The 71670-nt window shown below is 44.8% G+C and overlaps 4 protein-coding genes across 10 annotated transcripts in view; 2 read left to right on the top strand and 2 right to left on the bottom strand.

Annotated features, from left to right (window-relative positions):
* Positions 1 to 4320, top strand: part of parp2 (poly (ADP-ribose) polymerase 2) — a 12334-nt gene extending 8014 nt beyond the window's left edge. Inside the window, exons 9-17 of the mRNA XM_084139908.1 lie at positions 1384 to 1537; positions 1625 to 1763; positions 1855 to 1918; positions 2062 to 2196; positions 2342 to 2469; positions 2677 to 2776; positions 2870 to 2968; positions 3270 to 3394; positions 3592 to 4320. Coding sequence (XP_083996034.1) covers positions 1384 to 1537; positions 1625 to 1763; positions 1855 to 1918; positions 2062 to 2196; positions 2342 to 2469; positions 2677 to 2776; positions 2870 to 2968; positions 3270 to 3394; positions 3592 to 3751 — 1104 coding nt within the window. The 3' untranslated portion in view covers positions 3752 to 4320. The remainder of the gene's footprint in view (positions 1 to 1383; positions 1538 to 1624; positions 1764 to 1854; positions 1919 to 2061; positions 2197 to 2341; positions 2470 to 2676; positions 2777 to 2869; positions 2969 to 3269; positions 3395 to 3591) is intronic.
* A 7451-nt stretch (positions 4321 to 11771) lies between these two features.
* Positions 11772 to 16086, bottom strand: LOC311150785 (protein lifeguard 1). The gene is made up of 8 exons (XM_084188314.1): positions 16003 to 16086; positions 14612 to 14727; positions 14037 to 14301; positions 13680 to 13762; positions 13188 to 13388; positions 12487 to 12615; positions 12210 to 12353; positions 11772 to 12069 (listed from the first exon to the last, which is right to left on the bottom strand). Exons 3-8 carry the CDS (start codon positions 14281 to 14283, stop codon positions 11920 to 11922), a joined length of 954 nt encoding a protein of 317 aa, XP_084044440.1. The 5' UTR covers positions 14284 to 14301; positions 14612 to 14727; positions 16003 to 16086; the 3' UTR covers positions 11772 to 11919.
* Positions 16087 to 25872: 9786 nt separating this feature from the next.
* LOC311098708 (uncharacterized protein) lies at positions 25873 to 48247 on the bottom strand. The gene is made up of 5 exons (XM_084139246.1): positions 47520 to 48247; positions 44681 to 44776; positions 39083 to 39188; positions 28244 to 28343; positions 25873 to 28056 (listed from the first exon to the last, which is right to left on the bottom strand). The coding sequence occupies exons 1-4, from the start codon at positions 48034 to 48036 to the stop codon at positions 28286 to 28288; spliced, it is 777 nt and encodes a 258-aa protein (XP_083995372.1). The 5' UTR covers positions 48037 to 48247; the 3' UTR covers positions 25873 to 28056; positions 28244 to 28285.
* Positions 48248 to 68489: 20242 nt separating this feature from the next.
* The window catches only part of LOC311098981 (uncharacterized protein), a 17272-nt gene continuing 14091 nt past the window's right edge, over positions 68490 to 71670 (top strand). For 2 of the 7 annotated variants that reach the window (XM_084139553.1, XM_084139556.1), the window contains exon 1: positions 68490 to 68759. The gene's annotated coding sequence lies outside the window, so the exon portion shown is untranslated. Of the gene's footprint in view, positions 68842 to 71670 lie in introns of all 7 variants that reach the window. The other 5 variants (XM_084139555.1, XM_084139557.1, XM_084139554.1 and 2 more) reach the window with 5 other exon arrangements.

Here is a 71670-nt window from a genome sequence, read left to right as displayed (position 1 = left end):
AATGATGTCGCTCTTGCTGCTGGTGACTCTCAGATCCACCTCTACGCAGACGACACCATTTTGTATACATCTGGCCCTTCAATGGACACTGTGTTAACAAACCTCCAAATGAGCTTCAATGCCATACAACACTCCTTCAGTAGCCTCCAACTGCTCTTAAACACTAGTAAAACTAAATGCATGCTCTTCAATCGAACGCTGCTGGCACCCGCCCGACTAGAATCACTACTCTCGACGGGTCTGACCTAGAGTATGTGGACAACTACAAATACCTAGGTGTCTGGTTAGACTGTAAACTCTCCTTCCAGACTCACATTAAGCATCTCCAATCCAAAGTTAAATCTAGAATCGGCTTCCTATTTAGCAACAAAGCCTCCTTCACTCATGCTGCCAAACATGCCCTCGTAAAACTGACTATCCTACCGATCCTTGACTTCGGCGATGTCATTTACAAAATAGCCTCCAACAGTCTACTCAGCAAATTGGATGTAGTCTATCACAGTGCCATCCGTTTTGTCACCAAAGCCCCATATACTAGCCACCACTGTGACCTGTACGCTCTTGTTGGCTGGTCCTCACTACATATTCGTCGTCAAACCCACTGGCTCCAGGCCATCTATAAATCACTGCTAGGCAAATCCCTGCCTTATCTTAGCTCGTTGGTCACCATAGCAACACCCACCCGTAGTATGCGCTCCAGCAGGTATATCTCACTGGTCATCCCCAAAGCCAACACCTCCTTTGGCCGCCATTCCTTCCAGTTCTCTGCTGCCAATGACTGGAACGAACTGCAAAACCTCTGAAGCTGGAGACTCTTTATCTCCCTCACTATCTTTAAGCATCAGTTGTCAGAGCACCTTACCGATCACTGCACCTGTACACAGCCCATCTGAAATTAGCCCACCCAACTACCTCATCCCCATATTGTTATTTATTTTGCTCATTTGCACCCCAGTATCTCTATTTGCACATCATCTCTTGCACATCTATCTATCATTCCAGTGTTAATACTAATTGTAATTATTTTACACTATGGCCTATTTATTGCCTTACCTCCATAACTTGCTACATTTGCACACACTGTATATATATTTTCTGTTGTATTTTTGACTTTATGTTTTGTTTTACCCCATCTGTGTTGTTGTTTTTATCGCACTGCTTTGCTTTATCTTGGCCAGGTTGCAGTTGTAAATGAAAACTTGTTCTCAACTGCCTTACCTGGTTAAATAAAGGTTAAATACATTTTAAAAAATATCCCCCTGTTCTGCATTCATTAATTCTCCATTCCATATCTTCTGTCCCACCCCTCTGACCTTATTGATCCACTGCTCTACAGCTTCAGGCAGGTGAGTCTGTGTCTAACCAGTGTCCCTCCTTTTCCAGGAAGAGCCCCAGCTCCAGCTTGAGTCTCTGTCCCAGAAAAAGCCCTCCAAGCTGGATGTGAAGGTCCAGTCCCTTCTCGAACTGATCTGTGACATCAAGGCCATGGAGGAATGTGTGCTGGAGATGAAGTTTGACACCCGAAAAGCTCCTCTCGGTGAGTATGTGTAACAGTCAAAATAACAGACAAAATAAATGTGACATTGTTTTTGTACCTTTTCATTGCGGTTGTTCTTCTCTGTAGGCAAGCTTACAACAGAGCAGATCCGTGCAGGTTACTCAGCCCTGAAGAAGATTGAGGAGTGTGTGAAGAGAAAGGGAAGCAACCGAGAGCTGCTGGAGGCATGCAACCAGTTCTACACACGCATCCCCCATGACTTTGGGTCAGTAATAAATGTTCTGTATTTCAAGCTGCTCTATCCACTGGCATGTGTCCAGACATGGTAAATAACACTTTTATTATATTTTTCCCAGGTTGCGAACTCCCCCAATTATCAGCTCAGAAGAGGAGCTGAAGGAAAAAATTGCCTTATTAGAAGTGAGCATGACTTATTTGAGTACTGTTACCTGCCAATCCTACCATTCAATCAAATGTTCTTACAAATTGAAATTGCTGGGTGTTGGTTGGGTATAGAATCACGCCGTCTGCAGTCTGTTTGACAGTGTGTTGTCTATCTCCAGGCACTGAGTGACATCCAGATAGCAGTGAAGATGGTCCAGTCCAGTGCCTATGGTGATGAGCATCCTCTGGACAGACAGTACAACTCCCTCCAGTGCCAACTACAGCCACTGTCCTCTTGTAGCCAAGAGTATCAGGTGAGCACCTGTGCTTTGGTTGAGTTTACTCAAAGTATGTTCATGTGTGGTTTAGAGGTCTGTTACAGCTGGGCTGGAACAAAAACCTGTACAAATTGATCAGGTCTCTTCCCTCCACTGCCTAATTGTTGTTTTCTCTCTGAAGGTGGTTGAGAGATATCTCCAGACAACCCATGCTCCCACTCACTCGGACTTCACCATGACTGTTCTGGACATCTTCTCTGTGGACAGGGAGGGGGAGAAGAACGGCTTCCTCTCACAACTACACAACAGGTACCTAATGTTTTATTGTCTGCTTACACAGGCTGTCCGATGCCACTTTAAAAGGGCTTTTAAAATAACTGAGAAATACACAGTTTAAAATGTTTGTAACATTGAAAGCACATTACTGCTACAGAGTAGCTCAATGAAATGGTACCCGTGGTGAATGGTTCTCTTTCAGGGTGTGTTCTGCATTGTTATTGTGTGTGTGTCCCTCAGGACACTGCTGTGGCATGGCTCTCGTCTGTCTAACTGGGTTGGAATCCTCAGCCAGGGCCTCAGAGTGGCCCCTCCAGAGGCTCCCGTCACTGGATACATGGTGAGATGGTGTGAGAGAGAATATGACTGAAATTAAATGGCACATGTTTACCTGCTGCATAACAGGGCGATGACAACTGTTTCTTTCTCCTAGTTTGGCAAAGGTATTTACTTTGCTGACATGTCATCGAAAAGTGCCAACTACTGCTTTGCCAATCAACGCAACAAAACTGGACTCCTACTGCTGAGCGAGGTGTGAGATTTGTAGTGTTATTTTTTCCTCTACACAAATGCATTGTTTCGAACTTGAGAAGAACCATTCTGGAAATGATCTAATCCATATGAAGTGTTTGTTTCCATACAACTGGCATTTTTTATTTGATTTATTAGGATCCCCATTAGCTGACCCTGATGGCGACAGTTAGTCTTACTGGGGTCCCACACATAATGAAAAATACATTACAGACAAATGACTTGTATCCCTGTGTGATGCAATGTGATGTGTGTACTCCCTTGGTAACAGATCATCTGTTTATTAATTGTCTTGGTAACAGGTGGCCCTGGGTGACAGTAACGAGCTGTTAGCAGCTGACTGCGAGGCTGCCAAACTACCTGCAGGGAAACACAGCACCAAGGGCCTTGGACAGACAAGCCCAGACCCCAGGAACGCTGTCACACTGTGAGTTTCACTCACTGTAAATGTTTGGTTGGTTTTCTCTAACACAGATTAGTTATAACTAAGTAACTGAGACATTACTAGTAGTTTTACTTGAACATGAATCAAGCTTTCCGTCTTATATGTTGTAATGTCTCGCTTGAGTCTTCCATTGTTCATTATTGTCTCATCTCTCTCTCTCTGTTCTGTGGTTCTCTCAGTGATGGAGTGACAGTTCCCATGGGGCCAGGAATGAAGACCGGGGTGGGAGTAGGTGGCGGCTACTCCCTCCTCTACAATGAGTTCATTGTCTATAACCCTGCCCAGACCCGCATGAGGTATTTACTAAGAGTTCAGTTTAACTACTCCTCACTGTGGTGAGACAGGGATATATTGTAAAGACGTGTGTAGCAAAAAGAGACATTAACACGTTAACTAAACTGTCGCATAAAACAAATAAGGGGGGGTGCTTATATTTGTCCTGTTACACACAAGTGTGTAATGGAAATGCCTTGCTTAAGGGCACAGCAACATATTTGTTTTGTTCTTCTTTCGGTTACTGACCCAACGCTTCAACCTCGAGGCTATCTGCCACCCTTAAGCTTAAGCGGTGGTTATGAAAAAGGAATAGTAGACCCAGAGAAATTCAGATAAAAAAAATGTCCTTCTCATGAAACGGTCCCTAAGTTGTTAATGTCTGTGGTGTTGAGGCTGTATTACTCCCAATAGTTTTATTTCAAAGCCTCGCATTGTATGATGTCCATAAGAGGGCAACAACAATGAATGTGGGTTAGTTATACATCTGTTGCATTCCAAGCGTGTTTTGAAATACAGTGCATGATGTTGTTTAGACATCAGGACAGCTTTCTTTATGTTGTCAAATGTCACCCTGAATGTGTCTTTCTAATGTAAAACTAAAGAATAAAAATGTATGAAGGTTGTTTTATATATAAGCTATTGCTATCCATGTATCACTGACCACATGTTAAACACAAAACAGATTTGATTGATAACAAAAACATGAAAAGTAAGTCTGTAAGGGCGAGATAAATATCACTCATCAAATACAGTGGGGAGAACAAGTATTTGATACACTGCCGATTTTGCAGGTTTTCCTACTTACAAAGCATGTAGAGGTCTGTAATTTTTTATCATAGGTACACTTCAACTGTGAGAGACGGAATCTAAAACAAAAATCCAGAAAATCACATTGTATGATTTTTAAGTAATTAATTTGCATTTTATTGCATGACATAAGTATTTGATCACCTACCAACCAGTAAGAATTCCGGCTCTCACAGACCTGTTAGTTTTTCTTTAAGAAGCCCTCCTGTTCTAAACTCATTACCTGTATTAACTGCACCTGTTTGAACTCGTTACCTGTATAAAAGACACCTGTCCACACACTCAATCAAACAGACTCCAACCTCTCCACAATGGCCAAGACCAGAGAGCTGTGTAAGGACATCAGGGATAAAATTGTAGACCTGCACAAGGCTGGGATGGGCTACAGGACAATAGGCAAGCAGCTTGGTGAGAAGGCAACAACTGTTGGCGCCATTATTAGAAAATGGAAGAAGTTCAAGATGACGGTAAATCACCCTCGGTCTGGGGCTCCATGCAAGATCTCACCTAGTGGGGCATCAATGATCATGAGGAAGGTGAGGGATCAGCCCAGAACTACACGGCAGGACCTGGTCAATGACCTGAAGAGAGCTGGGACCACAGTCTCAAAGAAAACCATTAGTAACACACTACGCCGTCATGGATTAAAATCCTGCAGCGCACGCAAGGTCCCCCTGCTCAAGCCAGCGCATGTCCAGGCCCATCTGAAGTTTGCCAATGACCATCTGGATGATCCAGAGGAGGAATGGGAGAAGGTCATGTGGTCTGATGAGACAAAAATAGAGCTTTTTGGTCTAAACTCCACTCGCCGTGTTTGGAGGAAGAAGAAGGATGAGTATAACCCCAAGAACACCATCCCAACCGTGAAGCATGGAGGTGGAAACATCATTCTTTGGGGATGCTTTTCTGCAAAGGGGACAGGACGAATGCACCGTATTGAGGGGAGGATGGATGGGGCCATGTATCGCGAGATCTTGGCCAACAACCTCCTTCCCTCAGTAAGAGCATTGAAGATGGGTCGTGGCTGGGTCTTCCAGCATGACAACGACCCGAAACACACAGCCAGGGCAACTAAGGAGTGGCTCCGTACGAAGCACCTCAAGGTCCTGGAGTGGCCTAGCCAGTCTCCAGACCTGAACCCAATAGAACATCTTTGGAGGGAGCTGAAAGTCCGTATTGCCCAGCGACAGCTGCGAAACCTGAAGGATCTGGAGAAGGTCTGTATGGAGGAGTGGGCCAAAATCCCTACTGCAGTGTGTGCAAACCTGGCCAAGACCTACAGGAAACGTATGATCTCTGTAATTGCAAACAAAGGTTTCTGTACCAAATATAAAGTTCTGCTTTTCTGATGTATCAAATACTTATGTCATGCAATAAAATGCAAATTAATTACTTAAAAATCATACAATGTGATTTTCTGGATTTTTGTTTTAGATTCCGTCTCTCACAGTTGAAGTGTACCTATGATAAAAATTATAATAATAAATAAATAATAATATGCCATTTAGCAGACGCTTTTATCCAAAGCGACTTAAATTACAGACCTCTACATGCTTTGTAAGTAGGAAAACCTGCAAAATCGGCAGTGTATCAAATACTTGTTCTCCCCACTGTATGTATATCCAGGGATTTCCATGTAAAAAATTTATTAAGACTTGTTTTCATTGTATGAGTGTTTGGAGTAGAGCTCCAAACCGATCACTTATCCAGGGCCAGATTAACAAATAATAGGCCCGAGGCTTTGTTTTTCTTATGGGGGGGGGGGACTCAGTCGGGGTCTCAACTTACTGTTGAGAGTTAAAATAGTACAATACACAGGGTGCAATTTCAAAATGTTATTGTGCGTCAAATCAAATTTTATTTGTCACATGCGCAAAATAACCAACAATGCAGTTCAAGAAATAGAGTTAAGAAAATATTAAATAAATAAACTAAAGTAAAATATAAAATAAAAAGTAACACAATAAAATAACAATAACGAGGCTATATACAGGGGTGCAGTGGGTTGAATGGCGGGAACCTGGTTATCGAGATTTACCGGGATTTACCGCCCAAAACCACTCCCTTTTCTCTGGATAAATAACTGCGAGGAACTGGTAAATTATAATAAATTATGTATATGAACAGCATGGCGTGAAATGGAACTATTAAATTATATGCGATGTCTAAATCTGGCTTCTCTACAGCCTCTGCGTGATGAATCAACGCTCAGGGTGGGGACAGACCATCTCACATTTGTTTTTTAATTGTAAAGATTTTATTTTATTGCAGCTGCAGAGTTTTAAAACAGTCTATCACTCGAATATCGGTGCTTTAAATCAGTGCACGCACGAACACTCTCTCGCAGTCTTTCTCTCTCTCCATCAACTCCATTAAAATTGTATCCAAATATGATAATCCTGTTCTAGATTGATATATAGCCATATATATATATTTCCTAGCCTACCTCTTTCAGGCAATAAATTCAATGCAGTATTAGCCTTATATTTAGCTAATTAATGATGGCTTATGCATAATAAGCTTCTAACTTTTAGCCTCTTTCTCTTGCTCAATACGCAAGCACCTGTGCTCCACTGGCCTCTCCTTAAAAAAACGCTCCTTAGCTCTTGGAGTCCCAGGCAGGAAAAGCTAGACTAGAATAGCTTGCTGGACACCTTTTTTTTGTGCATTTCTTACACCAATAGACTATTCGAAGAGAGATGCAAGCTCTTTTTTGTTGAATGTTAAATACAGTAGCCAATAGAACTCACGGGTAGTTTGAAAGAAGAGCGAACACAGGATGGCGGTAGGCTATAGCAGTTATTTATTCAGATCTGTAACCATTCGATCTTCGTGAAGAGAAGTGAAAGCCTTCTGCATCTAATTCTAGTCCTATGTTATTCAGCGATGTCATTAGAATGATTTAAGATAAGGACAACGAAGCGTATTTCATTCAACTGTTGAAAGCGAGGAAGGAATGAAGCAACAATAGAGAGAGAAAGAGGAGGTAGGCTAATAACATTAGGGGAAATATTATGAAAGGTATATACAGTGCCTTTGGAAAGTGTTAGGTTTTACTCTGTTTATTTAGAACCTAACGGACAACTAGTTAAAGCTCAAACCAAGTTTATTCACCCACTGGGTCAAACAGCTGAAAATACATGTTTCCACCAGCACAAGTATTTATACCCCCCCTTCAAGTGGAGTCTCCTCCTTTTCTCTAAACATTACATCTTTGTTGCTAGGCAGGAAATTAAGTGATGTTGGTAATAAACTGTTCCTTCTCCCTTCATGTGACCTGACCTCGGCCCCCATTCCTCACGAATCCACATCTATCCACCCTCATCAGTGACCGCAACCATGTGATTGCCTTTTTGCCTTACTTAGTAACATTCCAAGCCCCTGGCTCTTATCCAACCTCCATTGACCCCACCATATACATTCCTCCTACATATAACCATTAACTTCTGGTGTAGCAAGTATTTCAAATTACAACCCAACAAAAGTATTCAGACCCCTTGACTTTTTCCACATTTTGTTATGTTACATCCTTAGTCTAAAATTGATTTAAATTGAGTTTTTTTCTTAATCAATTTTCTTATTGGGTTCATTATATAATGACAAAGCAAAAAACGTTTTTTAGAAATTTTGCAAATGTATACTTGAGTATGTGTAGTTCTTTTTACCTGATTTACCTGAGTCTAACCTGCTGATAATGAACCCAATAAAAGTTGTAGGGGAAGCTGTTTCACAACAGGAGGAAGTATACTGTAGGTATATCACTTCCTCTCAGCTGGAACGAATCCAAGTGGACTTGATTCAAGACAAAATGTCCATTCTTTCTCTTTCTCTCTCTCTCTCAGTTCAGTTTCAATTTAAGGGCTTTATTGGCATGGGAAACATACAGTGGGGGAAAAAAGTATTTAGTCAGCCACCAATTGTGCAAGTTCTCCCACTTAAAAAGATGAGAGAGGCCTGTAATTTTCATCATAGGTACACGTCAACTATGACAGACAAAATTAGAAAAAAAAATCCAGAAAATCACATTGTAGGATTTTTAATGAATTTATTTGCAAATAAGGTGGAAAATAAGTATTTGGTTAATAACAAAAGTTTCTCAATACTTTGTTATATACCCTTTGTTGGCAATAACACAGGTCAAACGTTTTCTGTAAGTCTTCACAAGGTTTTCACACACTGTTGCTGGTATTTTGGCCCATTCCTCCATGCAGATCTCCTCTAGAGCAGTGATGTTTTGGGGCTGTCGCTGGGCAACACGGACTTTCAACTCCCTCCAAAGATTTTCTATGGGGTTGAGATCTGGAGACTGGCTAGGCCACTACAGGACCTTGAAATGCTTCTTACGAAGCCACTCCTTCGTTGCCCGGGCGGTGTGTTTGGGATCATTGTCATGCTGAAAGACCCAGCCACGTTTCATCTTCAATGCCCTTGCTGATGGAAGGAGGTTTTCACTCAAAATCTCACGATACATGGCCCCATTCATTCTTTCCTTTACACGGATCAGTCGTCCTGGTCCCTTTGCAGAAAAACAGCCCCTAAGCATGATGTTTCCACCCCCATGCGTCACAGTAGGTATGGTGTTCTTTGGATGCAACTCAGCATTCTTTGTCCTCCAAACACGACGAGTTGAGTTTTGACCAAAAAGTTCTATTTTGGTTTCATCTGACCATATGACATTCTCCCAATCCTCTTCTGGATCATCCAAATGCACTCTAGCAAACTTCAGACGGGCCTGGACATGTACTGGCTTAAGCAGGGGGACACGTCTGGCACTGCAGGATTTGAGTCCCTGGCGGCGTAGTGTGTTACTGATGGTAGGCTTTGTTACTTTGGTCCCAGCTCTCTGCAGGTCATTCACTAGGTCCCCCCGTGTGGTTCTGGGATTTTTGCTCACCGTTCTTGTGATCATTTTGACCCCACGGGGTGAGATCTTGCGTGGAGCCCCAGATCAAGGGAGATTATCAGTGGTCTTGTATGTCTTCCATTTCCTAATAATTGCTCCCACAGTTGATTTCTTCAAACCAAGCTGCTTACCTATTGCAGATTCAGTCTTCCCAGCCTGGTGCAGGTCTACAATTTTGTTTCTGGTGTCCTTTGACAGCTCTTTGGTCTTGGCCATAGTAGAGTTTGGAGTGTGACTGTTTGAGGTTGTGGACAGGGGTCTTTTATACTGATAACAAGTTCAAACAGGTGCCATTAATACAGGTAACGAGTGGAGGACAGAGGAGCCTCTTAAAGAAGAAGTTACAGGTCTGTGAGAGTCAGAAATCTTGCTTGTTTGTAGGTGACCAAATACTTATTTTCCACCATAATTTGCAAATAAATTCATTAAAAATCCTACAATGTGATTTTCTGGATTTTTTTCCCTCAATTTGTCTGTCATAGTTGACGTGTATCTATGATGAAAATTACAGGCCTCTCTCATCTTTTTAAGTGGGAGAACTTGCACAATTGGTGGCTGACTAAATACTTTTTTTCCCCACTGTACATAGGTATTCAGACCCTTTGCTCAGTACTTTGTTGAAGGACCTTTGGCAGCGATTACAGCCTCGAGTCTTCTTGGGTATGACGCTACAAGCTTAGCACACCTGTATTTGGGGAGTTTCTCCCATTATTTTCTGCAGATCCTCTCAAGCTCTGTCAGGTTGGATGGGGAGCGTCGCTCCACAGCTATTTTCAGTTCTCTCCAGAGATGTTCGATCAGTTTCAAGTCCGGGCTCTAGCTGGGCCACTCAAGGACATTCAGAGACTTGTCCCGAAGCCACTCCTGTGTTGTCTTGGCTGTGTGCTTAGGGTCGTTGTCCTGTTGGAAGGTGAACCGTCAGCTCTACCGACAAAACCTTCCACCTCATGGCAGGTGTGTTCCTTTCCAAATCATATCCAATCAATTGAATTTACCACAGGTGGACTCCAATCAAGTTGTAGAAACATCTCAAGGATGTTCAATGAAAACAGGATGCACCTGAGCTCAATTTCGAGTCTCATAGCAAAGGGTCTGAATACTTATGTAAATAAGGTTTTTGTTTTTTATAAATTACCACTACAAAAACTGTTTTCGCTTTGTCATTATGGGGTATTGTGTGTAGATTGATGAGGGAAAACATGAATTTAATCCATTTTAGAATAAGGCTGTAACGTAACAAAATGTGGAAAAGGCGAAGGGGTCTGAATACTTTCCGAATGAACTGTATATACAACGCGTGTGTAGCCTACATGATGTTATTAATATGGACAAAAGAGCAAGATTATTTGTATTTGTCAAACGGCAGCCAAGCATCGATGATCATGTCACCAGAATAAGAACCTCTGTATTTTTTGGAAAGGAGCATCAAGCTCATCACCTTGCACTTTCACCACCCTGTAAAGTTCATAATAACTTATTTCACCTTTAGCCTAATAAACTGCATGCTTTCTCAAGTCGTAGTGGGAGGACCACACAACATGTCATCGCATGACTTCAAGTTTACTTCGATATGATGGTTGCTATATCAATATTTGTGCTTAAGAGTTTCCACTGCCATTTCGCGCATCATTAATTTTACAGACATAAAAAGTTCCCACCTTGTCTAGCGTATTTAATTTTGTCAACATTTGGAAAGTTGACAGACAAATTTGCTGTTTCAATCAGGCCTGTCATAAAATGTTTTATCCAACATGTATTTTACTCGCATGAAAAGGTTGGATGGAAACTTGGTTACTGACAGTCACTCAATTAGCCATGTCAGCTAACACTTTTTAGATAAGTTCGTCTAGCCAGTTATCTAAACTTGTAGTAATCATGGCTGAATACCGACCGTGCATGCAGTGCACATGCCCAGAGGTCCTGACCTCCAGGGGGCCTCCTTTTGATTTTGTTAGTCACTCTCACTGAGATATCATTAACATGGCATAAGTCATGGCAAAATGTGTAGAATTGCAGGGAATTAACTTTCTCTCGGCCTCCAAGAGCAGGACGACTAAAGTGTTTTACCCATGTGGGCCCCCTACCTCCTCCCATCTGATGATTAGCAGAGTGGCAGAAGGCTGTCTACATTCATTGAGAGCTGCCTCCTGAGTCCTCCTGTGATTGGTGGTTGCAGTAAAAAAAATTATATATATTACTAATATATATACTGTATATATGTCCTCTTTTGCCTCTTGGGCCCCCTACAAGCCTGGGCCCAGAGGCTCAAGAAATGTGATGTTTGAAATTAAATAGGTTTGCTAATATGGATGGCTACAACTATCAAACTAGTAGTAGTAGTTTGAAAGGATACAAAAAAAAGTGGTGCACATTATAAACTATCGTTCTATTTATCGTTATCACATAAATTCATGCAATTTATCACAATATGGATTTCTGTTTATATCGCCCAGCTCGAGTTTGGAGTGCTACGGACTATAGCTAGATATGTGTGTCATAGTAGGTTTCTGCCAGGTGTTGACTATTTGCTGGAGCCTCCCATTATGATGAGCAGATAGAGGAAGATATTAATGATGTCCAGGTACAGGATCAGGGCAGCAAACACATACTCCTCTGGATCCAGAGCATACTTCTGCCTGCCCATCACCAGCTGGCAGTCAATCGCCAAGAACTGAGGGAGAGACACAGAAAGGGAAAAGGTGATGGAAGGAAGAAAGGGTTTAGGGTGCAATGGAGGTATTGATTCTGGCTATAAGGCTGGATAAACAGAAAGGGCCTAAAAGGAGAAGTAACATTGAGTGAGTTCCCTACCAGTGAGAAGAGCAGGGCTCCCAGAGATCCGTAGACTATCTGAAGCACATTGGAGTAGAAGAAACAGCAGAAGAAACTGAACATGAGAAGGTCCACTGCCAGCACCAGCATGATGCCATTACAAAGTGTGAAGTCCACTCGAGTCTACAGACCAAAGAGAGGAGAGTGAGTAAGGCTAGATAGGCTTGGTCACTGGTCAGCCTGACCACATTAAACACGTGGTAGGTACTAGTGGTCCAATTAAGCATAATGTTTTTTGTTATTTGAAAAGTCTGACCTGGGCTGAGAAGATGATGATGGTGAAGGAGATGGCCACTGTTGCTCCCATGGCGATGACTACAGCAGTGGTGTCATGAAATGAGGCCACAGTGCCGACCAAGTAGGATAGGGTGAGAGTGACCACTGACTAGAGGTAGGACACACCATTACACAGTTAGAATACCACTCACCCAACCCCAAATCTCACTGTACCTTGTCTATGTGTTTAAGTGGTGATGGAATCAAAGCAAGATCAAAGACAGTTCTCATTAGTCATGTAACTAGGTTCTAGGTGAATGGCTTTGGCATTAACCAACAGGGAACTGTGAATACAGGAAGATGCATGTATAACCATCACAGGTAAGTTCACTTTTTAAATGTTTGTGAACATCTAAAGAACAATTGCATAGTTTATATACAGTATATCAGCCAACAGATTGGTCCTCTGTAGCTCAGTTGGTAGAGCATGGCACTTGCAACGCCAGGATAGTGGGTTTGATTCCCGGGACCGCCCATACGTAAAAATGTATGCACGCATGACTGTAAGTCGCTTTGGATAAAAAGCATCTGCTAAATGGCATATAAAACAGATGAACCTGGAGCTCAATTCAATCTAACCCACACTTCAGTATTTACTCATTGACTGCGTTAGCCAGTTTGTCAGTCGCTGCTCTAGCTAGCTGTGAAGGGGTTGTGTTTGTGTGTCTGTGTGTGACCTACCAGTCCCACCAGGTTCCAGGGATGGCTTCTGCTAAAGGAATTGCAGTAGCTAAGGCAGATGGCAACCACAGCAAACAGGATGTATGAGCTGAGGTAGATCCAGATGTTGCTCTGCACCGCCACCCTCACCACACTGGAGAACGTGAACACACACACAATGCTGAAGGTCACCAGCAACTGCAGGGTCACGACACTGAACACCTGCACAGGTAGAAAGACAGGGTTACCATTAGCCACTTTGTTTGGAAGGTATACCTTGGAGGTCACCATGAAACTAGGGGGTCAAAGACTAAGGGCTCTATTCAATGCATAGCGCTGAAGTTCCACATTGTAGCCCGATTTACATTTAAAGGCAATGTTCCCATGTTAGCAGACACTGCATATGTCGACTAAATTGGAAATTACCTTTCCATTTCAAGCGCGCTATAGCGCTGAACTTCGGCGATACAGATTGAATAAAGCCCCAAATCTCTGAGACATATCAGTACAGACCTTTCGGATAAACCCCTTCCTTATTGTCTTGTCATCAAAAGATGACACCAATAGGGCGGCGTCTGCCTCTGGTGGAGAGGATCCTTTGTGAGTGACAGAACAACAGTCCCATGTTATTATTGGACCCATGTTATTGGACACAACATTGGAATACTGTAGTGACCAGACTTTGCAGACTTTTCAGTGGTCATGTAACACAACAAGTGAATTTAGCGGACATTAATTATTAAAGCAGGCATTTAAAAAATGTCATTAAAATGTTATAGTAATTGGCAGTAATACGAGGAAAGATATTAATCCATCCGCATGATCGATTCCCCTCTTTCCTTGCTATAGCAGGACAGCACAGATAGATACCTGGCTCTCCCACAGGGTTACACTCTCCAGGTGGGAGGGTTCCCATATCCACCCCTGCCTGTGGTTGGTACAGGACTGGGGGGTAGGGGGATGGAGGATACATGGCTGGAGCTGCAGAGTATGGAGGTGGCATGTATGGTGGCGTGGGGTCCACTTGGGCCTCCCCATGGAGGTAAGGGGGTGGCAGGTTGGAGTTCAGGGCATCCTGAGACTCTGTGGGCATGGGGTAGTTCTGAGCATCTGTCATTCTGGCAGAGAGCGTAGTCTGAAAAGGAGGAGTGGTTAGAAGAGACTGATGTTAAAAGGAGAATATAGAGGATGTTGATATCAAAAGGTCAGTAAGAAAATAGTGTGAAACTTGAATTTTGAAAGTGAAAATGTGTTGCAGGCATATTGCCTCATTGGGGAGGTTTCCACATAAGGAGAAACCTGGGTTGAGTAAACCATATACAGTAGAAGAAATATAACAGCCATGTATCTGAACAATCATGCAACAATAACATCCTTGCATTTATGACCAATCCAGCTTACTGTGTTTGTTATTACCAAATAATGTTTTATATTAGTGTACTTACTGATACGTGGTTTTGTCTATGTGTGGGAATGCAGTTCTCAGTTGCAGGAATCAGAAGTAGGTCAACCCACTGCGACAGAGTTCAGCGGTGAACACAACTAAATGACAACTGGAAAACTAAGCCCAAAAAGCAAGTGAAATCACTTTTTGCTGTATCATTTATACAAAATTAGATCAAATGATTGTGTTGTCCAATTCATCATCAGATATACAGTACCAGTCAAAAGTTTGGACACACCTACTCATTCAAGGGTTTTTCTGTATTTAAAAAAAACAATTTTCCATATTGTAGAATAATAGTGAAGACATCAAAACTATGAAATGACATATGGAATCATGTAGTAACCAAAAAAGTGTTAAACAAATCAAAATATATTTTATATTTGAGATTCTTCAAATAGCCACCCTTTGCCTTGATGCCAGCTTTGCAGGCCTGATTCACACAGTCTCCTCTGAACAGTTGATGTTGAGATGTGTCTGTTACTTGGACTCTGTGAAGCATTTATTTGGGCTGCAATTTCTGAGGCTGGTAACTCTAATGAACTTATCCTCTGCAGCAGAGGTAACTCTGGGTCTTCCATTCCTGTGGCGGTCCTCATGAGAGACAGTTTCATCATAGCGCTTGATGTTTTTTGCGACTGCACTTGAAGAAACTTTAAAAGTTATTCAAATGTTCCGTATTGACTGACCTTCATGTCTTAAACTAATGATGGACTGTCGTTTCTCTTTGTTTATTTGAGCTGTTCTTGCCATAATATGGACTTGGTCTTTCACCAAATCGGGCTATCTTCTGTATACCCCCCTTACCTTGTCACAACACAACTGTTTGGCTCAAATGCATTAAGGAAAGAAATTCCACAAATTAACTTTTAAGAAGGCACATCTGTTAATTGAAATGCATTCCAGGTGACTACCTCATGAAGCTGGTTGAGAGAGTGCCAAGAGTGTGCAAAGCGGTCATCAAGGCAAAGGGTGGCTATTTGAAGAATCTCAAATATAAAATATATTTTGATTTATTTAACACTTTTTGGGGTACTACATGATTCCATATGTGTTATTTCATAGTTTTGATGTCTTCACTATTATTCTACAATGTAAAACATTTTTTAAAAATAAAGAAAAACCCTTGAATGAGTAGGTGTCCAAACGTTTGACTGGTAGTCTATCTTATTTCATTTTTTTGTCCAAACTGGCACATACTGTGTGTCATCCACAACAGCCTGAGATCTTTGACAACCCCAAAATTCTGTCATCTGGTTCAGTCAATGAATTGGCTGTGTTTACAAAGGCAGTCCAATTCTGACTCCCCCCCCCGTAATTGCTCTTATGACTAATCACATCAGATATGGTTCCAAGTCAATGAAGTAGTAGACAAAACAGGAGATTACTTACCTTCTTTATACCTGGGTTTCACTTGTATTGAACTTCAATGACCGTACTGTCCTTCCTGTATAGTGGAGTGTTGATGTAGCATACACACAGACTGCCAGTTGCTGCTTGACTCAGACAGACTGTGGAATGTCTACCTTTAGCAGCCTGTGCCCATTTGTGTTATTTCCTGAACCTAACGGTCACTGACAGTGATTAGAGGAACTTAGGCTGCGTTTACACAGGCAGGCACTGAATTGGGCTGCCTGTGTAAACCCAGCCTGTGACAGAACAAACCAATATACATGTTCAGTTCTGCAGCTTGGGGAAATGGAAAACCACAACGTTTCTCCACTGTTCTTTTCCACAAATGTAGTCAGAAGGGGATGTACTTTAGTCGGTAATTTTGTTTCTACATCACGTGTAGTTTACAGAGTAAAGTTGTGTACTAGAAGCCTAAACAACAGGAAATGCAGTAACGTAATCCGGTGCTCGTAAAGGATTGAGTAACCATCTTTGGTAAATCTAAAGAATGCAACAAGTAAGGAATATACAACATTGTGAAACTGACCCCCAAATTTCACATGGTTAAAAATAAGAAAAAACATGCTGCTTCTCCCATGTAGGCTAGTCGTTTACGGTGGATAACTTACAGTGGGGAAAAAAAGTATTTAGTCAGCCACCAATTGTGCATGTTCTCCCACTTAAAAAGATGAGTGGCCTGTAATTTTCATCATAGGTACACGTCAACTATGACAGACAAATTGAGAAAAAAATTTCTCCAGAAAATCACTAGGATTTTTTATGAATTTATTTGCAAATTATGGTGGAAAATAAGTATTTGGTCACCTACAAACAAGCAAGATTTCTGGCTCTCACAGACCTGTAACTTCTTCTTTAAGAGGCTCCTCTGTCCTCCACTCGTTACCTGTATTAATGGCACCTGTTTGAACTTGTTATCAGTATAAAAGACACCTGTCCACAACCTCAAACAGTCACACTCCAAACTCCACTATGGCCAAGACCAAAGAGCTGTCAAAGGACACCAGAAACAACATTGTAGACCTGCACCAGGCTGGGAAGACTGAATCTGCAATAGGTAAGCAGCTTGGTTTAAAGAAATCAAGTGTGGGAGCAATTATTAGGAAATGGAAGACATACAAGACCACTGATAATCTCCCTCGATCTGGGGCTCCACGCAAGATCTCACCCCGTGGGGTCAAAATGATCACAAGAACGGTGAGCAAAAATCCCAGAACCACACGGGGGACCTAGTGAATGACCTGCAGAGAGCTGGGACCAAAGTAACAAAGCCTACCATCAGTAACACACTACGCCGCCAGGGACTCAATTCCTGCACTGCCAGACGTGTCCCCCTGCTTAAGCCAGTACATGTCCAGGCCCGTCTGAAGTTTGCTAGAGTGCATTTGGATGATCCAGAAGAGGATTGGGAGAATGTCATATGGTCAGATGAAACCAAAATATAACTTTTTGGTAAAAACTCAACTCGTCGTGTTTGGAGGACAAAGAATGCTGAGTTGCATCCAAAGAACACCATACCTACTGTGAAGCATGGGGGTGGAAACATCATGCTTTGGGGCTGTTTTTCTGCAAAGGGACCAGGACGACTGGTCCGTGTAAAGGAAAGAATGAATGGGGCCATGTATCGTGAGATTTTGAGTGAAAACCTCCTTCCATCAGCAAGGGCATTGAAGATGAAACGTGGCTGGGTCTTTCAGCATGACAATGATCCCAAACACACCGCCCGGGCAACGAAGGAGTGGCTTCGTAAGAAGCATTTCAAGGTCCTGGAGTGGCCTAGCCAGTCTCCAGATCTCAACCCCATAGAAAATCTTTGGAGGGAGTTGAAAGTCTGTGTTGCCCAGCGACAGCCCCAAAACATCACTGCTCTAGAGGAGATCTGCATGGAGGAATGGGCCAAAATACCAGCAACAGTGTGTGAAAACCTTGTGAAGACTTACAGAAAACGTTTGACCTGTGTCATTGCCAACAAAGGGTATATAACAAAGTATTGAGAAACTTTTGTTATTGACCAAATACTTATTTTCCACCATAATTTGCAAATAAATTCATTAAAAATCCTACAATGTGATTTTCTGGATTTTTTATTTTTATTTTGTCTGTCATAGTTGATGTGTACCTATGATGAAAATTACAGGCCTCTCTCATCTTTTTAAGTGGGAGAACTTGCACACTTGGTGGCTGACTAAATACTTTTTTCCCCCACTGTAACTGTAGAAATCAGTATATAAAAATGAGTGTGACACCATTACCTCTTTAGCGAAGACCATTTGCAGACATTCCACAAAACAGTTATGAACATATAGTATCTGAAGATTATGCCTTTGTTAAATGTTTTTCATGAAGAAATGGAATGTTGTTTGTGTTAGTAGCAAGAGGGAATGTTTTGGGTGTGACGCCAAATACAACAGACCGGAAGTGTCTTGTAGACAGGGGAGACTGGGGATTGGCCAGAAGAGGGAGTTTCATTGTTTATAAATAGGGGGGTTAGGCGAGGAAGACGTCAGAACGGCCATGGCAATCGGAGGAGCCGTTCTCCGGGTGTCATGTCACCTGTCATTTATGCTGTAACCTCGTGATTTTAATAAAAGCCTCTAACACGATGCAGCATAAAACGGACTCTTTGTTGACAGCAATAATGGCCACCATTCATCCGATACGACATAATGGCGCCCAACGTGGGGCTGGGTTTGCGTCTTTTCCTTGTTTCAGTCAACCGCCAGGCTAACTCGCTTTGAAGCATGGGCAAAAAAATGGTGAGTGTTTCTTACCGCTTCGGAGTTTGTTAGATTGGATACGACTTGTGTACACTGGAGAGATGTACCATTCCGACCTTGCCTCGGGTGGCGTTATTGCGGTCGACTAGAGTCTGCTAAAATGATAAGTTTATATTCCATTGGTAACAATAGGCAATGAGAAGTTTATATTCCATTGGTAACAATAGGCAATGAGAAGTTATTTCATTGGTAACGGGTGACAATGAGGATTTAGAGCATTAAGATAGATTCCATTGGTAACGGTTGACAATGGGGAAATTTAGAGAAGGCCGATATGCGCATTCTTTAGGGCACCGTGAATCTGGTAAAGACCTCGAAGCGAGGCGATTCTTTAGGAATGGGCCATAAAATCCTTGCAACGCGTTCGGTGTTGTAAGGTTGATTCTGGGAATTATAAGCTGGACGGATTATATGCATGTTATGCTCATCGTATGGTTGACGAACTATAATGCATGGGGTAACCTCTCTATGATTATCCAGAACTTACGGCAGCATAAAGTTAGGCGGAGATATTGATAATAATGGACAATGATTTGGCCACGGTGCAGGTTACTTAGGGCTGGGTAGGCCGCAGTTGGCTAGAGGCTAATGCTAATTGTGTTGTGTGCTACATGCTAACGTATCCTTAGAGATTCCATTGCGATGGATTAAAGTCTCTTAAATGTGTCTCTGTGTGTAAGTCAGCTTATATGTTTTGTGAGCGCTGTTAAATGTTGTTTGACTATAAGGGGGAACGGGAGTTACAGCTGGAGTGTTATTCTGTCTGTTTGGGGAGAGAGAGTAAAGAATCTTCCTTCCACGGTGAAAAGGTATTTTTGAATGGATGTGCGCATGTGCTTGATTTTACGGGGCTAAAACTACGACATGAGGTTGTGCTAAGCCTACAAAACAAAATGGTGGGTACAGGTCATAGGTCCCATTTGGCGTTACCCTGCAAGGGGGAAATGGACACAGACAAAAGAGGAGAGATTTTAACACGATTATTCTAGTTTAAACTGCGATTGGTTAAAGATGAAACTTGTTTTGTAACCTATTGAATTTATAAATTAGATAATTAAATAACGGATTAAAATAAAATAATGTTTTTGAGCGATCTATTTAGTTCTGAGTTTAGTCTTAGAGTGAATAATGTAGAACGAATGAATATTGAATGGTTGGAAATACTCAGTGATGGCATTAACTACTAAAAGCTGTTTCTGTGTCTTTGTCCCTTGTCATGAGAGACAGGAGAGAGGGGGAGCGAGGAGATACAGGAAGTGATCACGTGACGCGGCAGAGGATCAAGTCAAAAAAAAAAAAAAAAGGTTACTGTTACAAGATATGTGATGTTATGACGATTTTACATAGGCTTGGCAAATACTATTTTATTAAAGATTGCATTTTGGAGGCTCTGTGCCTCACAGGGGTTTGATGGGGGTTGTGTTGGGAATCAAAGACTGACATTCTTCTGTAAATGATAATTAGGGGTATATGATAATTAGGGGTTATAGAGCAAGGAGTTACAGGCTTTGTTTTTGGGGGATTGCTTTGAAGTTGACTAACTACATTTACTTGCATTTGATGGGTTGTGGTAAGATAGTCAACACTAATTGATAAATTGGTGACATAGGAATAAAAATTGGTTTTAATTATTCATGATTTTTAATTGATTTATTTAGAGTTTATTTTGATTTATTTGGAGTTGTTAGGTTTATATTAATAATTTAAGGGGGGAAGCCTTAGGCTATACAGTCTAAAATAAAATAATTCACGATAAAGGAATATAAAAGGGTTTTTACAATGGGGAGAAAGGACAGCAAGGCTAGATGAAGGTGATTACACCGATTGATATAGGGGAAAAATAGTAATCCTTTAACTAAAGGAGTGTTAGAAAGTAGTGTTAGAAAAACTAATGGCAGATGTTAGTACACCTTTCTCACATACGGATTCAGCAAAAAGACATTCACCTTATGAGAAGGAAGCTTTCAGTGATCATCCAGGAGGGTGATTGTTACATCAGAGATGAAGACGAATAATAGATAGAGGACAAGCAGAAACGACGATGAAGATGAATTCAAAACTCCAGAAGGAAGAAAATGTGAGGTTAAAGAAGACGAGGAGGATGAAGATGAGAGTGATGATGAAGAGGTCATGCATGGGTGGATATGACTCTGTGATCAGATGGAAGTTGAAGGAAGAAGGATACACGAGATTTGATCTCTGATGGAAGTTGAAGATGAAGAAAAGAGGGAGATTAAGGGTGCTTTATGTTCAAGAGGATTTTATCCTCCAATGACTGGCGAAGAAGAAATAGGAGATATAGACCGATGCTTATCATGCCTGGATAAAGCAAATAGTTTAGAAGTAACACAGCTGAAGATACAGAAGAGGAGAAACTGCTGAGAGGAGTCCAAGAATTGGAGAAGAAGAAAGAACAGGACGAAGAAACTCTGAAAACTCAATCATACAACGGGTGGAGAAGATACGTTTTGGTTATGAAGAATCAGAGTGAACCAAATCAACAATCACTGTTACAGCTTTAACTGAACAATATCAAATGCAATTGTACCAGCCAAGGGGGTACCAGGTGATTCATATCCAAAGCCAGTTTCTGGACAGACACAGAATTGACGAGAAAAATAGAAGGAGGAGGAAGATTTCAGCTACACTTTCAGCAACTTTCAGAAGACTGTTATAATTGTGGACAGATTGGGTACTTTACCTGTGATGAAAATGAGTCGGGAGGAAACAACAGAGGAAGATAAAGGAGCAAGTGAAGATCACCTGTTAGTGCCTAGAAGAGACGAAGGGGGGTATCAGTTGAGAGCATCGATTAGAGAAGAAGAGAAAATAGCTAACAGTTGAAACAACTGACCATTAGAAGTGATAGTGAATAGGGGAAAACTTATCTGGGTTCAGCCTAAAGAGGTTAAACATCTCACTAATTGATAACTAATTAGGATAGGGATTTGAGGTAGTAAAATAGTTACTTACTCTTAAGGTACTAATATTAGAAGATACTGTTATTGCAGTGTTGGGAAGAGATGCATTGTTTAAATTGAATTGTACAATAAGATGTACACTAGACGACTGGGTTTTTGGGAATCATTTGCTTAAAAAAGATAATATCATAGGAAGGATGATAATCTATGGTTCTGTCTATTAGACAATCTGTCTGAAAAGTTAAAAGGGGTGACTGTTTATTCTGGGTTACATTCTTACACTAAGAGATGTCAGGCTAGGCTAAAAGGTGTTTAGTCGTTTTGCCAAGTCTGTGTGTAACGAGTCAGAAGCAGGTGGGGAACTTTCCCAATCACATATTCTAAAAATTTGGTGGTAAGGGATTTTGTGAAAAATCAGGGGGAAAAGTTGTAAATGTTATGAGAGAAAAGATTAGATTAAAATACGTTAGGAGTAGATTAGGGTTGAAGGAACTCTGAGACAGTAAGCTAAGTTTCAAAGTTAGTAGTAAGACAGAGAGAGAAGTGGTGAATGACATTTTTAGAAGTTTAGTGGGAAGATATGGTAGGAGGTTAGATCTGTTAGGGGCAGATGCATTGAGAAAGTATGTGTTGCTGAATGATAAGAAAAGATTGAGGGTGATTGAGTATCTATAGTTACAGTTCCCAGCAGGGAGATCAAGGTAATTATAGGTGTATTTTGTGTAATCACAAGTTTGAAAGTCAGGGATTAGGGAAAGGACTGAGATTTGGGGAAAAAGTGACACTAGTGGTGATAGATGGAAGTACAAGCAAAGACAAATTTTTTCTTTGGGGAAAACTAGGAGTAACTAAGGACATTAACACTTCAGTCTATTATAACAACAGTGAGAAGCAATTTAACTCTTTCAACATTGATAGTTATTAAAGCCATAAATATATCGCATTTGATTATAAGGGAACCAATACAGCACCAATGTTAGGGAAAGAATACTTATTAGGGTTAGGATGGGGACGTTCCTCCCATATGGAGAGATAATTATGGAGAATAAGTATTGTTATCAGGACCAGGAGTAGAAGCTGTTGCACCTAGTCAAAGGAGGGATAGTTTGTACAACGATATGAAGTGGAAGAGGTTAGGAGTGACTGTTCACTTATTTGGCGTAATGTTACAGAGAAAGGTCAGGGAGAATATATGTATGCTTATTTAGGGCAAGCATTAGAAGTTGTTCCGGTTAAGAATTATGGGTTAAAGGGCTATGTAATTCGTAAAGTGATGCCTATAATGGAAGATTTGAAATCTGTTGAAGCTTCCGCAGTCACCGAAGGAGTTCAGGAGGAGTAGATTACAGTAGTCACTCCAACAGTAGATAATACACAGAGGATAATGGGAACTTTTGCACTAGAAGTAATTAGGGTTGATACAGCAATTAAGTCAACTACTTTAATGGTAACTTTGGAAGGGATTAGTGATATGATGGCAATAGCAAATGTAGGGAATATAACATCGACAACAACTTTTCTGAAATTAAAGGAGGCAGCAAGAGAGACTCAGGGGTTTATGTTCAGATAATGGTAGAGAGAATATAGATTCATCATGGAGATACAGGATGAGGTCTTTGATTTTAATGACAGACAGGGAGAGGTATCTGATCAGTACCGCTCGTTCTTCTGTTGTGGAAATTAGAGATATATTAACTCATTCTGTAAGATCAGTGAGGAATCTTGAGGGTCCATGTCTGTTGAGGATTCCAGCACCAAACATGTTAGACGGTCGCGCGGCCTCTATCAGGTATGGTTCAGTCTTATGCTTTGTCATGACTGTGGTATCAGCAACAGTCATTGACAGATAAAATAATGTCGTTGTCAGAACAGTGGTTTAAGCCTAGGGGTAGGTGGAATTGGGTTAAGTGAATTAATTTGGGTGCATTTGTTAGATGGAAAGGAAATCAGGTAACAACGGAACCCTGAAGTATTCAGGGGAAACATTGAGGGCTAAAAGTTATTTTTGTTCTAATAAAACATATGAGGTAAAGGGTATGTTTATGGGAATATCAGATTGTGATGATTATATGATGACTTTGGATAAGCATGACATTAAGGGTAGTAATGAGAAATATAAGGTTACTTTTTAATATACCAGGTAGTAAGAAGAGCAGGACTTTGAGGGTTAAAAGATTAGCTTTTGCCTGACAATGTGACTATTGGGAATTTTAGAGATATTTGGTGGGTTTGTGATGATAAAGCATATATATTCTTACATTATGGATGGAAAGGATTTTGTTACATGTCAACGTTGAAGCTTCCATATGAGGTTTTTACCATTATAAGAGGGATAGCACCGGACACAGCTAAATCTAGGGTTAAAAGGATGAAAAGGGACATGTCATAGGCTTCAAGCCTATCATTGAAGGATAAGTCTAAGGGAGAAGGGGGGACTTTATTCATGGTATGGTGTAACATTTGGGAAGATCATATTGATAAATATTAGTTATACTTTGAGTCCAGATAGTTCAGATAATATCACTGGGGTTATAGATGCATTATAAGGGATGTGTTTGGGAGATCTGAGAGGATTTGGTTGCAAGATCAATTAGGCCAGTAGGGGCAGTGATGGGTCAGGTTTTAGTTTCAGCTTTGATAACACTGTGTGATGTTTGTAATTTGTTACTGACCTTTGAGAAAGTTATGATATTGAGATAGGTTGGCGAGTGATGCCTGTTCCTGATCTGGAGGAAGATGGATGGACTACTGATGGATAAATATCTTTTTTTTTTTTTTTCAATATTGGGGTGATGTTGGTATGATTTATGAATCAAAGGGGGGAATAGGTTTATGTGATTCATGCATCATTTATATATCAGTTTATATTCTTAGTTGATATTCATGTTTAATTTGAAAGTGTTTGTTTTGCAAAAGATACTGTTTGGTCGTTTCTATTTTTTTTTCAGAAGCATTTGGGGGAGCATATGGAGATTGAAATACTCAAACAGGAACATGGGAAGGGACAATATGACTGGAGGAGATGAAACAAGGAGGGTGTGGCTGATTCCATCATCAACAGTCCATTGGAAGTCGAGACTACAGGGAGATGAAGTGTAGTGGACTACATTCCAGTGTCTGCAATGAAATATAGACATGTGTAATACATAATTGTGTAATAGTCTCAGGGATTAATTTTGTAGAATGATGTTTGATGTTATTGAATACATGTGAGGATCTTAGATGTTTTTGTTTATTTCGTGAATGTTTAGGGACAGAGAGGCTAGGAAGGGAGAGTTCCACTTTTGGGTCCAATGGGTTGACCAGCCTTTAGAGTGGATATTTATTGGATAGGATTTTGTTTGCAGGGGCTTACATGTGTATTTAATTGCATCATAGTTTCAAAATGCATTTACATGGTTAATGAGGTTATCGGGAGTACCGAATGGTGGTTGCCTGGGGCAGAGGGACCGTGAGAGAATTTTACTGTCTTGATTGATGGATGGATATCTGAAAAGATGGCTGCCGGACAGTTTTTCGCTCTTACACTCCATAGAGATTTCTTCATATGTCATAGTAATGTATTCACACTTCATATGTCATAGTAATGTATTCCCACTTCATAAACAGTTATTGCATAGAAAGGTATTTACACTCTAGAGAAGAATGTTTTTGGTTTAATGTTAAAGATACTCAATAAGATAAATTGTTACTAGTCATAATCCTATTCTGTTTGTTTTCGAGACGTTTAGTTCGTCTCGAAGGGGGGAATATAGTATCTGAAGATTATGCCTTTGTTAAATGTTTTTCATGAAGAAATGGAATGTTGTTTGTGTTAGTAGCAAGAGGGAATGTTTTGGGTGTGACGCCAAATACAACAGACCGGAAGTGTCTTGTAGACAGGGGAGACTGGGGATTGGCCAGAAGAGGGAGTTTCATTGTTTATAAATAGGGGGGTTAGGCGAGGAAGACGTCAGAACGGCCATGGCAATCGGAGGAGCCGTTCTCCGGGTGTCATGTCACCTGTCATTTATGCTGTAACCTCGTGATTTTAATAAAAGCCTCTAACACGATGCAGCATAAAACGGACTCTTTGTTGACAGCAATAATGGCCACCATTCATCCGATACGACAAACACGACAGTACTCATACACAAACAAGGACATTGACAAAACAGGGCTCACAAGTATTTTTATTGTAAAAAATACATATAAAAACAACTGAGACATACAAAAGATTGGAGCTTAGATTGGAGTTTAGAAACAGTATAATGAACAAACAAAGACCAAGCCATTTAGAATTGCAATACATATTTACACTTTAATAAATAAACGGAATTGTTCTATTATACCAGAGAGAAGGCAGATTGTCCATATCTTGGGATGTAGATATCACTGTGTTGACCTTAAAAACATCATTGAATGTATCAACAATAACCTTCACAAAGCTCAAGGTCAAGGAGGAACAGAACCCTGTGATTTAACACCAAGAATGCAATACATAGAAAATATCATCCTTGGAGAAGACCTATGCTGCCGAGTAATAGCATATGTAAAAATGGAGGTATTGCACCACACAGCTAAAAGGGAAGAGTAGTAAAGTTATTAATCATCATCACCACAAACATTAACATTTATGCCTAATGATCGATTTCTCTCTTTTTTTTACACACATCCCCTACCACTGTTTCATGTCCACAGACGTACATACTTTTGGCGTAATAGTTATTTCTTTTTTTGGGGGGACGAAAGAGTAACATGCACAGGGCTGCCATCTAGGGGCAGGAAAGGTCGTAGCACCTCAGTTCAGAATGCAGGATGTGGGGCAAGAACTCTGGGATATCATCCAATAGGAATGCTGAACAGGGCTGATCCTCATGCTGGTCAACAGCAGTCCGGCCGTGCTCTGATCAGCTCACTGTAGCATCACTACTGATCCCCAGACTACACTACACCAGAGGAGCCTGGACAGACAAACCTCTCACCAGGCAAAGGCAGCCAAAACATAGGCAAAGGGAACTGTAACACATTTAATAATAATAATAATAATAATAATAATAATACAATGTCTATAAATCCTCTTATGGGGAAAGGGGGGTGGGGTAATACAATAATCACCCCATCAGCTGTTCGTTGCCTCCAGCGACGGGAATCATGGGATAGGCAAGGCAGCTGCCTCATGGCGTAATCATGCCCTTAAATACATCCTCCCTCCCATTCAGACATGAATGTAGGCAGCCAGATGGCCAGACTCGAGCACAGGACTACACCCCAGAGAGAGAGGCAGGGAGACATGATGACCCACAAACACCACCACATGCTTTCAGTACAACAGGCGGGGTGGGTCTCACAGAGGAGGGCCATGTCAAAGTAGCAGAATGTTCCTAAAAGTATCTGTGATAAAAACGATGTAGCACTATGATTAAAACTAGCGCTCTCACCCAGGGGGTATCAGGGCACTAAGTGCACACACACACACACACACACACACACACACCTCTCATGTATACAGCCAGTGAGAGGCCTGCAGTTCACCTCTGCTGTCCAGTCAGGCGCTGTCATCCGGACATTAGCTGGCCCCATTCGTCCACACCGCTATCACATACACACACTACCGTATGGTCATGACACCAGTGCTATGGCCTGGGAAATACCAACAACCTGCTACCGCTGCAGTAAAGGACCTAATACAGTGGTTTCAGCACCAACCAAACAAACTGACCTGCTCAGCCTTTAACTCAACAATCAACTCACACCCACCATCCTCCTGAAATGGGTCATGATAACAATAGAAAAACACCTACAATCACTATAGCAAACCCATCCACAAAATAAAGCCCTACGTTCCAACATCGGGCTATTAACAACAATGTATTTCAATATCTATGCATAAACAATTCATTTTTTCCAGAGCTGGGCTGTTTTTTTATGAACAGAAACATTTATCCACTGTAACGTGAATCTCTGCACAATATTGTTTTGCAGCATCATGAAAGATAAAATTACCTTTCCATATGGACAGTCCACATTAGGGTAAGAAGAATGCAGGATGCACAGAAACACATTTTCCTCATCTTGAGTTCCAAATGTCTTTCAGGGTACTGCCAACCTGGTATGATAATACCAGTCCAGCAGTTTAGGCTATAGTTTGGGCTACGTTGACAGAGGAGAGGTGGCCATCTATTCCAGGGGTGGTTATAGTGGTCTGAGTTGAGCTCAAATGGATTAAACCAGGTCCAAGATGGTAAAGTGGTCGTTGGTTGCAAACTTGTGGGGCTGTGTTGTTATTAGGAGCCTTGTCTCTGGTATTTATCATTGTCCTAGTATATTTGCTGCAATTGTAGATACATTGCAGTCTCCTGTGGGGAAAAAATCTAAAGTATGTCAGAAACGGATATATCCCTCTCATTTGGAATGTGCAATCCTTCATATAAAACTGAAATCTCTTCATATTCAAGTACATAATCTTGTGTCAACACTAACTTCTACCCAGTTGGGTAATGTGACATGGGGTTGGAACAAATGGGGTAATGAACACGTACGTACCTGAGTCAGGTGTGTCACTGAGCAGGACATGTGACCCATGAGTCAATCAAAAGGGTGTTCAGGACAGCAGGTCTTCACCTTGGCCCAGGAGTCAATACAGCTGGACAGAGAGACAGAACGACATGTAATGTAATGGCTATTTTCCCTTTTGATGATCACATATTCACTCATTTGTCAGGGACCATGCATAACATGCCTATTACAGCAACTCCTTTCCATCTGTGGTCCCAGGGTGGGACTTAACTACGACCATGGTACAGCTGACTCACTGTGAGACAGCATGATTAGAAACACTTGTTGTGGTTAGGGGTGTGAACGTTTAAATGAAATTGGGATCATTAGCGTTTAGAAAAAATCCCTAACCGAAAACAATGTTTTCCCCCACAAAATGTTAAGTTGTATAATTTTTATAAAACCAGGGATGAAGAGGCTAACTTTAGGCTACTTTGTTGAATATGTGAGATACAGATTACCAAGACATATGCGCAACGGCTCTTTCTGCCTGCCCCCTCCTCTCTCCCCCTCGCGCTGGCTCGCCTGCTCTTTCTCTTCGTTAATGATACAAATGTGTGTTCAGTTTTTGGTTTGTTGCGTGTAGAATATCCTAGCCTGCAGCAGTGGTCTAAGGCACTGCATCACAGTGCTTGAGGCATCACTACAGACCCGGGTTCGATCCCAGGCTGTGTCACAGCCGGCTGTGACTGGAAGACCCATGAGGCGGCGCACAATTGGCCCAGCGTCGTCTGGGTTAGGGGAGGGTTTGGCCGGCCGGGATTTCCTTGTCCCATGGCGCTCTAGCGACTCCTCGTGGCGGGCCGGGCGCCTGCAAGCTGACTTCGGTCGCCAGCTGGACGGTGTTTCCTCCGAAACATTGGTGCGGCTGGCTACCGGGTTAAGTAAGCAGTGTGTCAAGAAGCAGTGCGGCTTGGCAGGGTCATGTTTCAGAGGATGCATGACTCTCGACCTTCACCTCCCCCGAGTCCGTAGGGGAGTTGCAGCGATGGGACAAGACTAATTTGATATCACGAAAAGGGGGTAAATAGTACATTGATAATAGGGCCTTACTTTACTGAAATTGCGAGACACGTGCAAGCCAAGAAATTGCGACACAGCATTCATTGCGAGATACAGCTTTTGATTACCGGTAGATAGGCCTAGTGAATGGTTCTGACGGTCTGTCTGGTGGCCGACCTGCCTATACTGTGCCCCTCCCCTATCTATCCGTTCCTTCGCTAACTCGCTATGAAATATGCGAGTGTTTGTGTTGTCGAAAGTACAGGACCTAAATCAGTCTCCTCCGTTCCAAAAATACAAAATCTTAGGAGTCGATTGTTGGTGGAATTGAATCTTGACACTCAGAAATGGGAGTTGACACCGGGAGTCGACATGCAAGGAGTGGAGGAATCGATTATCCACCACTACGTCATCAACAGTTGGTAAAATAGCAGCGAAAGGCACGCGACAGCAACAAAGTCCTGTATGGCAATACATTCAGAAGTTAAATGAGAAGGTGGTGAAATACAAACTTATAAGAATCGTAGTACAGGTGCAATGCTTAACCATCTGAATGAGACGCACCATGAGACCCAAACAGTAGCTGGCAGGCGCTCAGGCCCCCAACAAGACATAAGACAGCTTCACATGAAAGAAGAGCGATAAGGGACGAAGTAGCCATGACTGCGGTAGATGGAACTGCATTGCCCCCTAGCGGCCATTTGCAGGACAATATTTTGCCTTTTGAATTCACATACAATTTCATACTTTTTTTCGTATCTTTTTAAATGAAGAAAACAATGGCATTTTAAAACGTTAACCTCTTAAGGAGCGGACCCTTTTTTCCCCAATTTTCACCTAAAATGACATACCCAAATCTAACTGCCTGTAGCTCAGGACCTGAAGCAAGGATATGCATATTCTTGATACCATTTGAAAGGAAACACTTTGAAGTTTGTGGAAATGTGAAATTAATGTAGGAGAATATAACACATTAGATCTGGTATTTTTTTTACTCATCTTTGAAATGCAAGAGAAAGGCCACAATATAATAGTGCAGTTTAGGGGCAATTTCGATTTTGCCCACTAGATGGCAGCAGGGTGTGTGCAAAGTTTCAGATTGATCCAGTGAAGCATTGCAATACTGGACTATTTTGTATCAAGTCTGCGAAAACGTCCCGAATTGGTCAATTGATACATTTTCAAGTACATAACTATAGAGAATATACAAAAATGATATGGTAATACAAAATGTAAGTTTACACACTCCCAGGAATGTCATACATGATGGATCATTAGCTGATACATGTCACGGATTCTGCCGAAACTGCCCTTCCTTCTGGCTCGGGCAGGCTTCGGCGTTCGTCATCACCGGAGTACTAGCTGCTGCCGCTCTGTGTTATATGTTTCTATGTTCATTTGATTGTTGTCTCTTGTTGCACACCTGTTCCCTATTATGTTAGTTTGTCTTCCCTATTTAACCTGTTCACGTCCACTGTGTGGTGTGCGTGTTTATTTGCTTGTACGAGTGTCATTTTGTGAGCGGGTTTGCTCCTCCCTTGTTGTTGGAGGTTTTTTTGCTTGTATTTCTTTACTACTCAGTAAAGTGGTTCTTCATCTCATTCTGTGTCCTGCGCTTGACTCTGGCCTACCGCATTCCACCGACATTCGTGACAGAAACACGCACCACTATGGAGTCAGCAGGAGCAGCCGGAGTAACCGAGACGATGGAGGAACGAGTCCAACGTCAGGAATTAATGATTCAGACTCTCGGGGTCACCATGGAACGAGTGTTCCAGACAATGGAATGATGAGAGAGAGGTGGTATCCCGTCACCATCTCCAACCACTCAACCACCTACCACACTGGTCACCGCTTCGCCATCTGGGTCCAGTGGGATTCGGCTCTCGCTCCCGAGGGCATATGACGGAACACCTGCCGGGTGCCAGGGATTTCTCCTCCAGGTCGAGCTTTACCTGGCCACCATTCACCCGGCGCCCTCGGGATACGAGAGCGTGTCCGCCCTCGTCTCCTGTCTATCGGGGAAGGCGCTGGAATGGGCCAACGCCGAGTGGGGAGGAATAGACGCAAGTACTGTCCGCTACGAGGATTTCACCCGCCGCTTCCGGGCGGTATTCGATCATCCACCAGAGGGGAGAGCGGCGGGTGAACGTCTGTTCCACCTACGACAGGAGATGAAGAGCGCGCAGGAGTTTGCGCTGGAATTCAGAACTTTAGCAGCCAGCGCGGGATGGAATGAGAGGGCCCTGATCGACCATTATCACTGCAGCTTAAGGGAGGACGTCCGTCGGGAGCTGGCCTGCAGGGACACCGATCTCACCCTGGACCAACTGGTGGACATGTCCATCAGGTTGGATAACCTGTTGGCAGCCCGCGGACGTTCTGATCAGGGGCCGTCCATTCCATCCCCCAGCACCTCCGAGCCTACCCCCATGGAGCTCAGAGGTGCTGCGGTTAGGGAGACAGGGAGAAGAACCGTCCCCTGCACCAACTGTGGCCGCAGAGGACACACTGCTGGTCGGTGCTGGGGAGGGTCCTCAGGAGGTCGAGGCAGCAGGCAGGGCACTGGTCGACCGTCTCAGGTGAGTAGGCACCCGACTCACCCAGAGCCTCCTGTTGCTAATTTGAGTATTGATATTGTTTTTCCAGAATTTCCCCCCCATTCCCAGCATAAGGCGCTAGTAGATTCAGGCGCGGCTGGGAATTTTATTGATCACCAGTATGCTCGTAGTTTAGAGATTCCTAATGTGTCTGTTGATAAACCTTTCCCTGTGCACGCATTAGATAGTCGCCCGTTAGGGTCAGGCATAATCAGGGAGGTCACCACCCCACTTCTGATGAGGACGCAGGGGGGTCATGAGGAGAGGATTAGCCTCTATCTGATTGATTCTCCTGCGTATCCTGTGGTGTTGGGACTTCCCTGGTTAACCATTCATGACCCCACGATTTCATGGCAACAGAGGGCTCTTAAGGGATGGTCCGGTCAGTGTTCAGGGAGGTGTGTAGGAGTTTCCTTGGGGGCAACTACGGTGGAAAGTCCAAACCAGGTTTCCACTATGCACATTCCTGCCGAGTATGCCGATTGGGCTATCGCCTTCAGTAAAAAGAGGGCGACTAAATTACCACCCCATCGTCCGGGGGATTGCGCGATAAATCTCCAGGTAGGAGCTGCACTTCCCTGGAGTCACGTGTATCCTTTGTCTCAGGAGGAGAGGGCGGCTATGGAGACATATGTCGCCGAGTCTCTGAGACAGGGATACATTCGGCCATCCACTTCACCTGTCTCCTCAAGTTAATTTTTTGTGAAGAAGGAGGATGGTGGTTTACGCCCGTGCATTGATTACCGTAGCTTAAATCAGATTACCATCAAGTACAGCTATCCATTACCCCTGATAGCTAGTATGACGGAATCATTGCACAGGGCACACTTCTTCACAAAATTGGATCTCAGGAGCGCGTACAACCTAGTGCGTATCCGGGAGGGAGATGAGTGGAAGACGGCATTTAGTACCACCTCTGGACATTATGAGTATCTTGTCATGCCATACGGGTTATGAATGCTCCATCAGTCTTCCAATCATTTGTGGATGAGATTTTCAGGGACCTGCACGGACAAGGGGTAGTGGTGTATATTGATGACATACTTATATACTCCACTACAAGGGCCGAGCATGTGTCCCTGGTCCGTAAAGTGCTTGGAAGACTGTTGGAGCATGACCTGTATGCTAAGGCAGAGAAATGCCTGTTCTTTCAGGAATCCATCTCCTTCCTAGGGTACCACATGTCCGCGTCTGGGGTGAGGATGGAGAGTGACCGCATTTTGGCCATGCGTAATTGGGCGACTCCAACCACGGTAAAGGACGTGCAGCGTTTCTTGGGGTTTGTCAACTACTACCGGAGGTTTATCCGGGGCTTTGATCAGGTAGCGGCTCCCATTACCTCGTTGCTAAAGGGGGGACCGGTGCGTCTGCGGTGGTCAACTGAGGCGGACAGGGCTTTTAGTCGCCTGAAGGACCTGTTTACCTCGGCTCCAGTGCTGGCTCATCCGGATCCCTCCTTGGCCTTCACGGTTGAGGTGGACGCATCCGAGGCTGGGATAGGCGCTGTACTTTCTCAGCGCTCGGGCACGCCACCCAAGCTCCGCCCCTGTGCTTTCTTTTCGAAGAAGCTCAGCCCGGCGGACCGCAACTATGATGTGGGGGACCGGGAGTTGTTGGCGGTGGTCAAAGCCCTGAAAGCGTGGAGACATTGGCTTGAGGGGGCTAAACACCCTTTTCTCATTTTGACTGACCACCGCAATCTGGAGTACATCCGAGCGGCGAAGAGGTTAAACCCTCGCCAGGCAAGGTGGTCCATGTTTCTAACCAGTTTTGTTTTCACCCTTTCTTACAGGCCAGGCTCCCAGAATGCTAAGGCAGATGCTCTGTCCCGACTGTATGACACGGAGGAGAGTTCCGTGGAGCCCACTCCCATACTTCCGGCGTCGTGTCTGGTGGCACCGGTGGTGTGGGAGGTTGACGCGGACATCGAGCGGGCGTTACGTAACGAACCCTCTCCTCCCCAGTGTCCAGAGGGTCGTAAGTACGTAACCGCTGGAGGTCCGCGATCGTTTGATCTATTGGGCTCACACGTCACCCTCCTCTGGTCACCCTGGCATCGGTCGGACAGTGACCTGTCTTAGTGGGAAGTACTGGTGGCCCACCTTAGCCAAGGACGTGAGGGTTTATGTTTACTCCTGCTCGGTGTACGCCCAGCGTAAGGCTCTTAGACACCTGCCCAGAGGAAAATTACAACCCCTACCCATTCCACAACGACCGTGGTCTCACCTATCGGTGGATTTTATGACTGATCTTCCTCCCTCAAGAGGGAACACAACCATCCTGGTCGTTGTGGATCAGTTTTCTAAGTCCTGTCGCCTCCTTCCTCTGCCCGGACTCCCTACGGCCCTACAAACTGCCAAGGCCCTTTTTACACACTTCTTCCGGCACTACGGGGTGCCTGAGGATATAGTGTCTGATCGGGGTTCCCAATTCACCTCAAGGGTTTGGAGGGCGTTCATGGAACGGTTGGGGATCTTGGTTAGCCTTACCTCAGGTTTTCACCCCGAGAGTAACGGTCAGGTGGAGAGAATTAACCAGGAGGTGGGTAGGTTTCTGAGGTCATATTGCCAGGACCGACGAGGGGAGTGGTCGGTTTTCCTACCCTGGGCAGAGATGGCTATAAACTCCAACCGGCACTCCTCAACTGACCTCACTCCTTTCCAGTGTGTGTTAGGTTATCAGCCGGCCCTGGCACCGTGGCATCAGAGCCAGATCGAGGTACCTGCGGTGGACGAGTGGGTTCGGCGCTCGCAGGAGACCTGGGACGCTGCACATGAACGCCTGCAGCGGGCCATCAGGCGTCAGAAGGCGAGCGCCGACCGCTACTGCAGTGAAGGTCTGGCTCTCGACCCGAAACCTGTCCCTTCGCCTGCCCTGCCGGAAGTTGGGTAGGCGGTTTGTGGGCCCATTTAAAGTCCTGAGGAGATTGAACGAGGTATGTTATAGGTTACAGCTTCCTATTAATTATCGTATTAACCCCTCGTTCCATGTGGGGGGGGGGGGGGGGGGGGGGGGTACTGTCACGGATTCTGCCGAGACTGCCCTTCCTTCTGGCTCGGGCAGGCTTCGGCGTCACCGGAGTACTAGCTGCTGCCGCTCTGTGTTATATGTTTCTATGTTCATTTGATTGTTGTCTGTTGTTGCACACCTGTTCCCTATTATGTTAGTTTGTCTTCCCTATTTAACCTGTTCACGTCCACTGTGTGGTGTGCGTGTTTATTTGCTTGTACGAGTGTCATTTTGTGAGCGGGTTTGCTCCTCCCTTGTTTTGGAGGTTTTTTGCTTGTATTTCTTTACTACTCAGTAAAGTGGTTCTTCATCTCATTCTGTGTCCTGCGCTTGACTCTGGCCTACCGCATTCCACCGACATTCGTGACAATACACTAACTTTCTAGATGGCCGGGCAGGGTGGGTCTGGAGCCAGAGACAGCAGGGGTTCAAACTGTAGAACACAGTTTCTACATTTGAATATAAAAATTGATTTTATCAAAAAAATTATGCCACATTTTATCTCTGGGACCCTTAGGATGACAAATCAGAGCAAGATTACTGAATGTAAGTATCTTATTTACCTTCAGAGGTGAATGTATCAAACCAGTTGCCGTGATTAGTTTTATGTTGTTGTGCACGCTCCTCAAACAATAGCATGGTATTTTTTCACTGTAATAGCTACTGTAAATTGGACAGTGCAGTTAGATTAGCAAGAATGTAAGCTTTCTGCCCATTTAAGACATGTCTATGTCCTGGAATGTTTGCTAATCACATTAGCGCACTTTAGCTCAACCGTCCCGTAGAGCAGGGTTCTTCAATTCCGGTCCTGGAGGGCCGAAACACCTCTGTTTTTCATCCTCTCCTTCTAATCAGGGGCTAATTCAGACCTGGGACACCAGGTGAGTGCAATTAACTACCAGGTAGAAATAAAAAACAGAAGTGTTTCGGCCCTCCAGGACCGGAATTGAAGAACCCTGCCGTAGAGGTTAAGAAATGTTTCCCATTTGTCATATGCCTTGTTGTGGTTACTGTATTTCTTGCAAAAGAGGTTCACACCTCAAGAGACTTCCTGGTCAAAGAGAGGTGAATGACTTACGATAAGGAAAAAAAATTAAGAGGTTATTGACGAAGAGTTCTTCAATGGAGCTTTTAGTGATACACAAAAATGACCAAAAGTATGTGGACACCTGCTTGTCAAAAATCTAGGGCAGGTAGTGTTCTCCTGGCATCAGCCAAACCCAGATTCGTAATTCAGACTGCCAGATGGTGAAGCGTGATTCATCACTCCAGAAAATGCGTTTCCACTGCTCCTGAGTCCAATGCCGGCGAGCTTTACACCACTCCAGGCGATGCTTGGCATTGCGCATGGTGATCTTAGGCTTGTGTGCGGCTGCTCAGCCATGGAAACTGATTTTATGTTGCTCCCAACAAACAGTTATTGTGCTGATGTTGCTTCCAGAGGCAGTTTGGAACTCGGTAGGGAGTGTTGCAATCGAGGACAGACGATTTTTACGCGCTACGCGCTTCAGCACTCGGCGGTCCCGTTCTGTGAGCTTGTGTGGTCTACCACTTCGCAGCTGAGCCGTTGTTGCTCCTAGATGTTTCCACTTCACAATAACAGCACTTACAGTTAACTGGAGCAGCTCTAACAAGGCAGAAATTTGACGAACTGACTTGTTGGAAAGGTGGCATCCTATGACGGTGCCACGTTGAAAGTCACAGCGCTCCAGAAAGGCCATTCTACTGCCAGTGTTTGTCTATGGTGATTGCATGGCTGTGTATTCGATTGTATACACCTGTCAGCAACGGTGAGGCTGAAATAGCCAAATCCACTCATTTGAAGGGGTGTCCACATACATTTGTATATATAGTGTATATTAAAGATAAATTGCGGGATGAGAAACCATTACTGGATTTCTTTGGGCGTGTTTATGTTAATTAAAATTAGTGCATTATGGACTAAGGTGCCATTTGAGACGCATCTATTGTGTGTATTAATAATAAAAAAAAGTGGTCAGATGACGCAGATGCTAAGCTACAGGACTGTTTTGCTAGCATAGACTGGAACATGTTCCGGGATTCTTCAGATAGCATTGAGGAGTACACCACATCAGTCACTGGCTTCATCAATAAGTGCATCAATGATGTCGTCCCCACAGTGACCGTACGTACATACCCCAACCAGAAGCCATGGATTACAGGAAACATCCGCACTGAGCTAAAGGGTAGAGCTGCCGCTTTCAAGGAGCGGGACTCTAACCCGGACGCTTATAAGAAATTCCGCTATGCCCTCCGACGAACCATCAAACAGGCAAAGAGTCAATACAGGACTAAGATTGAATCGTACTACACCGGCTCTGATGCTCGTCGGATGTGGCAGGGCTTGAAAACTATTACAGACTACAAAGGGAAGCACAGCCGCGAGCTGCCCAGTGACACAAGACACCCAGACGAGCTAAACCACTTCTATGCTCGCATCGAGGCAAGCAACACTGAAGCATGCATGAGAGCACCAGCTGTTCTGGATGACTATGTGATCACGCTCTCCGTAGCCGATGTGAGTAAGACTTTTAAGCAGGTCAACATTCACAAGGCCGCAGGGCCAGACGGATTACCAGGACGTGTACTCCGAGCATGTGCTGACCAACTGGCAAGTGTCTTCACTGACATTTTCAACATGTCCCTGACTGAGTCTGTAATACCAACATGTTTCAAGCAGACCACCATAGTCCCCGTGCCCAAGGACACTAAGATAACCTGCCTAAATGACTACCGACCCGTAGCACTGACGTCTGTAGCCATGAAGTGCTTTGAAAGGCTGGTCATGGCTCACATCAACACCATTATCCCAAAACCCTAGACCCACTCCAATTTGCATACCGCCCCAACAGATCCACAGAGGATGCAATCTCTATTGCACTCCACACTGCCCTTTCCCACCTGGACAAGAGGAACACCTACGTGAGAATGCTATTCATTGACTACAGCTCAGCATTCAACACCATAGTGCCCTCAAAGCTCATCACTAAGCTAAGGATCCTGGGACTAAACACCTCCCTCTGCAACTGGATCCTGGACTTCCTGATGGGCCGCCCCCAGGTGGTAAGGGTAGGTAACAACACATCTGCCACACTGATCCTCAACACGGGGCCCCTCAGGGGTGCGTGCTCAGTCCCCTCCTGTACTTCCTGTTCACCCTTGACTGCATGGCCAGGCACGACTCCAACACCATCATTAAGTTTGCCGACGACACAACAGTGGTAGGCCTGATCACAGACAACGATGAGACAGCCTATAGGGAGGAGGTCAGAGACCTGGCCATGTGGTGCCAGGATAACAACCTCTCCCTCAACGTGACCAAGACAAAGGAGATGATTGTGGACTACAGGAAAAAAAAGAGGACTGAGCACGCCCCCATTCTCATCGACGGGGCTGTAGTGGAACAGGTTGAGAGCTTCAAGTTCCTTGGTGTCCACGTCACCAACAAACTATCATGGTCCAAACACACCAAGACAGTCGTGAAGAGGGCACGACAAAGCCTATTCCCCCTCAGGAGACTGAAAATATTTGGCATGGGTCCTCAGATCCTCAAAAAAATTATACAGCTGCACCATCGAGAGCATCCTGACTGGTTGCATCACCGCCTGGTATGGCAACTGCTTGGCCTCCGACCGCAAGGCACTACAGAGGGTAGTGCGTACGGCCCAGTACATCACTGGGGCCAAGCTTCCTGCCATCCAGGACCTCTATACCAGGCGGTGTCAGAGGAAGGCCCTCAAAATTGTAAAAGACTCCAGCCACCCTAGTCATAGACTGTTCTCTCTGCTACCGCACGGCAAGCGGTACTGGAGTGCCAAGTCTAGGTCCAAAATACTTCTCAACAGCTTCTACCCTCAAGCCATAAGACTCCTGAACAGCTAATCATGGCTACCCCCCCCCCCCCCCCCAAATGCACTGTTGGTTAAGGGCCGTAAGTAAGCATTTCACTGTAATGTCTGCACCTGTTGTATTCGGCGCATGTGGCCAATAAAATTTGATTTGATTTGATATTATTCTAGGGCCCCGTGTAGCTCAGTTGGTAGAGCATGGCGTTTTCAACGCCAGGGTTGTGGGTTCGATTCCCACGGGGGGCCAGTATGAAAAATGTATGCACTCACTAACTGTAAGTCGCTCTGGATAAGAGCGTCTGCTAAATGATTAAAATGTAAATGTATTAAATCCTCAGTGTAATTACCTCTTGTGGTAGACACAGAGGCAGGCCAGCCGGGCGATGGTCTCTCCCTGCTGCAGCTCGTCCAGACAGATGGAACACTCACCGCTGTCCTTACTCAGCACGTCCGCTGAGAATACCACACACACATCACAGAAATGACAGTTAAACAAAATAGTGAGCACGTCCGCTGAGACGACAGTTTGTGTAATAGACTGTAATAACACCACTGTCATGACAAGACGTGAGTATTACATTTAGCATGCAATGTCAACCCTTTCTCTGGGTGAATGTAAAGACAGTAGGGCTGGGAATTGCCAGGGACCTCACGATACGATATTATCACGATACTTAGGTGCAAATACTAGGGTTGAATGGCAGGAACCCGGTTACCGGGATTTACCGCCCAAAACCACTCCCTTTTCCCGGGATAAATAACTGTGAGAAATAGGTAAATTAGAATAAATTATGTACATGAACAGCATGGCGTGAAATGGAACTGTTAAATTATATGCAATGTCTAAAAATGGCTTCTCTACAGCCTCTGCATGATGAATCAACGCTCAGGGTGGGGACAGACAGCCATAGTCTATGCTACAGTAATATAAAGACCGAAAGCGTGTCGAATTTACCCATCTGGTTTTCGGGGGTGACCTTGTTTTTTAACTGTAAAGATTGCACTTTTTTAATTGCAGCTGCAAAGTTTTAAAACAGCCTATCACTCGAATATCGTTGCTTTAAATCAGTGCACGCGGGAGCACTCTCTCGCATTGTTTCTTTCTCTCAACTCCATTTAAATTGCTTCCAAAATAGATAATCCTGTTCTAGATTGATACATAGCCCTTTATACAGTCGTGGTCAAAAGTTTTGAGAATGACACAAGTATTGTCTCCACAAAGTTTGCTGCCTCAGTGTTGGTGATGGCGATTTGCATATACTCCAGAATGTCATGAAGAGTGATCAGATGAATTGCAAAGTCCCTCTTTGCCATGAAAATGAACTTAATCCCCAAAAAACATTTCCACTGCATTTCAGCCCTGCCACAAAAGGACCAGCTGCCATCATGTCAGTGATTGTCTCGTTAACACAGGTGAGAGTGTTGACGAGGACAAGGCTGGAGATCACTCCGTCATGCTGATTGAGTCAGAATAACAGACTGGAAGCTTTAAAAAGGAGGGTGGTGCTTGAAATCATTGTTCTTCCTCTGTGAACCATGGTTACCTGCAAGGAAACACGTGCCGTCATCATTGCTTTGCATAAAAAGGGCTTCACAGGCAAGGATATTGCTGCTAGTAAGATTGCACCTAAATCAACCATTTATCGGATCATCAAGAACTTCAAGGAGAGAGGTTCAATTGTTGTGAAGAAGGCGTCAGGGCGCCCAAGAATGTCCAGCAAGTGCCAGGACCATCTCCTAAAGTTGATTCAGCTGCAGGATCGGGGCACCACCAGTGCAGAGCTTGCTCAGGAATGGCAGCAGGCAGGTGTGAGTGCATCTGCACGCACAGTGAGGCGAAGACTTTTGGAGGTGGCCTGGTGTCAAGAAGGGCAGCAAAGAAGCCACTTCTCTCATGGAAAAACATCAGGGACAGACTGATATTCTGCAAAAGGTACAGGGATTGGACTGCTGAGGACTGGGGTAGAGTCATTTTCTCTGATTAATCCCCTTTCCGATTGTTTGGGCCATCCGGAAAACACCTTGTTCGGAGAAGACAAGGTGAGCGCTACCATCAGTCCTGTGTCATGCCAACAGTAAAGCATCCTGAGACCATTCATGTGTGGAGCTGCTTCTCAGCCAAGGGAGTGGGCTCACTCACAATTTTGCCTAAGAACACAGCCATAAATAAAGAATGATACCAACACATCCTCAGAGAGCAACTTCTCCCAACCATCCAAGAACAGTTTGGTGACGACCAATGCCTTTTCCAGCATGATGGAGCACCTTGCCATAAGGCAAAGGTGATAACTAAGTGGCTCGGGGAACAAAACATCAACATTTTGGGTCCATGGCCAGGAAACTCCCCAGACCTTAATCCCATTGAGAACTTGTGGTCGATTCTCAAGAGGCGGGTGGACAAACAAAAACCCACAACTTCTGACAAACTCCAAGCATTGATTAGGCAAGAATGGGCTGCCATCAGTCAGGATGTGGCCCAGAAGTTAATTGACAGCATGCCAGGGCGGATTGCAGAGGTCTTGAAAAAGAAGGGTCAACACTGCAAATATTGACTCTTTGCATAAACTGAATGTCATTGTCAATGAAAGCCTTTGGCGCTTATGGATTACTTGTAATTATACTTCAGTGTACCATAGTAACTACTGACAAAGATCTAAGAACACTGAAGCAGCAAACTTTGTGGAGACCTATCCTTGTGTCATTCTCAAAACTTTTGACCACGACTGTACAGTTGAAGTCGGAAGTTTACATACACTTAGGTTGGAGTCATTAAAACTCGTTTTTCAACCACTCCACAAATTTCTTGTTAACAAACTATAGTTTTGGCAAGTCAGTTAGGACTTGTGAATGATAATTGTTTACAGACAGATTATTTCACTTATAATTCACTGTATCACAATTCCAGTGGGTCATAAGTTTACATACACCAAGTTGACTGTGCCTTTCAACAGCTTGGAAAATTCCAGAAAATTATGTCATGGCTTTAGAAGCTTCTGATAGGCTAATTGACATCATTTGAGTCAATTGGAGGTGGATCTGTGGAAACATTTCAAGGCCTACCTTCAAACTCAGTGCCTCTTTGCTTGACATCATGAGAAAATCAAAAGAAAATCAGCCAAGACGTCAGAAAAGAAATTGTAGACCTCCACAAGTCTGGTTCATCCCTGGGAGCAATTTCCAAACGCCTGAAGGTACCACGTTCATCTGTACAAACAATAGTACGCAAGTATAAACACCATGGGACCACGCAGCAGTCATACCGCTCAGGAAGAAGAAGCGTTCTGTCTCCTAGAGATGAACGTACTTTGGTGTGAAAAGTGCAAATCAATCCCAGAACAACAGCAAAGGACCTTGTGAAGATGCTGGAGGAAACAGGTCCAAAAGTATCTACATCCACAGTAAAACGAGTCCTATATCGACATAACCTGAAAGACCGCTCAGCAAGGAAGAAGCCACTGCTCCAAAACCGCCATAAAAAAGCCAGACTACGGTTTGCAAGTGCACATGGGGACAGATATCGTACTTTTTGGAGAAATGTCCTCTGGTCTGATGAAACAAAAATAGAACTGTTTGGCCATAATGACCATTGCTATGTTTGGAGGAAAAAGGGGGTCCTTGCAAACCGAAGAACACCCTCCCAACTGTAAAGCACGGGGGTGGCAGCATCATGCTGTGGGGGTGCTTTGCTGCAGGAGGGACTGGTGCGCTTCACAAAATAGATGGCATCATGAGGAAGGAAAATTATGTGGATATATTGAAGCAACATCTCAAGACATCAGTCAGGAAGTTAAAGCTTGGTCGCAAATGGGTCTTCCAAATGGACAATGACCCCAAGCATACTTCCAAAGTTGTGGCAAAATGGCTTAAGGACAACAAAGTGAAGGTATTGGAGTGGCCATCACAAAGCCCTGACCTCAATCCTATAGAAAATATGTGGGCAGAACTGAAAAAGCGTGTGCGAGCAAGGAGGCCTACAAACCTGACTCCGTACACCAGCTCTGTCAGCAGGAAAGGGCCAAAATTCATCCAACTTATTGTGGGAAGCTTGTGGAAGGCTACCCGAAACGTTTGACCCAAGTTAAACAATTTAAAGGAAATGCTACCAAATACTAATTGAGTGTATGTAAACTTCTGACCCAATGGGAATGTGATGAAATAACTAAAAGCTTAAATAAATCACTCTCTACACTATTATTCTGACATTTCACATTCTTAAAATAAAGTGGTGATCCTAACTGACCTTAGACAGGGAATATTTACTAGGATTAAATGTCAGGAATTGTGAAAAACTGAGTTTAAATATATTTGGCTATGGTGTATGTAAACTTCCGACTTCAACTGTATATATAGATTTCCTTGCCTACCTCTTTCAGGTAATAAATTAAATGCAGTATTAGCCTTATATTTAGCTAATTAATGATGGCTTATGCATAATAAGCTTCTAATTTATAGCCTCTGTCTCTTGCGCAAAACGCAAGCACCTGTGCTCCACTGCCCTCTCTCCTTATAAAACGCTCCTTAGCTCTTGGAGTCCCATGCAGGAAAAGCTAGACTAGAATAGCTTGCTGGACATTATTTTTTTAGCATTTCTTATACCCCTAGACTATTTGAAGAGGGACGCAAGCTCTTTTTTGCTGAATGTTAAATACAGCAGCCAATAGAATTCAAGGTTAGTTTGAAAGAAGAGCGAACGTGCGATGGCGATAGGCTATAGCAGTTCATTTATTCAGACCCATAACCATTCAATCTTCGTGAAGAGAAATGAAAGCCTTCTGCATCTAATTCTAGTCCTATATTATTAAAGGATGTTATTAGAATGATTAAGATAAGGACAACGAAACGTATTTCATTCAACTGTTGAAAGCGAGGAAGGAATTAAGCAACAATAGAGAGAGAACGAGGAGGTAGGCTAATAACAATAGGGGAAATATTATGAAAAGGTATATGTGTCAGCCAACTAATTATACAAATAGGCCCTATTATATTTCAAAATTAAAATCTAATTCGCTAGCCTATACTTGTAACTTTGTAGGCCGCATGTGCTGCACCAGAATCACATGTTCTATTCTGCTTTATCATGGTTTGAACGATGTACGTCATTCCAGTCCATATAATACAGTATAATACAATACAGTAATACATTTCACACTCAAAAAGATGAACCTACTGGAGCTAGTTTAATTTATTTTCCCAAGAGAGCATATAGCTAGCTACATCTATGGGCTTTTATGTTTTTATGTCGTGCCTAATGTGCAGTAGCCTATAGATGTATTGGATAACGGCACAATCCTTTGGGATTTTTTGGGCTTGGGCTCATTAAATGTCATTAATGTAAGGCTCATAAAATGTATTTAATATATGGCTCATCAGGCTCCGGTAGCATCAGGTTTGAATTTCCATGCTGATCAAAGCTCTAATCAAATCCAGACATATGTATATGCTTTATAATGCTTCTGAATGACACTTCCGGTTTTGGAAATACCGGGTTATACGGGAGAAAAGTGATTTAATCTCGGGATGGAACATTTGTAAAATACCGGGAAAATATTAAACCCTAGCTGATACGAAATGTATTGCAATTCTCACGTTTCTATATGTATTGCGAGTCAATACTGCAATTTTATTGTGATTTGATGTTCCAAACATATTGGGGTAGCTTAATGGTTAAGAGCGTTGGGCCAGTAACTGAAAGGTTGCTGGTTCGAATCCCCGAGCCGGCAAGGTGGAAATATCTGCCATTCTGCCGTTGAGCATGGCAGTTAACCCCAACAACAACTGCTCCCTGGGTGCAGATGACGTGGACGTCGATTAAGGCAACTCTCCGATTCAGAGGGGTTGGGTTAAATGCGTAAGACACATTTTAGTTGAATGCATTCAGTTGTGCAACTGACTAGGTATCCCCCTTCTTTTATTACTCACTATATCTGCTGAAGAGAGATACTTACTGTTGTAAGGGAGAGGGGGAGATGTGAGGCAGCTCAACAGGTGATCCTCAATTCTGCCACCCGGGAAAGGCTTGGAGCAGAACGGACAGCGGATATCTGGGGAGGAGACGACAACATGTTTAACAACAACACATTAGAAAAACAAAAGAGGGGAGATGATCAAATCCACTAGTCCATCATGCATGCCATGGGTCTTCAGTAGATGTTGACATTTGCATTTGTGTGATCAGCGTGTCATCATGACGATGAACTCAGGTCAACTGACCCATGATTAGTTTTCCAGTCATCATCATTCAACCAGACCAGGCCGTCACGCATAAGAAGAGGAGTCCAGCCTCGGGGATGGGATGATGTGGGGGAGAGCGTTCCCAGTTGGCCTACATTTCCTCTCCCTCTCTGGCCCTGCTGTCAGCCATGCCCAAGTGAGGACTTTGACCCATTTCCTAGACTTGCTCGGGGCTGCGTTTGTGTGTTATGGCTCGTGGGAAAATAAATCTAACGCCCTGTTTGGGCAGGGGTCTCACTCGCATACAACCACGTCTGTCCATCTGTTGAATGAATAACGTAGGCCTACACTGAGATTCTTTGTCAGTCAGGGACTGGCCATATTGGAAACGTCCCTAGCTACCATAAGTCAATGTAGTTTGTTGAGAGTGATGCATGGGCTATTGTTAGAGAGATCATTGATGAATCTCCAATGAATTCATGGGTGTGCTGCATTCTGAAATTGTCGACGCAGTCAGTTTGTAATACTACTGTATTAGCTAGCTGATCTATTAACAGCAGCCTGATTGTTACAACTTAAAACAATGGGTTCTGCTGTAATAAGTCAAGTAGCTTGTAAGCACGAGAGAAGATCATCCCTCCAAGAATGCAGGTTCAGTAGTAAGCCTAGCCAATTTGTGTCACGTCTCTCATATACCATAGAACAGATGTTTTTGCCCTAGCCTAATAGAGAATGTTTTTTTTTTTGTAGGCACTAACTCCACCATGGCTCTTTGGCCGAAGCCTATAGGGAAATGAATGAGGGTTTTCGAAGGTTTTGGGATAAACACAGAAAATAAGGTAAATACAGGCTTAGGAGATCTTATAGATTTTGTTCTATGAGATTTTGTTCAATCAGCTAACGTCACTTTTTGAAGCGTTTATGTAATCAAAACAAGCACATAAAGGCTGACTGATATTATCTCATAGAACAAAACGTATAAGATTCCTAGCCTGTGTTAACTTCAGACCTTATTTTCAGCGTTTATCTAATCAAATCAAGCTTTATTTATACAGCACATTTCAGACATGGAATGCAACGCAATGTGCTTTACAGGAAAAAACTAATAAAAAACAACAACACACTAGATAAAAAACTAAAGAAGGACACAAACTGAACAACTAAGAAGCACCCTAAGGAAAATCAAAGCTAAAAAAATATGTGTTTTAAGATCTCTTAAATATGTCCACAGTTTCAGCCACCCTGACTGGCAGGCTATTCCAGAGGCTGGGGGCATAATAACTAAAGGCTGCCTCTCCATGCCTCTTGGTCCTAGGCTTTGGGATAGTTAAAACGCCAGTGCCAGAGGACCTGAGGGACCTTCTGGGTACATAACTTAAAAGCATGTCTGACATGTATTGGGGTGCACAATAGTGGATTGATTTAAAAAGCAATAGAATCATCTTAAAATAAATTATAAAACTCACAGGCAGCCAGTGCAGTGACCTTAAAACATGTGTAATGTGTGCTCTCTGTCTGGTATTGGTCAGTAACCATGCTGCAGCATTCTGTATGTTTTGCAGTTGACCAATGGCTTTCTTGGGTAGGCCAAACAGGAGAGCATTACAGTAGTTAAGCCTGCTTGTAATAAAAGCATAGATGAGACTCTCTGTATTAGCCTGAGAGAGAAACAGCCGCACCATGGCAATGTTCCTCGGGTGGTAAAAAGCTATTTTGGTCACATTCCTAATGTGCGATTAGAAATTTAGTTAAGAATCTAAATTAACACCTCCGTTTTTTTACCTGGTGTTGTGTCTTTATTGCCGGTGAAATAAAATGTGCGGCTAGATTCTCTCTGTGCTTTGGCTCCAACAATAAGTACCTCGGTTGTCTTGACTTAGCTGGAGGAAGTTGTGAGCCATCCAAGTACTTAAATCACTAATAGTCTAATAATTTATCCACGAAGCTAAAATCATCTGGTGACACATTAATGTAAAGTTGTATATCGTCTGGGTAGCAGTGAAAATCAATGCTGTGCTTTCTGATAACGCTGCCAAGGGGTAACATATATACACTGAACATTACATCGGACCCCATGCATTTCCCCAACAGGAATGGCTGGACGAACCAGATATAACTAATTTCAGTTTTGTCGGACCACAAGCTGGCAAGCTCTATATCAGGGGAGCATTTCACAGTGTTTTTGTTCATTTACATTTACATTTTAGTCATTTAGCAGACGCTCTTATCCAGAGTGCATACATTATTTTTTTTATATACTTTTTTTTTTATACTGGCCCCCCGTGGGAAACGAACCCACAACCCTGGCGTTGCAAACGCCATGCTCTACCAACTGAGCTACATCCCTGCCGGCCATTCCCTCCCCTACCCTGGACGACGCTGGGCCAATTGTGCGCCGCCCCATGGGTCTCCAGGTCGCGGCCGGCTACGACAGAGCCTGGATTCGAACCAGGATCTCTAGTGGCACAGCTAGCACTGCGATGCAGTGCCTTAGACCACTGTTCGCACTGTTTGTGTGTGATGAAGAGTATGGGTGTCAAATCTGCCAAAAGAGAAAATAGGAACAGCAACTTAAAACAATACACAAAAAAGGGTGGTCACTTATAAACTTACTGCCATGTCGGTTGTTGACACGGTAGAGGCCAATCCAAGCCTCCGACACCGGGCGCTGATGGATGCCTCTCATCCGTGCGGATCTTGCGCTGACGTTGCGCCCGGAAGAGTGTCGATTACCGGGTAAACGTTCAGAGAAAGTGCGGTGAGGCACGTGGCCTGTCTCCTCTCCAGGCAGATGTTCCCCGTTTACAGAACCCTCGGGACTGCTATTGCAGTCTTCCTCGAGTTTGCATTCGCTGTTGTCTTCTGATGGTGATGATGGGCTGATGGACGGGTGGCTGTTGCGGTCGGCGGGGCTTCCATCGGAGCTCGCCTGTTGCCCCATGTCCGAATCGCTGCCCTCCTCCGATCGGCTACGGTTGGTCTCTGAATCGTCAAAACTCCCCGAAAAGTCTACCATAAGACGGGTGGGCCTATTGCACCGTGGTCGTCGATAGGAATCCCGCTTTATGTCATCTTTCCCGAAAGCCGAAGGCACTGGGTCCTCTTGTAAACGACTAGCTCTTGTCCCCATCTCTTTCGTTGAGAGCAGTTAGCTACCCAGCAAGTTTAGCTAACACGGCTAGCTAGCTAACGTTACCTAAACTAGCTTTCCCAGTAACTTTACAGACCACAAAACAGGATATTTTAGATGGTGTTATTCTCGAAATGTGTATTTAAAATTCTTCCCACGATCTCTTAAATTATATTTGTTCTATAAATAGATTACTGTCTAACGGTTGATATCCCTCGTCTGTCTTTACTGCAGCAGCGGAAGTGAGTTCAGTTTCTTCTTCTTCGCATCATGGCGTGCTCACATTTTATTTGTGCATGTCGCCACCTACTGTGCGGTAGTGTTTGGTCAATCACGTTACATTTTGTGACACAAAAATAAAAAGGGGGGAAAGGAAAAAATTGCACCACCAACTAACCCTACGCATATACAGTCAAACGTTTGGACACCCCTACTCATTCAAGGGTTTTTCTTTATTTTTACTATTTTCTACATTGTAGAATAATAGTGACGACATCAATACTATGAAATAACACATATGGAATCATGTAGTAACCAAAAAAGTGTTAAACAAATCAAAATACATTTTATATTTTATATTTGTCAAAGCAGCCACCCTTTGCCTTGATGACAGCTTTGCACACTCTTGGCATTCTCTCAACCAGCTTCATGAGGTAGTCACCTGGAAATGCATTTCAATTAACAGGTGTGCCTTGTTAAAAGTTAATTTGTGCAATTTATTTCCTTCTTAATGTGTTTGAGCCAATCAGTTGTGTTGTGACAAGGTAGGGGTGGTATACAGAAGATAGCCCTATTTGGTAAAAGACCAAGTCCATATTATGGCAAGAACAGCTCAAATAAGCAAAGAGAAACGACAGTCCATCATTACTTTAAGACATGAAGGTCAGTCAATACGGAACATTTCAAGAATTTTGAACGTTTCTTCAAGTGGAGTCACAAAAAACATCAAGCGCTATGATGGAACTAGCTCTCATGCGGACCGCCACAGGAAAGGAAGACCCAGAGTTACCTCTGCTGCAGAGGATAAGTTCATTAGAGTTAACTGCACCTCAGATTGCAGCCCAAATAAATGCTTCACAGAGTTCAAGTAACAGACACATCGTAACATCAACTGTTCATAGGAGACTGTGAATCAGGCATTCATGGTCGAATGGCTGCAAAGAAACCACTACTAAAGGACACCAATAATAAGAAGAGACTTGCTTGGGCCAAGAAACACAAGAAATTGACATTAGACTGGTGGAAATCTGTCCTTTGGTCTGATGAGTCCAAATATGAGATTTTTGGTTCTAACCGCCGTGTCTTTGTGAGACGCAGAGTAGGTGAACGGATGATCTCTGCATGTATGGTTCCCACCGTGAAGCATGGAGGAGGAGGTGTGATGGCGTGGGAGTGCTTTGCTGGTGACACTGTCTGTCATTTCTTTAGAATTCAAGGCACACTTAACCAGCATGGCTACCACAGCATTCTGCAGCAAAACGCCATTTAATCTGGTTTGCGCTTAGTGGGACTACCCTTTGTTTTTCAACAGGACAATGACCCAACACACCTCCAGGCTGTGTAAGGGCTATTTGATCAAGAAGGAGAGTGATGGAGTGCTGCATCAGATGACCTGGCCTCCACAATCCCCCGACCTCAACCCAATTGAGATGGTTTGGGATGAGTTGGACCGTAGAGTGAAGGAAAAGCAGCCAACAAGTGCTCAGCTGGTTGAGAGAATGCCAAGAGTGTGCAAAGCTTTCATCAAGGTAAAGGGTGGCTGCTTTGAAGAATCTAAAATCAATAATATATTTTGATTTGTTTAACCCTTTTTTGGTTACTACATGATTCCATGTGTTATTTCATAGTTTTGATGTCTTCACTATTATTCTACAATGTAGAAAACAGCAAAAATATAGAAAAACCTTGGAATGAGTAGGTGTGTCCAAACTTTTCACTGGTACTGTATACCACTATTTAATAAAAATCACCACCCCATTCCACTACTTTGACCCTAACTGATCCTATACGAAGCTGACGGCATGAGAGGACGGCACTCTTTCGTTCAACACACCTTGTAACTCTTCTGCAGTAATACCTCGTACACCCAAGTACAGTCGTGGTCAAAAGTTGAGAATTACACAAGTATTGGTCTCCACAAAGTTTGCTGCTTCAGTGTTCTTAGATCTTTATGTCAGTAGTTACTATGGTACACTGAAGTATAATTACAAGTATTCCATAAGTGTCAAAGGCTTTCATTGACAATGACATTCAGTTTATGCAAAGAGTCAATATTTGCAGTGTTGACCCTTCTTTTTCAAGACCTCTGCAATCCGCCCTGGCATGCTGTCAATTAACTTCTGGGCCACATCCTGACTGATGGCAGCCCATTCTTGCCTAATCAATGCTTGGAGTTTGTCAGAAGTTGTGGGTTTTTGTTTGTCCACCTGCCTCTTGAGGATCGACCACAAGTTCTCAATGGGATTAAGGTCTGGGGAGTTTCCTGGCCATGGACCCAAAATGTCGATGTTTTGTTCCCTGAGCCACTTAGTTATCACTTTTGCCTAATGGCAAGGTGCTCCATCATGCTGGAAAAGGCATTGGTCGTCACCAAACTGTTATTGGATGGTTGGGAGAAGTTGCTCTCTGAGGATGTGTTGGTACCATTCTTTATTTATGGCTGTGTTCTTAGGCAAAATTGTGAGTGAGCCCACTCCCTTGGCTGAGAAGCAACCCCACACATGAATGGTCTCAGGATGCTTTACTGTTGGCATGACACAGGACTGATGGTAGCGCTCACCTTGTCTGTGTTTTCCAGATGGCCCAAACAATCGGAAAGGGGATTAATCAGAGAAAAGGACTCTACTCCAGTCCTCAGCAGTCCAATCCCTGTACCTTTTGCAGGATATCAGTCTGTCCCTGATGTTTTTCCATGAGAGAAGTGGCTTCTTTGCTGCCCTTCTTGACACCAGGCCACCTCCAAAAGTCTTCGCCTCACTGTGCGTGCAGATGCACTCACACCTGCCTGCTGCTATTCCTGAGCAAGCTCTGCACTGGTGGTGCCCCGATCCCGCAGTTGAATCAACTTAAGGAGATGGTCCTGGACTTTCTTGGGCGCCCTGACGCCTTCTTCACAACAATTGAACCTCTCTCCTTGAAGTTCTTGATGATCCGATAAATGGTTGATTTAGGTGCAATCTTACCAGCAGCAATATCCTTGCCCGTGAAGCCCTTTTTGTGCAAAGCAATGATGACGGCACGTGTTTCCTTGCAGGTCAATATGGTTGACAGAGGAAGAACAATGATTTCAAGCACCACCCTCCTTTTAAAGCTTCCAGTCTGTTATTCTGACTCAATCAGCATGACAGAGTGATCTCCAGCCTTGTCCTCGTCAACACTCTCACCTGTGTTAACGAGACAATCCCTGACATGATGGCAGCTGGTCCTTTTGAGGCAGGGCTGAAATGCAGTGGAAATGTTTTTTGGGGATTAAGTTCATTTTCATGGCAAAGAGCGACTTTGCAATTAATTGCAATTAATCTGATCACCCTTCATGACATTCTGGAGTATATGCAAATTGCCATCATCAACACTGAGGCAGAAAACTTTGTGGAGACCAATACTTGTGTCATTCTCAAAACATTTGACCACTGCTGCTGCCACCACAACATCTATATTCTGTGATTTACATTCAATTTTTTGCAGTACAATTGATAACCATGGCAATGAATGCTAAGAAGCCAACCTTACTGAAGCACAAATTTGTATCACTTTGTATTGGCCTAGGCTTACTACTCACCCTTGACCCATCATCCTCTACTCTCTTCACTGCCTCAGCATACGACACCTTCTGTTCTACTCTGACCCTGGCAACCTAAACCTGTTTCTCTCGCACCAGGCACTTCTGATCCCCAGCAACATGGGCACCCCCACAACTGCAACAGTTTTTTCCACCGATACTACACATTTGTCCCATGCCCTCCTGCACCCTTCTCACATCTCGGAATCTCCCTCCTACACACTGCTGCAACATTACCATAAGCTTGGCATCTGTAACCCTTTAGTGGGTTCGGCACAAAAGCTCTCACTGGATAACTAACATATATACGAACAGGACTTCATCAGGTAAAGACTCTGCTTCAAAACTCTAAAGGACAGACAGTGTCTTCTCAGTTTCACCACGCTCGCCACCGGGTCGCATCAAACGGCCGGCATCACATACACAGGGAATTTTCTATTTCTGTTCCTCCACCTCAACACTTAACGCCACCCAAATAATAATTCATTTCAAAGGCGCCCTGCTCCGGAGAACAAAGCAAGTCACAGGTCTTGTCCTTAGTCGTGTGACGCGAAGTGCCCGCTCCCTCTTGACGGAAGAAACACAGAAAATCATCACAAGTCCACTTTGAGCTACCTTCACCGATTTAACAGTACCCAACTTATTTTCTACCCACCCTGACACTACATATGTATCAGCCAAAAGGCAGGGATCCACTTTCGCCAAAAATGTCACTCCCACTGGGCCCGAATAATCCTTTGTACAACCATCGGGGCAAGGATCAGAGGTCTTCACCACACCTGCCACCACAGGTAATTCATCCTCACTATCGTCAGGTTCAATTTCTGAGCCATCAGAGACAGCAGAATATGGTTTGTACTTGGCGCCATTTTTCCTCAACACACATATTCCCACTGCACTCGGCTCTTCTCCTTCTTCCTCGCTGTCCATAACCACGTCTATCAGTTCAGCACGCACATGCCGTGCCTTCATTCGCTGTACTGCTTGCAGAACAAATACTGATGGCCTTTCTCCAATACCCACCTTCTGTTCCTTAGCCCAATTTACAAGTCTAGCTATCTCTGGTCTCACCATGCTCCTAAACGTGCCACAGTCATCAAAACCCAGTTTCGTCTTCTTCTTCTTCTTCTGTGGATTTTATATGACGGTTGGCAACCAACTTTAAGGTGCATTATTGCCACCAACTGTACTGGAGTATGGACCAGAGACAGGGAAGGACTAAAATCCTACACATTGTTCTCATCTCCCAAAGGAAACAAAATACATAATTAAATACGACATCCCCTGAAGATTTTCTCAGCAGTTCACTTAAGCTTGGCTTTTCAACACAATTACTCCTTAAATCTATACTGAACAAAAATATAAACGCAACATGTAAAGTGTTGGTCCCATGTTTCATGAGCTGAAATAAAAGATCACAGAAATGTTCCATACGCACATAAAGCTTATTTCTCTCAAATGTTGTGCACACATTTGTTTACATCCCTGTTAGTGACCATTTCTCCTTTGCCAAGATAATCCATCCACCTGACAGGTGTGGCATATCAAGAAGCTGATTAAACAGCATGACCAACCACAGACCACGTGTAACCACGCCAGCCCAGGACCGCCACATCCAGCTTCTTCACCTGCGGGATCGTCTGAGACCAGCCACCCGGACAGCTGATAAAACTGTGGGTTTGCACAACCGAAGAATTTCTGCTCAAACTGTCAGAAACCGTCTCAGGGAAGCTCATCTACGTGCTCGTCGTCCTCACCAGGGTCTTGACCTGACCGCAGTTCGGCATCATAACCGACTTTAGTGGGCAAATGCTCTCCTTTGATGGCCACTGGCACGCTAGAGAAGTGTGCTCTTCATGGATGTTTCAATTGTACCGGGCAGATGACGTCGTGTGGGCGTGTTTGCTGATGTCAACATTATGAACAAAGTGCCCTATGGTAGCAGTGGGGTTATGGAATGGGCAGGCATAAATTACGGACAACGAACACAATTGCGTTTTATCGATGGCAATTCTAATGCACATAGATACCGTGACGAGATCCTGAGGCCCATTGTCGTGCCATTCATCCGCCACCATCACCTCATGTTTCAGCATGAAAATGCACAGCCCCATGTCGCAAGGATCTGTACACAATTCCTGGATGCTGAAAATGTCCCAGTTCTTCCATGGCCTGCAAACTCACCAGACATGTCACCCATTGAGCATGTTAGGGATGCTCTGGATCGACGTGTGCGACAGTGTGTTCCAGTTCCCGGCAATATCCAGCAACAGCCATTGAAGAGGAGTGGGACAACATTCCACAGGCCACAATCAACAGCCTGATCAACTCTATGGGAAGGAGATGTGTCGCGTTGCATGAGGCAAATGGTGGTCACACCAGATACTGACTGGTTTTCTGATCTATGCCCCTACCTTTAAAAAATAAGAGGTTTCTGTGACCAACAGTGAAATCTGTATTCCTAGTCATGTGAAATCCATAGATTAGGGCCTAATTTATTTATTTTAGTTGACTGATTTCCTTGTATGAACTGTAACTCAGAAAAATCTTAGAAATTGTTGCATGTTGCGTTTATATTTTTGTTCAGTGTAATAACAATCTCTCCCTTTCCCTCCCATATTGCTGCCACTGAAATACAACGTGTTTCACTGTAGCGTCCATCTCCTCCTGACATTGATCACACTTCCCAGTCGGATGTTTTCCTACCAATTTCAATGTACTGTTGAGCCTTGTGTGGACTTCAGTTTTAGTATCCTTTGTGCTTTTAGAATGAGGTTTACGGTAGGGCAAGCACCATTAGAATACTTTCAAGCACCTTGAAAATATCATTGGTCTGATGACTGGACAGTTAATTTTATACCCTCTCCCCCTCTTTTTCTCTTCATATCCCCCTCATCCCCCATTCTCTCTCTGTCTCTGTCTCTGTCTCTGTCTCTCTCTCTCTAAATCTGTAATGAGTTGTCTCACACTGCCATCTATGTTGATCATTAACCAAGAGTAATATACTATTGACCATATAATTTATTTGGACAGATGGACATCTCACCTGTCCACAATTTGAAGAAAGTCCCATAATCTCAATTGGTTTTCCTAATCTCTGGACAGTTATATTAGAACCAGAACTGGAAAGATTTGGTAGGAAACATACAGGGGTGGATTTAGTAATTTGGGGGTCCGTTTCAATATACTGTTGAGGGGCCCCTACACCCCACAAAAGCGACATTTTCCCACAGACATTACCTGCTGATTTATTATTAATATGCCATTATTACAAATATTTATTTCATGTACATTTTGAAATGATAAAATGTATAAGCCATATAATTTATTTGTTATTTGTTACACATCGAAACCCCTGAAACATAGCAAAGTCCGACCTTGGAAACATCAGGCAGGCCTAGTTCTAGTCATTTTCTTACCTTTATTAGGAGAGTTGGGAGACTCAACTCTCTTATTGTAACCTATTATATGTTATAAATTGCACCCTCTATTGACAAGATGCAGAGCTTTATAGCTCCAGGGTTCGATCTAAATTCTGTCTTCCTCTCCACTTATGCTTTAATAATCTACACTGATTTGAAATAACTGAACAGGTGAAACCAAAAACCCAGTATCCATCATATTGCTGTTTCACCTGTCTAGTGTTTTCAGATCTGTGCAGGTGAAGGGGAGGAGACAAGGAGATGAAGCCACTTTACAAGCATATTAAGATGCACCCAGGTTTGAATAAACTATGCTTTGTACAAAATTATGTTCTGTACTGCACGAGAAAGTTACTCGTCATTTTAGTGCCACACATCTAGCATTTCCCAGCGTCTTTGCAGGAACTAGTCGTTTCTATGCGATGTGGCTGAGTAGGTTTAGTCTAGAAGGGATACAGCTTTTGTAAAAATTGTACTTTTTGTAGCAGGTTTAGGAGAATTTACGGAGCAGGTAAGGATCATTAATGTAGCAGGTTAGGAGAATTAGGTCAAGGTTAGGAAAAGGGTTTGGTAAAATGCAAAAAAAGTATAAACTTTTGGCATCAAAAGCTGTATCCCATCTACACATGACCCGTTTATAATTAAATGAAAGCGCATCCAAAGATTTTATAACTAGTTCCTTGTTCTATCTGTAAGATTTTTATAACTAGCTCCTTGTTCTATCTGTGGCGTATCACACAGTGCGTCCACAACAAAGCTCTACACACAAGAGGCATTTCTCATTCGGTACAATACATGGATCTAATATCGTTCTGAATTTTCTCTGATTTTTGTAGAACAACCTGCAACTGAACATGGACATTTATAAGATACACTTTTTTCCCCGAATCTTACTAAGTAAGTATCCCCAAGAGCAGTTAATGTAGTACGGAGTCAGACGCAGGAGAGGAAATCATGGAATAAAGGGTTTAATCAATAAACAGAGGTGCGCAGCAATGCGAAATACTGTACACACCTGTGCGGACAAACCGCGCACTGGGGAAAATAAGGCACACGGGGTGAATAACCCAGCGATACACAATATAATCGCGCTCCACGGAGCTGCCAATAGTGTGCAAAGCTGTCATCAAGGCAACCCGTGGCTATTTGAAGAATCTCAAATATAAAAATATATTTTGATTTGTTTAACACTTTTTTGCTTACTACATGATTCCATATGTGTTATTTCATAGTTTTGATATCTTCACTATTATTCTACAATGTATGACTGTGAGTCGCTTTGGATAAAAGCGTCTGCTAAATGGCATATTATTATTATTATTATTATTATTATGTAGAAAATAGTAAATATAAAGAAAAATCCTTGAATGAGTAGGTGTTTCCAAATGTCTATTGAAAACATAAAAACATTTGCACAATGAGCATTTGTTGTCTCTCAAATACGTCATTATAGTTATTGATTAGCTAGCTAGCGAATTTGATCCATATTAGCGTTGACATGAAATCAGTCAAAACACCTCAAAACAAGACATGGGGTGTAATCATTATGCTGATTCTGTTGCAAAACGTTTCGTCTGTTGCAAAACGTTTAGCAAATTAAAATGGCTGCTCCAAACGTAAAATGCAAACGAGAGTTTCTATTGGACATATTCAGGTAGCTAGGTCCCTCCCTCCACGTTTCGTTCGCTCTATTTGCTTCCATTTGGTTCTTAAACAGTAAACGGTTTCCGTAATGAATACATTTCTTCTTCTTCTTCTTCTTCTTCTTCTTCTTCTTCTTCTTCTTCTTCTTCTTCTTCTTCTTCTTCTTCTTCTTCTTCTTTTTCTTCTTATCACATGCGCCGAATACAACAGGTGTAGACCTTACCTTGAAATGCTTACTTACAAGCCCTTAACCAACAATGTAGTTTTAATTAAATAAAGTTAAGAAAATATTTACTAAATGAACTAAAGTTTTTTAAAAAAGTAACACAATAAAATAACAATAATGAGGCTATATACAGGGGGTACCGGTACTGAGTCAATGTGCAGAGGTACAGGTTAGTCGAGGTAATTCTCCCGAGTGGCGCAGTGGTCTAAGGCACTGCATCGCAGTGCTAGCTGTGCCACTAGAGATCCTGGTTCGAATCCAGGCTCTGTTGTAGCCGGCCGCGACCGGGAGACCCATGGGGCGGTGCGCAATTGGTCCAGGGTAGGGGAGGGAATGGCCGGCAGGGATGTAGCTCAGTTGATAGAGCATGGTGTTTGCAACGCCAGGGTTGTGGGTTCGTATCCCACAGGGGGTATGAAAAAATAAAAATATTAAAAATATTAAAAAAAATATTATAATAATGTGACTAAACTGTAAGTCGCTCTGGATAAGAGCGTCTGCTAAATGACTTAAATGTAATGTAAATGTAATTTATACATGGAGGTAGGGGTAAAGTGACTATACCAGCGAGTAGCAGCAGTGTAAAAACATAGAGGGGGGGGTGTCAATGCAAATAGTCTGGGTGGCCATTTGATTAATTGTTCAGCAGTCTTATGGCTTGGGGGTAGAAGCTGTTAAGGAGCCTTTTGGACCTAGACTTGGCGCTCCGGTACCGCTTGCCGTGCGGTAGCAGAGAGAACAGTCTAAGACTTGGGTGACTGGAGTCTTTGACAATTTTTTGGGCCTTCCTCCTTGTATATAGTTCCTGGATGGCAGGAAGCTTGGCCCCAGTGATGTACTGAGCCGTACGCACTACCCTCTTTAGTGCCTTACGGTCAGATGCCGAGCAGTTGCCATACCAGGCGGTGATGCAACCGGTCAGGATGCTCTCGATGGTGCAGCTGTAGAACTTTTTGAGGATCTGGGGACCCATGCCAAATCTTTTCAGTCTCCTGAAGGGGAAAGGCGTTGTCGTGTCCTCTTCACAACTTTCTTGGTGGGTTTTGACCATGATAGTTTGTTGGTGATGTGGACACCAAGGAACTCTAAACTCTTGTCCCTCTCCAATACAGCCCCGTCGATGTGAATGGGGGTGTGTTCGGCCCTCCTTTTCCTGTTGTCCACGGTCATCTCCTTTGTCTTGCTCACGTTGAGGGAGAGGTTGTTGTCCTGGCACCACACTGCCAGGTCTCTGACCTCCTCCCTATAAGCTGTCTCATCATTGTCGGTGATCAGGCCTACCACTGTTGTGTCATCAGCAAACTTAATGATGGTGTTGGAGTCGTGCTTGGCCATGCAGTTGTGGGTGAACAGGGAGTACAGGAGGGGACTAAGCACGCACCCCGAGGGGCCCCAGTGTTGAGGATCAACGTGGCAGATGTGTTGTTGCCTACCTTTACCACCTGGGGGTGGCCCGTCAGGAAGTCCAGGATCCAGTTGCAGAGGGAGGTGTTTAGTCCCAGGGTCCTTAGCTTAGTGATGAGCTTTGTGGGCACTATGGTGTTGAACGCTGAGCTGTAGTCAATGAACAGCATTCTCACATAGGTGTTCCTTTTGTCCAGGTGGGAGTGTGATTGAGATTGCGTCATCTGTTGATCTGTTGGGGCTGTATGCGAATTGGACTGGGTCTAGGGTTTCCGGGATGATGGTGTTGATGTGAGCCATGACCAGCCTTTCAAAGCACTTCACGGCTACCAACGTGAGTGCTACGAGGCGGTAGTCATTTAGGCAGGTTATCTTCTCTTTCTTGGGCACAGAGACTATGGTGGTCTGCTTGAAACATGTAGGTATTACAGACTCGGTCAGGGAGAGGCTGAAAATGTCAGTGAAGACTCTTGCCAGTTGGTCTGCACGTGCTGAGTACATGTCCTGGTAATCCGTCTGGCCCCGCGGTGTTGTGAATGTTGACCTGTTTAAAGGTCTTGCTCACATCGGCTACGGAGAGCGTGATCACACAGTCATCCAGAACAGCTGGTGCTCTCATGCATGCTTCAGTGTTGGTTGCCTCGAAGCGAGCATAAAAAGGTATTTAGCCCGTCTGGTAGGCTCGCGTCACTGGGCAGTTTGCGGCTGGGTTTCCCTTCGTAGTCCGTAATAGTTTGCAAGCCCTGCCATATCAGACAAGCATCAGAGCCGGTGTAGTAGGATTCAATCTTAGTCCTGTATTGACGCTTTGCCTGTTGATGTTTCATCTGAGGGCATAGCAGGATTTCTTATAAGCGTCCGGATTAGTGTCCCGCTCCTTGAAAGCGGCAGCTCTAGCCTTTAGCTCTGTGCGGATGTTGCCTGTAATCCATGGCTTCTGGTTGGGATATGTACGTACAGTCACTGTGGGGACGACGTCGTTGATGCACTTATTGATGAAGCCGGTGAATGAGGTGGTATACTCCTCAATGCCATTGGATGAATCCCGGAACATATTCCAGTCTGTGCTAGCAAAACAGTCCTATAGCGTAGCATCCGCGTCATCTGACCACTTCCGTATTGAGAGTCACTGGTACTTCCTGCTTTAGTTTTTGCTTGTACGCAGGAATCATCAGGATAGAATTATGGTCAGATTTGCCAAATAGAGGGCAAGGGAGAGCTTTGTACGCATCTCTGTGTGTGGAGTATAGGTAGTCTATAGTTTTTTCCCCTCTGGTTGCACATGTGACATGCTGGTTTGAAATGATGTAAAACGGATTTAAGTTTACCTGCCACTGGATGAGCATTTTCTTGTTTGCTTATGGCCTTATACAGCTCCTTGAGTGCGATCTTAGTGCCAGTGTCGGTTTGTGGTGGTTAATAGATGGCTACGAAAAATATAGATGAAAACTCTCTTGGTAGATAGTGGGGTCTGCAGCTTATCATGAGGTACTCTACCTCAGGTGAGCAATACCTTGAGACTACCTTAATATTAGACATCGCACACCAGCTGTTATTGACAAATAGACACACACCCCCACCCCTCGTTTTACCGGACGTAGCTGTTCTGTCCTGCCAATGCGCGGAAAACCCAGCTAACTGTTTATTATCTGTGTTGTCGTTCAGCCACGACTCGGTGAAACATGAGATATTACCATTTTTAATGTCCCGTTGGTAAGATAGTCTCGAACTGAGCTCATCCAGTTTATTCTCCAGTGATTGCATGTTGGCCAATAGAACGGATGGTTATTGGACTTCTTAGACACTTGTGCTGTATAATTAATCACTGTGGCTATAAACGCTACAAAATCCACTTTCTTCACAATGAGTGTATCCAGATCATTCGTTTGATTTAAAACACTAGCAACTGTTTGCAATGCATCCACCGCCATATCTTCAACACTGTTGTCTCTTGCCCCTTCGACTCTCTTCACCACCTCCACATAGGAGATCTGCTGCACAGCCCTGATCCTTGACACCTCGACCTCCTTCACCCTAACTGGGCACTCAAGGAAGTCTGGGATATGATCCCCACCACAGTTGCAACATTTTCCATTGACAGATTCTTCAATACTGTACTTCTCCCGTCTGCAAACGTTTGACACATGACCATATCCTTTACAATTCCCATACTGTAATGGTTTGGACACAAATGCTCTCACCGCATACCTCACATATCCAATCTTCACATATTCAGGTAGGGTCTCCTCAATCAACAACTCCTCACTATCTGACCATGCTAGAACGGACCTGAATACATGCCTGGTATCAAGAACAAGATAAAACTAGCTAAAACGAGCCACCTATGATTCTCCACATGGTAGATTCTTGTCATTGTTGCTAGACCGTTCAGAATCATAACAATGCAAGGCTTCCGGCTCCATCAATGCATGCTCATAATGTTCGTGACGTTGTCAGCCAACCCGTCTCATAGACGTTTTGTATAAACTAACCTATAACCACAGATAGAAAGAACAATGAGCCAGATATTTCACAGGATGTATAAATGTGAAGCATTTGGTTGGCGTTTCCTCTCACTACCAAATATGGTGATGAGAGGAAGCCCAGTGGGAGAAGATGGAGCGAGACCAATTTTGGCCGACATTCTGCTAATTTTCTCATCCATGAAACATTTAATCTCCATACAGTTTTCTGTTTCCAAAACTAGAATCTGTAACAAACAGAGTGGACTGCATTTTGTAGACTTGTCCCTTTGCCAAAGTTTCAAAAAATGGTGTTAATGCACACATGCACTTCACTGAGTAGGCGTTTCCTAACGGAAAAATGCAAATAAATGCTAAAACTTGCCAATAAGATCTCACTAGCTCGTGCTTGGCCCTGCCGACCTCCTTGCTTGGTCTGCCCACTACAATTAATTTGCCCCCATTGGAAACGACTGTGGTCTATCTTGGGTTAGTTATAAAAATATTTGCTATAACGTTCTGTATTGGAAATGTGGATGTGGGTACACAGGCCTGGGAGCAACTGCAGCCCCTCATGATGAGTTTAGATTTTTTGTGGCCCCCATCCCCATCAAAGTTGACCATCCCTGTCCTATGCGGGGCAACCAAAATAGTTTTGAAAGTAAATGACTGTGTTGAAGATATGGGTTGCAGTCCAAACTCAATGTGGACAGACCTCGGCCCTAAACCCTCAGCCCTTGAATTACGTTTTACATCGTCACATCCGAGTGTACCTTAAATGTCCTTGCCCAAGCGAGGGAGAGTGATGATCGGAGAGACAACGTCATTGGTGGAAATCTTGAAATTGAGCTAAAAAACAACCAACCTAAATCTATTAATGTACCTAGCACTCCTGTCAGGTAGCTATCTAGCTACAGTTATACATAGCTGGCTAGCTAGTTTTATAGTTTTGTAATGACCTGACTAGATCATAAAAGAACAACTGTCCAGACAGAGGATTGAGTTTACGAATGGACGGTTTATTAAACCAACTTTACACAGGCTACTGTTTGGCCGTAGCCCACGCCAAATAAATGAAAGATAACCCACAAGCCAATCGTGACCTTCTCTTGTGAAGCCCAGACGTAAAGAGAGAGAACAAAGGCTAAACCTGGTCTTAACTTCCAATGCTCCATCCCCCTGCCCAACCCCCCTCCACGCCACTCCGCCAACCGCCAGGATGCCCGGCATCAGAACATTCCAGGCATTCCCGTGATTGGCAGATAGCAGGTTGATTGACATGTCGGACCCCGCGAACACTGGGTACTGGTAGGTACAACACAACCATCTACTAGCCTAACACATAACACACAGCTGTCTGTGCGGGTCGCTACACAGCCCCCCCACCACAAAGTCCCTCGTCCCCGAGGGAACAAACAAAGTCTCTGAAGCGACCCGGAGGTCTCCTTTGCCTGCGTGGCTGTGATGGCCGCAGAGTGCCCCTCTGGGAACCAGGGGATGAAGGCAAGGACATGGGGGACAAGGAAGCGGGAACGGGTAATACAGTCCGTGGCTCTGGGGAACCACGCGGTGACACAGGGGGAGTGGGCTGTCTGGAGCCTTGTCTGCGGCACCTGGGGGTGGGTGCCTGGAGAATGTCATTGCCAGAGAGGGGAATTGTGGGGGTTCCTGGGGTTTGGGGAGAAGAGGCCCCTCTATATGGGGCTAACCTGTCCCGGTGCAGTGTCACCTTTCTCCCCCTGGGAGGAAGCTGCACCCGGTAAACAACCACCCCTACCCTCTCCAGGACACTGCAGGGTCCCACCCAGTGACTGTCCAACTTGGGGCATCTGCCCTTTTTCCTTAGCGGGCTGTAGACCCAGACCAGCTCCCCAGCCACAAAGTGCCTTCCCCGGGTGTGCACGTCATAGTTCCTCTTCTGCCTCACACCTGCATTCAGCAGCTGCTCTCTGGCGAAGGTGTGGGCTGTCTCCAGGCGGTCCTGGAGTCTCCGGGCATACTCCGGCCCCGGGGAAACATGAGGGCTATCCAGGGGCCGACCAAACGCCATCTCCGCAGGGGTACGGATCTCTCTCCCCAGCATGAGGAGGGCAGGCGTGCAGGAGGTGGAGTCTTGGACAGCGGAGCGGCATGCCATGAGGACCATAGGCAGATGCTTGTCCCAGTCACGCTGGTGTTTGGAAGAGACGATGGCCAGCTGCTGTCCAAGCGTTTTGTTGAAGCGCTCCACAAGGCCATCACTTTGAGGATGGAGAGGAGTAGTGTGGGTCTTGTGCATACCCAGCCTCTCACACATGGTGGCGAACACACGGGACTCAAAGTTTCTGCCTTGGTCGCTGTGGATGGACTCTGCAGCTCCAAACCTGCTGAACATCCCCGCTGTCAGGGCGTCGACGATGGTCTCTGCCTCCTGGTCAGGCAGAGCATAGGCCTCGGGCCATTTTGTGAAATAGTCCATGGCCGTGAGCGCCCAGCGGTTTCCACTGTCTGTGGTGGGGAACGGCCCAACTACATCCACTCCCACCCTCTCCATGGGAGCCCCCACTGGGAACTGTTGGAGCTGAGCATGAGAGCGGCCTGGGGGGCCCTTTCTCGCTGTGCAGTTGTCACAGCGGCGGCAAAAGTCTTCCACATCCCTCTTGTGCTGCCCCCAGTAAAAGCCCTGACGGAGGCGGCGCAGTGTTTTTGTGACCCCAAAGTGTCCAGTCCCCACCCCCCCATGAGTACTCTGGAGCACAGCCTCCCGCAATGCTTTTGGGACCACCACCTGCCACCTCTCCTCCCCCGTAGCTGACTCCTTCCATGCCCGCTGTAACACGCCATCAGCCAGCCGCAGTCGCTCAAACTTTGACCACAACCCTTTGGTCGCGAGTGAGAGCGCTGTCACCTCTTCCCATGGTGGCCTCACCTGCGCCTCTACCCACTGTAGCACTGGCTGTAGGTCTGTGTCCCGTCCCTGCTGCTGCCCCCATTCAGCCACGTCGACAGTCTGCAGCTCACAGCAGACAGGCCCGCTCGCCCGACACACTGTGGCACAGACCCCCTCCTCTGCACACAGCTCTCTCTCCCGTCCCTCTCTCCGTTCACAGTGGCGGCAGCCGTCTGCAGTACAGGGCCGACGGGACATGGCGTCGGCGTTGGAGTGGCGTGCCCCTGCCCTGTGCACCACCGTGAAGTCATACGGCTGAAGCTCCTCCAACCAGCGTGCCACCTGCCCCTCTGGCTCTCTGAAAGACATGAGCCACTGGAGAGCAGAGTGGTCAGTCCTTACAGTAAAGGGCAGACCACCCAGGTAGTACTTGAAGTGTTTGACGGAAGCCACAACAGCCAAGAGCTCCCGCCGGGTGACACAGTAGCGGCGCTCATGTTTGTCAAATGTTTTGCTGAAGTATGCCACCGCTCTCTCCCCCTCTGGCCCCACCTGGGCCAGCACCCCAACCATGCCCACATTGCTCGCGTCTGTGTCCAGGATAAAGGGCAATGTGAGGTCAGGGGGGGCGAGCACGGGGGCCTCGATCAGTGCACGTTTGAGGGTGTTGAACGCCTCCTCACACTCCACTGTCCAAGTGAAAGCCTTGTCCTTCGGCAGCAGGCGGTTCAGTGGAGCAGCAACGCTTGAGAAGCCCCGTACAAACCTCCTGTAGTACGAGGCCAGGCCCAGGAAGCTCTTCAGCTGACGCTGGTCGGTGGGGGTGGGCCAGTCTCTGACAGCCGCTACCTTGTCCTCCATGGTGCTGATCCCCTCCTTCCCCACTCGGTGGCCCAAGAAGGACACCTCTCTCCTCATGAAGTGGCACTTCTCGGGGTGGAGCTTCAGACCTGCGGCAGCCACCCTCTCCAGCACACACCGTAGCGCCCCCAGGGCTGACTGGAAGGAGCTGCCATGGGCCAGGATGTCATCGAGGTATACCAGACACTGCTGTCGGGGGATGCCATCCAGCACCCTGTCCATCAAACGCTCAAAAGTAGCTGGAGCGTTGCACAGGCCAAAGCACAGGACCTTGAACTGCCAGTGTCCTCTGTTAGTGGAGAACGCAGTTTTGGCTCTGGCCTCTGGGGAGAGGGGCACCTGCCAGTAGCCACTGCGGAGGTCTAGTGAGGAGAACCAGGAGGACCCCCTAACCAGGTCCAGCGACTCATCGATACGTGGTATGGGGTATGAGTCCTTCCTGGTTACCTCATTCAGCCGCCTGTAGTCCGCACAGAACCTCAGCTTGCCCCCGTTCTTCGGAACCATGACGACTGGCGCCGCCCAGGGGCTGTCTGAGGGCTCAATGAAGTCTGCCCGCTGCATCTCCAACACAGCCTTGTCTGCCGCCTCCTGGCGTGCCAGCGGGATACGGCGGGGACGCATCTTGATAGGTCGAGCATCACCTGTGTCGATCTCATGCTGCACCAGATGAGTCTGACCCACCTCTTCCTCACTCAGCGCAAAGCTGTCTCTGAATTCAAACAGCAACTGCCTCAACCGTTCCTGCTGCTCGGGGTCAAGACCAACACAGTTCCTCCCCCATATCTCCCTCACTGCAGACAGTGTCCTCTCCCCTCCCATCTGGGGAGCTGGGCTGGGGGGGCGCGGCCCGGGCTCACAGAGGGCTGTGTCGTGGAGGTAGCTGGGGGAATGTAACACATTGCCGTAGGTGACAGGGGAGCTGGGGAAAAGTCACACCCAGATGTGGGGGAGGGGGGGCAGCCATGAGTCTCTGCTGCTTTAACTGTTGTAGTAAAGGGTTTGTTGGGTTGAGTGAATGTGACATTAGGGGCCATGGTGACCTCCGGCCCTCCCTGGAAGCTCAGTGTGCCCCTATTTAGGTCTAACTGGCAGCCTGTGCTCCTAAGAAAGTCCAACCCCAGGATACAAGGGTCCTGCACAGCCGCCACCCACACAGGATGACGCACAGTCCTGCCCCCTACTGTCAGAGTCATTATTCCCTTCCCTTTCATGGGTGCCAGCTCACCTGTGACTGTGCGGAGCTGCACAGTTGTAGGCTCACACTGAGTCCAACCTGGCACAATATCTGGCCTCACCAGGGTTACTGTGGACCCAGTGTCCACCAGGGCGGAGCAGGGCACCCCCTCCACAGTGACAGGGACATGACAAAAGTCCCCAACACAGGTCCGGCCCACCACAACAACAGGCTCCATCCGCTTGCCCTCGTCTGCTTCTGGGGGAAGTGGAGCCTTGCTTCCCCGTCTGTGCCGGTGGGCTCCTCCTGAAGAAGATGGTGGTTGGGATAGAAAGCCAGGGGTCCGCACTACCCGGTCTATGCGGACCCCGAGCCGTTTCCCTGAGCTCTGGGGGACATGGGGCAATCTCGGCGCAGATGGCCTGGCTGGCCACAACCCCAGCAGACCCTGGGACCAGGGCGTGTGTTTCGTGCCGCCTGTAGCGACACAGCACGAATGAGTTCTGTCATTTCAGCCACCCATGCAGGCTTTTCCGGCTCCGGGCTGCTCTGCCCCCCAGCTCGCACAGAGGGTCTGTCTCCCTGCACCCCCACCAAAGCCCCAGCTGAAGCCCCAGCCCACACCAGCTCCCTCTCCAAAGCCATCTCCAAGGCTACCTGCAATGACTCAGGATGAGCCAGCTGGGTCTGTATGCGCAGCTCCGTAGGAGAGAGCGCCTGTATGAACTGGTCCCGTGCTAGCTCGCTCTGCACGGAGGGGGGCATGTGAGCATATGCCCGCCGAGAGAGGCTCTCAATGTCATTAGCTAGCACCCGTAGAGGCTCTCCAGGCTGCCTGCGTCTATTACTCAGTTCGGAGCGCAGTAGCCCGGGCTGTACACACTGTCCATAGCGCCTCCTCAGTGCTCCCACTAAAGCACCATAATCACGTCTGTCCTCTGGGCTAATCAATATCAAACAGGCCAGAGCTTCATCCGTGAGGCATAAAGCCAACTGCAGTGCCCTATCTTCATCCGACCACCCCCTAAAATGAGCTAACAGTTCAAACTGAGCATGAAAAGCTTCCCAATCCACCTTACCGGAATACTTCGGGGTCTTAACGGATACGGACGCAGCCGGGAACTGGGCGCCGCCATGTTTGTTTACATCCTGAGCCCCAGATTCCTCGTCCCGCCGCGTCGACGTCACCCCTTCGGTCCGCCCACCAGAATCCTCGCGAAACACAGTCGACGAAGCACTCATGCCCGCTTCAGCCGCCATCACTCTAACGTCCTCCCTCAAGCGGCCTCTGGGCTCCGATGCCCTGGCGATCTCCTCAGCCAGAACCCCGACGTCCATGCACACGCACCTCCTTGGCCATAATCGTCCCCTACCTCCACCTTCACTTTCGGATCCCCTCGAAGCATCTTCAACCCCCGTTCTCACCTACGGTAGCTAGCCACAGAAGTCAGCTAGCTAGCTGGCTAACTTTTATCAACGTTTTTACTTCTGACACCAATGTAATGACCTGACTAGATCATAAAAGAACAACTGTCCAGACAGAGGATTGAGTTTACGAATGGACGGTTTATTAAACCAACTTTACACAGGCTACTGTTTGGCCGTAGCCCACGCCAAATAAATGAAAGATAACCCACAAGCCAATCGTGACCTTCTCTTGTGAAGCCCAGACGTAAAGAGTGAGAACAAAGGCTAAACCTGGTCTTAACTTCCAATGCTCCATCCCCCTGCCCAACCCCCCTCCACGCCACTCCGCCAACCGCCAGGATGCCCGGCATCAGAACATTACAGGCATTCCCGTGATTGGCAGATAGCAGGTTGATTGACATGTCGGACCCCGCGAACACTGGGTACTGGTAGGTACAACACAACCATCTACTAGCCTAACACATAACACACAGCTGTCTGTGCGGGTCGCTACAGTTTGGTCATTTATTCCAATAAATGTCAGAATTCCCAAAAAATATGTGTATGAAGCTAGCTACATTTTGTACGCTCCTCACTACGAGACTAAGGCAATTTGCCAACGCTAAAATCAATGTCATCTATGTCTTTTGTCTGACATGCCGAAAATGCAGCCATGCAAATTTGACACTTCGCGGAGTATGACAGGTGACTACAGTTTACATTGAATTGTGGGTCATATCAACCCCACAAGTGATCAAAGTTCTTCACTCGCTCCCTCAAGCTAAATCGAGTCCCAAGGGGACAACATTAGTGAATTGGACATCCACTTAAGATGGCAATCAAACTTCATCCGGTTGCGACAGGGATTCCACCAAGGGAAAGTGGCTAGCGCGAGGGCTGAGGGCTGAGGGGGTAAAAATATCCTGTTTGGACTGCAGCCATGGTCGCTTAATACGCTGTGGGTTAAAAAGGTGGATTTTGTAGCCTTCATTGCAACTGTTATCAACTGTATGGCAATAATATCGAAGATGTTGGACATCATTGTGGCTGCAGCTGAAAAGTATTTGGGACTTCAGGAGTTCACAGCGGAAGATCTACAAGGGGTATTGGCAATGGAAGATGTGCCCCCCCCCCTCCTCCTCCCCTCCCGCACAGTAGGTGGCAGCAATACATGTTTTTGGGTGTACTCTGCCAATAAACCTTAAAGAAGAAGAATATGGAACCAAACATAGTTATTATTACATATGTGGCATAACATACTGTAGCTAGTGTTACAGCCTAGAGAGTTAGGGTCAACAACTAGTAAAGAATCAAGCCAATTGGTAGTCTAATAAACTGACTTCAGCGTGAGTCCAAACCGACGAACAACTATTCCGCACAGCCTACATTTCAGCAACCACAGCAACTTCTTTCACAATCGAAAAAGGCTGTCAAACCATATATTGCTTCTAGATCACAGACAAACAACCGCCGGTAAGCAGTCGTAATGGTGTGAGTGTTGTTACTGTTTTTCAGTGATGTTTTGATCTGTGGTGTCCGCCACAATGTGTTATTGGTAAGTAGGAAAACAATGGTGTACATTTTTAACTGACTATAAATTGCTCCTTTATAATGAGAGATAGTTAACACTTGTGTTGACAGGATCGGAAAGGGCAATGCCTTTGTGGATTTGGAGTGCGAGGGAGAAGTCATGGTTAGCCCACCATAGCCCAATAATGGACGAAAGGAGCCAAAAGTTACTCCTTATTGTCAAAGGACATTACATGTTCTGTTTAAAGGCGAAATGGCTCTGGAAGCCAAACCCGCTAAAACTCCATCTAAATGTAAATCGATTCTCAATTGCCTTACGGTTCTATGAACATAAATCCCTCGACTTTCATATCACATCAAAATTATTTCACAAATGCAAAATACACACTTACTGTACATGATTGATTGATATGATTTATTTAAGTGTCATACATATATATCGTGCCCATCCCACATGGGCTTATTTTCCTTGTATTCAAAACAAAATTTTACAAATTCTAACAATCATGGCAAGTACAGCTACCATCTAGCCACACTACACATCGTTTTAAAACAGTTGCAGCCGACAGTATTTTTCAGTGACAACACGTTTGTGGCGTCAGTCTTCCGTTTACACACAGGTGTTCAGAGACGCAGATAGCTAATTAGCACAGGTAGTCAACTCTGTCGTCATTGTTCTGTGTAATTGCGGGCTATTCTTTGGGTGCTGAAACCAGTGTTTTTTATATAGAAACTAAATGTTATGTGATGTCGGAGCTCCAGTAGTCGCCTCTCAACTCCATCCTAAATAGTTGAGTTTAATCATCTACTTCTCTGGGGACTTTTGTTAAGATTCCCGAGGCCTGCTCTAAAGGGTAACGAGCATCGCATACGGCTTTGGATACATAAGGAATGTATCCTTCATATCGGCGATATTACGACATCTTTTAGGTTAGAGTTTCCACACAGCCGTATCTTCATGTTACAGCGCTTGTTAACAGAAGACGGTGGCAGCCACCTGTGCTGATTCGCTATCTAGCTTGCTCCGATCACACGTGTAAGCATACAGTGCATTAGTTAAGTATTCAGACCCCTTGACCTTTTCCACATTTAGCCTTATTCTAAAATGGATAAGTTCTCATCCACACACAATAGGCCATAATGATGAAGCAAAAACAGGTTTAGACATTTTTGCAAATTTATAAAAATAAAAACGTATTGCATAGGTATTCAGACCCTTTACTCAGTACTTTGTTGAAGTATCTTTGGCAGCGATTACAGCCTCGAGTCTTCTTGGGTATGATGCTACAAGCTTGGCACACCTGTATTTGCGTACTTTCTCCCATTCTTCTCTGCAGATCCTCAAGCTCTGTCAGGTTGGATGGGCAGCTTCACTGCACAGCTATTTTCAGGCCTCTCCAGAGATGTTCGATCGGGTTCAAGTCCGGGCTCTGGCTGGGCCACTCAAGTACAGGCAGAGACTTATCCCGAAGCCACTCCTGCATTGTCTTGGCTGTGTGCTTAGGGTCGTTGTCCTGTTGGAAGGTGAACCTTTACACCAGTCAGGTCCTGAGCAGGTTTTCATGAAGGATCTCTCTGTACTTTGCTCTTTTCATCATTCCCTCGAGCCTGACTAGTTTCCCAGTCCCTGCCACTGTAAAAAAATTCACCACAGCATGATGCAGTCACCACCATGCTTCACCGTAGGGATGGTGCCAGGTTTCCTCCAGACGTGACACTTGGTCAAAGCGTTCAATCTTGATTTCATCAGACCAGAGAATCTTGTTTCTCATGGTCTGAGAGTCCTTTAGGTGCCTTTTTGCAAACTCAGAGCAGGCTGTCATGAGCCTTTTACTGAGGAGTGGCTTCTGTCTGGCCACTCTACCATAAAGGCCTGATTAGTGGAGTGCTGCAGAGATGGTTGTCCTTCTGGAAGTTTCTCCCATCTCCACAGAGGAACTCTGGAGCTCTGTGAGAGTAACCATCAGGTTCTTGGTCACCTCCCTGACCAAGGCCCTTCTCCCCCGATTGCTCAGTTTGGCCGTGCGGCCAGCTCTAGGAAGAGTCTTGGTGATTCCAAAATTCTTCCATTTAAGAATGATGGAGACCACTGTGTTCTTGGGGACCTTCAATGCTGCAGAATATTTTGGGACCCTTCCCCAGATCTGTGCCTCGACACAAACTGAGCTCTACGGACAATTCCTTCAGCCTCATGGCTTGGTTTTTGTTCTGACATGCACTGTCAACTGTGGGACCTTAAATAGACAGGTGTGTGCCTTTCCAAATCATGTCCAATCAATTAAATTTACCACAGGTGGACTCCAATCAGGTTGTAGAAACATCTCAAGGATGATTAATGCAAACAGGATACACCTGCACTCAATTTCGAGTCTCATGGCAAAGGGTCTGAATACTTATGTAAGTAGGGTATGTTTTTTTATTTGTAATACATTTGCAAAAATTTATAAAAACCTGTTTTCACTTTGTCATTATTAATTTCAAAATAAGGCTGTAACGTAACAAAATGTGGAAAAAGTCAAGGGGTCTGAATACTTCCTGAATGCACTGTAACTGGGGAGGAAGTGCAGTTCGTCAACCGGAGGCACACACAGCATATGGATCTGTGCAAAACTGCTACGGGGTGGCAGGTAGCTTAGTGGGTAAGAGCGTTGTGCCAGTAACCGAAAGGTCGCTGGTTCTAATCCCCGAGCCGACTAGGTGAAAAATCTGTCGATGTGCCCTTAAGCAAGGCACTTAACCCTAATTGCTCATGTAAGTCGCTCTGGATAAGAGCGTCTGCTAAGTGACTAAAATGTAAAAATGCTACAGTAAGTGTATATTTTTATTTGAAAGATTCTTTCTCGCTGTTATTAAT

Source organism: Coregonus lavaretus (assembly GCF_964263955.1).
Source record: "Coregonus lavaretus genome assembly, chromosome: 23".
Lineage (NCBI taxonomy): Eukaryota > Metazoa > Chordata > Actinopteri > Salmoniformes > Salmonidae > Coregonus > Coregonus lavaretus.
This window is presented reverse-complemented; position numbering and strand designations above follow the sequence as displayed.

Coding starts and splice junctions, on each gene's coding strand:
- LOC311150785 (XM_084188314.1), bottom strand. CDS start 14,283: ATGACAGATGCTCAGAACTACCCCATGCCCACAGAGTCTCAGGATGCC. Junction 13,763..14,036: donor TAACCCTGTGGGAGAGCCAG/GTATCTATCTGT, acceptor TCACTCACAAAG/GATCCTCTCCACCAGAGGCA. Junction 13,389..13,679: donor GGAAGGGGTTTATCCGAAAG/GTCTGTACTGAT, acceptor CTACCTGTGCAG/GTGTTCAGTGTCGTGACCCT.
- LOC311098708 (XM_084139246.1), bottom strand. CDS start 48,036: ATGGGGACAAGAGCTAGTCGTTTACAAGAGGACCCAGTGCCTTCGGCT. Junction 39,189..44,680: donor TCCCCCTCTCCCTTACAACA/GTAAGTATCTCT, acceptor TGGTATTCTCAG/CGGACGTGCTGAGTAAGGAC. Junction 28,344..39,082: donor CTCTGTGTCTACCACAAGAG/GTAATTACACTG, acceptor CTCTCTGTCCAG/CTGTATTGACTCCTGGGCCA.